This window comes from Dermochelys coriacea, chromosome 19 (genome assembly GCF_009764565.3).
Source record: "Dermochelys coriacea isolate rDerCor1 chromosome 19, rDerCor1.pri.v4, whole genome shotgun sequence".
Classification (NCBI taxonomy): Eukaryota; Metazoa; Chordata; order Testudines; family Dermochelyidae; genus Dermochelys; species Dermochelys coriacea.
The window spans coordinates 9,784,945-9,847,404 of record NC_050086.2 but is presented as its reverse complement, the minus strand read 5'-3'; the positions used below and the strand labels follow the sequence as shown (position 1 = coordinate 9,847,404).

The following is a 62,460-nucleotide window of genomic DNA, read 5'->3' as shown; positions in this document are numbered from 1 at the left end:
TGCAGGCCTCGCTCCTTGTGAGTGGGGCTCTGAGTGTGGACATGGCAAAAGAAGCCCTAGGTGCCCCCCTTCCATTTCTGAAGACTCAGACAGGAGGGTCTGGCAAGGACTGGAGGGGTCAACTAATCCATCTCCCCCATGCTGAGACAGGAGCAAGGCTACCTCGACCATCCCAGACAGGTCGTCCTCTACCCTGTTCTTAAAAACCTCCAATGGCAGAGATTCCCCAACCTCCTGGCAACCTAGTCCTGTACTTAACTCGCCTTTCGAAAGTATTTTCTGATATTTAACCGCGATCTCCCTTGCTGTAGGTGAAGCCGGTTACGTCTCATCCTTTTGCTCACCGTCCTCTTTCTAACAGCCCTTAATGTATCTGAAGATGTAGCAGGTCCCTGGTGAGATGGCTTCTGCATCTAGTTCTGGTGTCTAGGTTTTAAAAAGGATGTTGAAACATTGGAGAGGGCCCAGAGAAGAGCTCCAAAAATGAGTCAAAGGCTGACCAAAATGCCTTCCCTGTGAAGAGCTCAAGCTGTTCAGCTTATCAAAAAGAACACTGAGCTGTGACTTGATTATGGTGTGCAGATACCTTCAAGGGGAGAAACTAGCTGAGGGTCAAATTTTTGAATCTTTCGGTGCTCGGACTTAGCTACACGTGTGCTGAGGAAGAATCCCCGTCAATGAAACAACGGGCATTCAATTGATGTGATCCTTTGCCCTTGTTCACGTTGACTCTGAACTCGTAAGAGAAGTTGCCATTATAACAAAAATATTAATTGAGCAATTGTTGCTCACTGGTGACACCTAGATTTAAGCCGCCATAAGGATTTGCTAGTTGAGAAAGGCAAACCAAGAGCCAATGGCTGGAATTCAATTTTTTTAAAAAGTGCCTAATGTTTTAACAGTGAAGTTGATTAACCATTGGAACAAACTCCCACGGGAAGTGGTGGATGCTGCTTCTTGTACTGTCTTCAAGTCAAGAGTGGATACCATTCTAGATGTATTTTAGTCTAACAAGTCTGTGCAGAAATTCTGAAGAAACTTCCCTTCTGTGCAAAAGCAATACAAATCCTTATGGCTGCTTAAATCTAGGTGTCACCAGTGAGCAACAATTGCTCAATTAATATTTTTGTTATAATGGCAACTTCTCTTACGAGTTCAGAGTCAAAGTGAACAAGGGCAAAGGATCACATCAATTGAATGCCCGTTGTTTCATTGACGGGGATTCTTCCTCAGCACACGTGTAGCTAAGTCCGAGCACTGAAAGATTCAAAAATTTGACCCTCGGCTATTTCCGTCAGAGATTTCTGTACACAACAAGTAATTTGGAAGAAAACAGGATGTATTTTGATGGATGCATCTCAAAGTGGTGATCTGCGTCTTTTCAAATACCATTCACTGACTATTCAGACAACGAAATGCCCCTACCCCAGAAAAGCTGCCCTCTCCATAGTACTTTTCCATGTAACTTGAGTATAGCATTAATATTTAAAATGTTTCAAATATTGATTAGTTCAATAGAAGTCATCAAAATTATTTGCGTAAACAGAAGTTTATTAAAGCAAACGTGTTGTCATTCTAGGTACAAGGCTGTTGGGATACCATACAATCCTGGGAACCATTTGATAGGTTTCCATAAGCTTGGTCAAAGTGAGAGCTGGCCTTCAGTGATGAAAGTTTAGAATTAAAAAAAGAAAGGAGGGGGAGATATTGTAGCCACAGGTAGAGTTCTCCAGATTCCACTGAAGTGCTCAAAGCCACGCTGCTGTTGTATGAATATCATAGCAGCACTAAAGACACCAGCTAGTTTAACTCAGGCTTGGTCTACGCTACAAACTTATGGCGCAATAATTATGTTCTCAAGGGTGTGGAAAATCCATGTGCCTGAGCACAGAATAATTGAATATCAGGGTTGGAAGGGACCTCAGGAGGTCATCTAGTCCAACCCCCTGCTCAAAGCAGGACCAATCCCCAACGAAATCATCCCAGCCAGGGCTTTGTCAAACCAGGCCTTAAAAACCTCTAAGGGTGGAGATTCCACCACCTCCCTTGGTAATGTAGTTAAACTGACCTAACCCAGTGTAGACTGAGCCAGGTCAATGGAAAGGCTTCTCCTGCCAACATAAGTATTCCACCTCCCTGAGAGGCAGTAGCTACCCCAATGTAGGTAGCATCTTCACTAAGCACTACAGTGGTGCAGGTGCCTGTAAGTGTAGCGTTGTAGTATTCCTTCAAATAGTAAGCACTCTAGTGGTGCACATGGTTTTCTGCAAAGTCATCAGAAACCTCTCAGAGCAGCAGAACTAGGCCTTATAGGTTTGCATCCAGCCACCAAACATGGACTATTTCAGAGCCAACTGTGCCCTTCATCATCATTTTTGTTGTGCAGCAAGTAAAGGACCCAACTCGAATCATAACACATTTTTATATCTAAAACACATTTAGCCCCTTTTTTCCTGTTCTTAATTCATCTAACACAGCAGCAAAGTTCCGACAGATTTTTTCCTGTGTAGCTATCCTATAATTTCTGTGGAAACACTGCAGCTGGATTTGCAACAACTTGGCTGGATATTGCTTTGTGCTGATTTTTACATGCATACAGTATGTTTACTACCAAGGAAAACAAAATAAAAATGGGGGTAATATAGGTCAGACCAGAAATAGAGGCTCACACCTCTAGGAGCGGCATCTCTTCATCTCAAAACTACCACAGGGATGTGTCATTTGGGGGCAAACTGGCTGTACGTGTCAATGTCTCAGTCACAGCCCAGCTCCTTATCAGAGAATCAAACCCACTGTGAAAGTGGGGTGAGGTGTGAGAGTGTAGTGCGCAAAAAGCAAGCTCTTGATCAGGAAGTGGCATGTCCAGGCACTTAACTAGCCTTTAGAAAGGTTTCAGAGTAGCAGCCGTGTTAGTCTGTATTTGCAAAAAGACAAGGACGACTTGTGGCACCTTAGAGACGAACAAATTTCTCTTTTTCTTTTAGCCTTTAGAAAGTAGTTTCTAATGTTTAACCATGATCTCCCTTGCTGTAGCTTAAGCTGGTAACTTCTCATCCTTTCAGGGATGCAATTGCTCACCATCGTCTTTCTAACAGCCCTTAACATATCTGAAGACTTATCAGGTCCTTTCTCAGTCTTTTTTTCTCATAACTGTATATGCAGAGTTTTTTTAACCTGTCTTCGTAGACCAGGTTTACTGAACCTTTTATCATGTTTGTTACTCCCTTCTGGACTCTCTCCCATTTGTCCCCAGCTTTCTTAAAGTGCAGCACCCTGAACTGGACACAGTATGGTAGATGAGGCCTCACCCATGCCCTGTGGCGAGAGAGAATTACCTCCTATGTCTTACATACAACACTCCTGTTAATACACCCTAGAACAATATTTGCCTTTTTTGTAACTGTATCACCTTGTTGGCTCATATTAATTTGTGATCTACTGTAATCCCAGATCCTTTTCTGCACTAGCACCAGCTAGCCAGTTATTCCCCGTTTTCTAGTTGTGCATTTGATTTTTCCTTTGTAAGTGACATACTTTGCACTTGTCTTTACTGAATTTTGTCTTGTGAAATCCAGACCAATTCTCCAATCTGTCAAGGTTATTTTGAATGTCCTCCAAAAATACTTGCAACACCTCCCACTTTGGCCTCATCTGCAAATTTTATGCATGTCCTCTCCACTCCATTACCAAGTCATTAATGAAGCGGACAAGCCTCTGAACATGAGCTCCCAGGGCAATCCTGTGGCAACAAGAGCTAACGTAATCCTAGGGGGTATAAACAAGAAAAATGGATAGGAGCAGGGAGGTGATTTTGCCACTGGAAGCGGGGTGAGGTGTGACAGTGTAGTGCACAAAAAGGAAGCTCTGGGTCAGGAAGTGGCATGTCTTAGCTCTTTCAGCACAGTCTGGCCATTACAGGGATGGGGCACTGGGTGATCCGAGACCGATTTGGTCACATACCTCCAGTCAAAACCCAGCTCCTTGATTAAGCAGTTCCTAATTTACATTTGTAATCACATGGACACATTAATTTATTACATTTTTTGAAATTTCATCTCTCTCTGAAGTAATTTTAGCATTCCAGTAGGGAACTGGGAGCCACAGGGAACCTGGAAGAAGACACCAACTTGTGCCTTCAGCACAGATCACTTGTTCAGTTAGCGCCCACCCTCCCCAAATCCCTATAACCTCCTCTGCTATCCACCATTCCCAATGTTTGTCAAGGGAAAATATCCTTGAGATCAACACTGCTTAGCCTAGCCCGTGGGAGGCAGAGGCCCCCAGCCTCAGCTTTGTTGTAATCACTCAACCAGGCTCCCTTTAAGGTGTACAGCATTCTGGCCTCATGCCTTGCCCTACATGAAGGTAGCGGGCATCCTGCTATCACAGAAGTGGGCAAATTACAGCCCACGGGACCCTCCTGCCCAGCCCCTGAGCTCCTGGCCTGGGAGGCCAGGCCCTGGCCCCTCCCCTGCTGTTCCCCCTCCCTGGCCACTGGTGCAACGCTCTGGGCGGGGCGGGGGGGGGGGGCTGCGAGCTCCTGGGGCACTGCTGTTGCAGAGCCTGGCCTGACCCGCAGCAGGCTCCAGCTGGGCGGCACAGCTGTAGCGCTACCAGCCACCAATGCTCCAGGCAGTGTGGTAAGGGGCCGGGGGGTTGAATAGAGGGCAGGGTGGTCGGATGGGGCAGGGGTTCCAGGGGGGCAGTGAGGAAGGAGAGGAGGGTTTTGATGGGGTGGCAGGGGGCAGTCGGGACAGGAGTTCCAGGGGCAGTTAGGGGACAGTAAGCGGGGGGATGGGGCAGGGGTCCCGGGGGGGGCTGTCAGGGGCAAGAACGGGGTGGGATACAGGGGGCAGGGGCCAGGCCATGCCTGGCTGTTTGGGGAGGCACAGCCTCCCCTAACTGGCCCTCCATACAATTTCTGAAAGCCGATGCGGCCCTCAGGCCAAAATGTTTGCCTGCCCCTGTGCTATCACCTTACAGCAAAGCTATTGGCATGCACATCTGAGTACTCAGGGGATGCCATTACCTAGCTCAGAATGTCCCAGAAAAGAGGTAGCAAGCGCTGCAGTACTTTAAGGAAAAATACTCGCAGTTGCCATCAAAGTCTGCCCTCCTGGAAGCACGTGATGAAGGCACAGTTCTGTGCCCAGTCTGAGCTGCTATTTGGATCTTAAATGCTTCATGGTCAGCTTGTACTTCCCTGTACAAACAGTAGGAACTTTTTTTTTTTTAAAAAAGTCTTCTGCAACATATGTGGATGTGTTACATTAGGTTACTGGTGAGACAGTTCTGCTTTCCACTGCCCTCAATTTCCTTCATAGCCCCACATCCAAGGTTTTATTGTAAACCGTAGCTTGAATTTGTAACTCTATGCAGTGAAGAATCCTAGGGCTTGATTCATCCCTGCATGACAGTGAAACTTCCACTGATTTCAGTAGAGCAACTCTAGTTGCAAGTGGAGTGACACCCTGACGAAGCAGAATATGGGGCTTGATTCCGAAGTCGCAGTGTATAGCCGAAGGAAGGGATTTCTGTTTGACAAACCACAAGTGTAATTAGGAACGATGAGAGAGTCATGAAATATGATCAAATCCCACCCCCCTCTGCCACACCTCTGAGAAGAGCCGTACACCAAATTGCTCTGCACAACACGAACAAAGCAGCTTTATTTTATAATCAAAATACTCAGTACAAACAACTGCATAAGACAAATATTCATATAAATATACCTGTGCTTAACTGTACAGGAAACACCAGGCACAAGTCAACTATTTAAACATGTCCTGCGTAAGCAATGAGACAAACTACAGTACATGGTTATTTTGGATACCTGGGTCTCAGGTGCTCTGTGAAGAGCCACCAAAGCTGGTGGATACCTGCTATAACCGAAGTTACGTTAACAACAAGGTATGCAAAGAACTTTTTTTTTTAAATGCAAACCTTTGCAAAAGGATTAAAATGAATCCCCCTCTCTCTCACAGACACAGAATACGCTACCCGTGACACATAGGAGCCTGTCACCTCTTTCCCCAAGGACGGAAGTGCAGTGCCCCGCTCTGTATCAGCTTAAATACATAAGGGTTTCATTTCTTAAGACCTAGATTCTGGTTTTGCACCCATAATTCTGTGGGTGCCACTGGGAACATGTAGGTATCTCCTCTCTTCCTCCCTGCATGTTTTTTGTGGGTATAAATGGAAAGGTGGGTGAGGCTGCTTTAAAAGTCAGGTGCTAAATGCAGATTCCCTGGCAGGCTAACAGCATCTTTGTTGAACAACATGGTCACCAAGGTTTCCAGTTACCCAGCAACACTCCTGTTTGGTGCTGCTAGTCCTGTCATGCCCATAGTATTCTCAATAGTCTGGGCAACTGACTTCAAGAAATTGTCTTGGCCCACTGTCTAAGTAACTCAGCAAGGGAGCTGGCTGGAAGCAACACCTGTGGAGAGATGCCATGATTATAAGCAACGATCCATATTATGCTACCAGGCATCACACCAGATGTTCCTGGAATGATAGAGTAGCTGCCCAGCAGGGAATATACCAGCTAACAAGCCACCCATCAGATACTTTTTGATCTTAGTCATGGGTAGCCTATTAGCCAGGTGGTTTCCAGAACATACATTGTGGTGGCCATATTTCAAAACACAGATTTTATTGGTCTCAATGAAATCTGACAAAAGTGCACCAGGAACAGCATCTTCAAAGAACTGGGGATCGGCCCCAAAGGAAGGATGCAAACCTACAACAGCCAAATGTTAATACATGTCAGCAGGGTTTTCATCTGACTGAATTGACTTCTTAGCTTCTGAACCAAGAGTAAAAGGACAGCCAGCAGGTTTCATCATTAGCTCCATGGTGCTTTCCCATCTAAGCAGACATTTAGTACTTCAGAGTCATCCCTAAGGTTGAGAGCTGACAAAATGCAAGAATGGAAAAGAATTTTCATTTGCGTATTTTGACATCAGTCTGTCTTCACTACATTCACAGGGTGCGGTTGCAGCTCACGTACTGCATGAAGGTGCGGTTGCAGCTGCTGTACCCTAAACCAAGCAAGCTTTAACCTAGTTAGCTCAGGAACTGGAGCAAAAAAGCTGTGACAGTGCAGGCTGTACAAGCGCACACAGAATCCTAGGTAATTGCTTGCAGATCTAGCGCACCCTGCTACGATTTCACCGCTCTGGTATTGAGCGAGCTTTAATCTAGCGAGTGTGTCTACGTGAGCCGCAATGACTCCCTGTGACTGCACTGCAGACATATAAGGGGGTCATCACCCTGCAGGACTTTTGGGAAAACCCTATGCAGATCCCAGACAGCAGAACATTGATCGTACCCCATGCAAAGGTTCTGAATGTAGTATGGTCACTTCTCCCACTGAACATCTACAGGGAGGCCGCAAGGGTGTTTGTGCAAGAACACTGCTGCAGGCCTGCAAAGGCTCTCTGCCGTTTGCAGGGAGCTGACCTCCCAGGCAGAGTGTATGTATGCCCAAGGCTGCTGCAGGATTGGTTTATGGCTATAAAGGCAGCTAGGAGAAAGACCAGTTCCCCCACCCCACCAGCAGATCCATTAGGGATGAAGTTAAGTAGGCAGGAAATTTCTCTAGAGGATTAAGGCACTTCAGTAGCAATCCACTTGCTACTCTCCACATTCAGATCACCGTTAAAGGGATAAAATCCTAAGGCCTCATCAAGACTAGCATTTTCAGAACCCATTTTTAACCTCACCTTTTTTCCAGCCTGTTGGCTACTGAAAGACTTCAGTTGCGTATACCTGAGCAATGCAGACTTGGTTACCCGAATGACCACACACTATTTATCCGGGCCAGAACCACGTACATGGTTGTTGCAGGTAAGCCTGTAACACTGTACTTCTAGGTACAATTGAACAGTGCTACTGGTGTAGCAGCTTGTCTATGAACTCCACAGACTTCCTCTGAACCCTTCTGTGCAATCAATAAGGCCAGAATATTCAGAAGGAATCTACTTGGTTTGTTCATTACCAGAAAGGGCAGAGGCCATGGCATCCACTTCCTTCTCATGTCAGTTTGAATCCTTGTGTTTCCATGTTCAGTATTTGACATACTTGGAAGATAACTAGTAACTCACCCAACCAGATCGAATCAGAGACTACACCAAATCCAGCGCAACACCTTCCAAAGGATCAAAGTTGCTGCAATGTCTGACGAACACCAAAGACCCTGAATAGTTCCAGTTAGCCAGTCAGCATCTAAATGACCTTGCATCAGAATCCCTGATTTCCTCTTGTGGATAAGCACTTGCATCTTGTACCTAAGCATGGAGATGGTAAGGTGCCTGATAGTTTTTTCCATTCCATGAGCTCGAATCTCCTCAGGTTTTCATTTCCAGTTGTTCCGATGCTATCCTGGGGAGAGCTTATCCATCACTGCGTGATGCAGTTGTCCCCCATATCCTGTGCATATCTGTCAGATATTGCAGTCCGTAAGTCCTCGATCTCTTTGTGAAGCTGCTTTACCTCCATCAGTTTCTTTGCAAGCACGTCTGTGTTCAGCAAGTCATTCTTCTCCTTAACTGAAGATTGCACAGCTGTATAGTTAGAGAATGAAATCACATCAGACATACAGTTCTGAACAGGAGTCCTGCATTAGTGAATACATCACTTTTCACCAGACAAATTATCCACAGTACACGGCATTATTTAACACCCAACAGATACGTACAGGGAATTCAAATCTTTAAAGCCTGTGAATCAGAGGTCTGAATAGAATGACAGAGCATAGAAAAAGGCAGGTTGGCTTTTAAGCGTTTTCAGTGTTCTGAAATCCAGGAGGAGAACATTCTAGCTAGAGTATAAATCAGACATCCCCAAACTGTGGGGCACCCCCCCAGGGGGGCATGGAGGAATGTTCGGGTGGTGGGGGCTGGGCTCGGTGGGGCGCAGGCCAGACCCCACGGGGGGCAGGGAAGAAGTGCCACCCAGCCCTATTATGCCCCTGACCCTCGTCCCAGCCAGAACTCCGCTCCCAGCCCCACCCCGCAGAGCCACAGCCCTGCTTTCAGTCCCAGCTCAGGGGGAGAATAACCCTGAAAAAAAGTTTGGGGACATTCCGATATAAACTAATTATTCTGTTCCACCCAGCGCATGAACGACAGCCCCCCCCCCCCCGAGATTCCATCTCTCTAGTCCCTTATGTACTTACAGTGAATGCCCAAGAGCAGGGAAAGGTTGGGATCCTTGCCCTGCGCTCTTTGAGTCACAATGCTGTAGACAGACTGCAAATCCTGTAGGCAGCTGGCCAGTTCACTATGTAACTCATGGGCGAGATGAGCTGTCCCAGCAGGAAGTGGTTGGTTCATCTCTACCTGCTGGAGGTGCTCCTGTAGGGTCAAATTCTTCTCAATCAGATCCTGGTTCTGCACTGAAAGCTGAAGAAACAAAAGTAACATTTGCTACGTCTTAACGATGTCAAATAAGACAGCTGATTCTAATGGCCCCTCAGTGTGGAGCAGGCATTAAAGACTTTTGTTGCATTAAAATGTTTGGGTACTGTAGATACTATTCTCTGAATCAGGAGGTTTTCTTTTCACAGGATTGGAAATTTGTGTCTTGCCAGCAGAGGGATATACTTTTAGCAGTGTAGATACTTGGTGGTGGTGGTGACCAAAAGGGTGGGTTTATATTAAGAATGGCCTCTGGATTCAAACCCAATTAGAACAGTTTAAAGACAAATGTTGGGCCTGACCACCACAACACTAGGGTTTTTTAAATAGGAGCCAGCTTCTCTCAAAAGGTAGGAATATAAAAAGCAACCGGACCGGAAGTGCCTTATCCCACTATCTCCCTGGAGGCCTCAGTCTGGATAATAATGCAGAGGCTTCCAAGGGATGCCTGTGCTCTTTCTCCCTTCTCTTCACCCAACTTGATGAAGGCTGAATTCTCCCTCAGGAGACACACTCAGTACTTGGGTCACGTTCAGACGACAGATGGAATTCAACCTAGAATCTTTCACTCATGGCTTATGAGGCTCTGGTACAGGGGTCGGCAACCTGCAGCACGCGTGCCAAAGGCAGCACACAAGCTGATTTTTAGTGGCACTCTGTTGGCAACTGGTGTCCCGGCTTCCAGCCCCGCTCAGCCTGCTGCTGGCCTGGATGGATGGAACCAAAGGCCGGCAGCGGGCTGAGCGGGGCCAGTGACCAGGACCCCGCCTGGCAGGGGCCAGCAGACAGAATCCCAGACTGGCAGCAGGCTAAGCAGCTCAGCCTGCTGCCGGCCTGGGGTCCCGGCCACTGGCCCTGCTCAGCCTGCTGCCAGCCTGGGGTTCCGACCACCGGCCCCTGTAAATGTAAAATGTATTACTGGCATGCAAAACCTTAAATTACAGTACATAAATAAAGAATTGGCACACCACTTCTCAAAGGTTGCTGACCCCTGCTCTGGTACATAGTTGTGGTGAATAAGACTTCTTTACTGCACCCTGGTGGCCAAGTCAATAACTACAACCACAATCCACACAGTTGGGAGCTAGGGAGACAAGCTGCTGCATGGGCACCACGCACAGCCAGATCTCAGGCATTACAAAAGCAACAACTGGGTGAAGAGGGATGAAAAAGAGAAATTATGGTTCTAAAATAGAGACAAGGGAATCCCTTTCTGGAGCACTGTCAGGGCAGCTAGCAGACTCTAACAAGGTGCAGTGAAGGAGGAACCAGCAACGGCACATTAAATTCCCCGCTACAAGTCAATTTATTGTTCATTTAGCTACTGCGTTCATACACAAACTCCAGTTCTAACCTCTTTCACGGCAGTGCGCAGCTGCTGCAGTGCGTTTTCTCTTCGCATTGCTTCCTCCTTCAGAGCCTGACTTGTCCCCTCTTCCTGAGACACCTGTTCTTCCAGGCTCTGGAGCAGACCCAGGGAGAGAAGTTAGTCCAACATATCTTATAATCGATGCTCGAGAGTTCCCAGACCTTCATCATTCACACACCTCACCTTTATTCGGGAAGACAACTGCTCCATCTTCTTCTGCTGTTTGTCCACAATCTGAAATCAAACACAGATGCATCTAAGAGATGAACATGCCGAAACTTACTCAGTAATACCACTTGGGATTCGTCCTTTGATCTAATAGCTACAAATCTGTTTTTAATCAATTTAAATTACAGTCTGGTTTGTGAAGTGCTTTCAGATTCCCTGGTAGAAGGTGCTAGTAGGAATAGCAATTATGTACTGAGACTGGAGAGGCTGCAATCTTGGGGTTTCCCCTCCCCACTTGCTTCCTCTTCTGGATTCTTCAGTTTCTCATCACTTTGATGTTTAAGTGACTACTACAGAATTGTACAGTTATCGCACCAAGAATGGCTACCAGACCTCTCCAGGCTTGGCATGCTGAAAACTGCTAACACTTGTATAAGTACATGATAAGAGTTTGAATGTAAACTTGAACCTCTGTTTTAACGCCTGATGTGGAACAGTCGAAGGAAGGAGACAAATCTGAGTTAGTGTGAGGTAGTCTCACCCATGTCTGAGTTGTATATTCAGAGTTACCTTCCTGAGACAATCACAGTCTTTCTGCAGAGAATCATTTTCCGATTTCTGTTTCTCCACCTCCTGGACAGGTGACCCTCTGCCTGCACTCTTCATACATTGCTGAATCCTATCCTGCAAGCTGAGATAAACAGTTCATCAAATGAACTGGCAAATAAAAGAAATTTCAACATAATTTGGCAGTGGTTCTCTTAAAAGAGACAACAGGAGAAACGGACATCCTCTGCCACAGAATGGATACAGAAGGGAAAAGCTTTTTCCACTGCCCTGTCAATGTTCTTCCATGTGACTTGAGGTGATCTACTTCTAAGGAATAGAGGGGGGGAGATCAGCCCCCATGACCCAGTCAACCGTTGCCCTCTTTACTGAGGCTGTCACAATAGGATGGTCAATTGTAGCATGTGTGAAATAGACACACATTCAATGGGAACTGGTCCAAGTCCACAAGCTAGTTTCACATAGCTCCAGTAGCCTTTGATGAATATGAACCAAGGAACCTGGAGCAGAAAGGCTTCATGCATTTCCCTGAGCCATACCTCCGCTTTGGAACAGCCAGAAGTTATGGTAATTAAATTTTATCTAGTAGTTACATTCAAGCACAATATTCAGAGACTCAATACAAGCCCAGTTCATAACTACGCTGCAGTAGAAAGATGCACTCTCATGTATTCCACTTCTCTGATCTCAGGATTCTAGAGCTACTGGCCTTCACTACTAGGCAGAGGTCTGGCTCACCGTCATCTTTGGGGCTTTACCTGTGCACAGTGGAAAGCAACTCCAGTTCTTTGTGTTTTTGTGTTTCTAGCTGCATCTCCTGCTCTCTGCAGGCAGCCTGGACATCTCCAACCTCTCTTTTCAGCGCCGTCACGGTTTCCTGCAGAGCAGAACTCTTCAGTTCTGATTCCTTTAACTGGAACAGAGAACATTGCTCAGCACTAACAAGTCTAGAGATCCTCTGCTATAGGCCACATTAGGGCTACCTAGCAGTTGACAGGAACTTCTACTATTGATGTGGCAATTTACAGCCATAGCTCAGAACATTTCCCTGTCAGAAGGACAGATTGCAATTCTACTCAGCCTAGTGTATGCATAATTGGCAGCAGTAAATTGTGGCATCCAGGCTAATGCCTCAAACTCAACACTATACAGAGGATGTCATTTTACCTGCTGATTCTGTTTCTGATGATCCTCTAGTGTTGGTAGATCAGCCAGGTAGCGCTCCAGGGTCTCAATTCTCTGCTGTCTCTCCCGGTTTTGCTCAGACTCCTTTTGGCATTTCTTTTTCAGACTATTAATATGTTTGTCCCTTCCCTTTATCTGCACGAAGAGACATTTGAAGGTTTGATTTGCTTAGGTTATAATTTCCGTGTGTGTGTGTGTGTGTGTGTGTGTGTGTGTGTCTGTGTGTCTGTGTGTCTCTGTGTGTGTGTGTGTCTCTCTCTCTCTCTCTCTCCAGTTTGTCTATCAAAGCATTTTTGCAGCACCCATCACCAGGATATCAAATTGCTTTATCTCGGCAGCTTTTCTTTTCACTGGTATCTGAAAGAAAGCTTCATCCATTGGAAGTTATATGCTAGTTATCTGATCAGCACAGAAGCTCCTAAGCTGCCCTCTGTAACTGCAGGTTTTTATTGCTGGTGAGCCCAAGCAAGGAGCGGTTTCTGTACTCAAAGAAAGGATGAGCAAATACTCTTAGAATTTAAAAGTTATCTAAAGTTATCTAGTGCCACACACACACTTATAAGAGGCTGCACACAATTAAAAATACGGTTAAAATTCTGAAATATAAAAATAATTAAAGCCAAGCAATGTAATGTCATTAAATACACACAATTTAACACGGCCCTCAGACTCTTTGCAAGTTGCAAATAAGGGTCTTAGTGTTGCAATGTGTGGGTGCTCCTGTTTTATACCTACCTCTGAGCCCTCTGCAAATAATCAGAGGAACTTGAGAAAACTTGCCACTTTGACCGAACAAATCTCTAACGTGGCAACATCGGAAAGATTACCACTTTAGACGAACCCAATAGTTTCCCTAAACCCACTCACCACAAACTACAGATTTACGTATCATTTGTTTTTAGAACTGTAAAAATAGGATTGCTACGTTACAGGGAACAAGGACTAATAGGGATGAGAAGAACAAGAGAAGAGAGTGTCTCCAAATGGAGCACTCTTACTAGTACCAGGAAAGAATGGAACAGGCAGTTCTACTCAGGGTGTGACATTTATATTACAGAATGCACAAGAAAAATAAGTAATGGCTTAGCCTCAAAACACAACATTTTATTAATTAAGCCAAGAATCATTCCTCACTGAATAGACAGTTTTAGCGTGTTTAAGTGCTGAGTGTGATCCATGTGACACAGAACTGTGGATCCATAAGTCAGACTTTACCTCGAGCAGGGGAAGGACTTATGTCAAGAGAGGGAGTCCAACCTATTTCTTGTACTAACCCTTACATTCTCTTTCACAATGAAACCTTAATTATATTGATTACTAATGATGATTTGCTAATTATAATTAAGAGTGGGTCTAGACAAGTCACTTATGTTACAGTGATACATACTGAAGAAAATTAAAGGGCAAAAGAAAAGCCACTCCAGATGTTTTTCTTTGCTTCTTTTTGAAAGCAAGTTGCTCACAACTACAGCCTGATAGTGGCTGAGGTTTCTCTTTGCTTGGGGGCTGCAAGAGAAGAGAGCAGTCCCAAGGGCTCTACACAACAGGTGGTGGTGCCAGGAATGGCTCCTTGAGCCAATGCCCATCACTGTGCCAACTCCCACCTTGAGGAAAAAAATAAAAAAGGCATTGCCACAGTTCTAGAGCACCGACAATCATACCCTCTCCTCTTGTTTCTTCAATTCCTCTACATGCTTCTGCACTGTTTCCTTCAGTGTCTCCTGAATCAGTTTCACATCCACCTCGGAAGCAGCCAGCTTCTTCTCCAATTCAATCTTTTCCTTACTGAGGGATTCTGTCTTCTCAGTAAACTGTGCTCGCAGGAACGAGTTCTCCCGCTGCAGCTCCTGCCAACAAAGACACCCAGCAAGCAGCGTAAGGGTTCCCATTGTCCACTAAACCCACCTGTTAAACATAACAGACCTATTCTCCAGAACAGCAGTTACAACTCTGATGCATTATCCACCCTTCACCGCTCCCAAAGATTTTTACAGCACCTATTATGCACCTGCAGTATCAGCTCGCACACCGCTTGGCTGGTGCTGTTAGCCACTGGCATCAATAGCATGACCATTGCAGTGTGTTCAGAAATCGAAGCATCTAAATGTCAAGAGCCACAGAAAAACCCAGATGGATTGGCACCACCACGCACCAGGAATGGACTTTTACCTTGCCCACCCCTCCTATGTCGAAAGAGCCTGCTAAAACAAGCACACTGCAGCCAGTGGGTTTAGTGCATGCTATTTTCAATGGACTTCTTGCTGTTCCTACTTACCTGCATTCTCAACATGCAAATATCTCCATAGGGGGCAGCACAGCTAAGAAGAGCACTGTGAACCTGCAGCTCACTCTCACGCACCTTCTGCTCCAACTGGGAGATGTGCTGCCTCTGCCTGCCCAAAAAAAAAAAAAAAAAAAAAAAAAAAAAAAATCAGACAATACACCCTGCTCAGACGTACCCCTTAGTTGTTGCTCTAGCCAAGAGGACAATACACTCCGCCAGCTATGTAAACCCAGTACTGTCAAAACCACACAGCTCCTCAGTCACTGCCCTACATCATGACAAAAAACACAGCTACATATTTTAAAAATAGCCTGCAAAGGAATAGCAATTTTTAAAGACTTGAAAGCGTTTTTGTCAAAAACATGCTTGTTTTTCCCATTAAAAAAATCTGAGTCTCATCTGCCCTGCAAGTCTCTGTGGTGACTGGAGAATTTACTGGTGAAATTGCATGTGTCAGAAGAGGTAAGCTGAGCAAATGACAGGGGTAGAGATTTTTAGTCCAAATGTTTAAAACTTCATGTGTGTTAACACCTGACATCAACAGTCAATAAGCACTTTGGAGACAGGACAGATTTGTTAAAGATTCACCCGCCAAAAATAAACATCCCCGCGATCCCAAAGAGCAAAACGAAGAAGAGCAGACTTGGCATTCCAAATGTTTCTCATGTAAACAAACAGGAGAACACATTTTAAAAGCTTTTAGCTCTTCTTTCTCCATCACAAAGCAGGAAAAAAGCACAAATGCAGTTTTAAAAAATCCTTTGCAGATCCTCGAAGTTAGCCAATGCTGCTAAGGAATCACCTGTCACTTCCTCACTATTCGCTTCCATGGGAATCACTCTGAAATCTCATGGAAGAAAAGGGCATTTCTTCAAATGTTTTCTTACAATTACTATGTTATTTGTTAGTTTCAATAAAAACCCACAGGATCTAGCATTTCTGTTTTTTTCTTACTGCTCTCTCCTGAAATACTTCCTACCTGTCAATGAGGATCTCTTTTTCCTTAAGTAGATTCTCACTGGTGTTCAGGATACTGACCCACTGGGCTGGATCAGTGGAGTGCAGTGAAGTAGCATACATTGAAGGTTGGTGGCAAGCAGCTCCATTTTGTAACTGGAAAAAAAAAATAGGAAGGAGAAGCTTAGGTTTCACAGAAGGTAACTGCAACATTGCTGGGGCTATTTTTGTGCACCGTGTGCTCATCTGGCATGCAAGCAAGCAGAAAGTTCATCTATTACGGAGCTATTTCAGCCCGTGTTTGGGCTCTGGGAACAAGTCATTTTGGCTGAGCTCGGGCAATGAGTTTATTGAATAATTTTAGACCACTGTGCTGTCTCATTGGAAGCCATTAGTTTCTAATATTGCTACCCATCAACTGCTCACTAAATAAATTGCTCCCCTCCAGTGAAAGACTGATCTTTTCATAAAAATCTACTTAAAATTGTTCCATAAGTCTAGATACGGAGCAAGGTTAGTCTGCTAGTTGAAATACTGATATCCACCATCTTCTATCTGCATACGTTTCCCCTGTACTTTCTGTTGGAAAGGGTAATCACCACCTGATTTAAACTATCGTGTAGCATTGCTGTGTTACGTTACATCAGGGGTGGGGAATCTACAGACCAAATCCGGCCCACTGCTTCATTTCATCCGGCCCGCAGCAAATGTCCGCAATGCAAGCTGGAAGTCCCGAGCCTCAGTGCCCCTCTGCGGAGCTGGAGCCACAAGCGCTGGCTTGCCGGGTTGCCAGAAGTCCGGTTGGCTCCACGCAGCTCCCAGCATGTCCCTGCGGCCCATAGGAGCAGGGGAAATCAGGGATGCTCTGCGCACTGCCCCCGCCCCCAACGCTAGCTCCGCAGCTCCCATTGGCTGGGAACCGCAGCCAATGGGAGCTGCAGGGGTGGCACCTGTGGGCAGCAGGCACCACGCAGAGCCCCCTGGCTCCTCCGCCTAGGGGCCAGAATGGAGCCCTGGCAGGCACGGACCCTGCCTTAGCCCCGCTGTGCCACCACCCAGGAGCTGCCTGAAGTGAGCACCGCCTGACCAGAGTCTGCACCCTGAACCCCCTGCCCCAGGTTGGAACCCCCTCCTGCACCCTAACTTCCTCCTAGACTCCTCACCCCCACTCCAAACCTCTTGGCTCCAGCCTGGAGCCCGCTTCTGCACCCCGCACTTCCAGCCGGAGCACTCACCTCTTCCCGCACCCCAACCCTCTGCCCCATCCTGGAGCCCCCTCCTGCACCCTGAACGCCTCATTTCTGGTCCCACCCCGGAGCCTAGGGGAAGCCCCAAGCCTCTGCGCCCTTCCCTGCCCCCCCAAAGGGCTGGAGCCACAAATGCCGGCTTGCTCCCTGCGGGGGGGGGAAGCCCAGAGCCTCCGCACTCCCCCGTGGGGCTGTGTGTGTGGCCTGCCACTGACTTTTTCTGTGGGTCAGTGGCCCGATAGAAAAAAGGTTCCCCACCCCTGCATTACATGGTTGCCGCATTTCAGTGATGTGAGGAATGACACATGTATATGTAGATAGTTTTGAGATAATTTGTATAAAAATGTGTAATAGAAGCACAAGACATTCCCCCCCTTACTGCATTAGTCAGGAATTGTGGTTACATTACATATAACTGCAAGAGTGGTGGAGGGGAAAGCAGAAAGCGATTTCAAAGAGTTGTTTTTTAAAATTTCTACCTGCATCTGTTCTACCTGCAACCGTATGTTGTCCAGCTGCTGCCTCCAAGCACTGAGTTCACAGACCCTCTGATGTGGATGCAAAGTGCAAGGCTCCTGCCTCCACACCCGAGACTGAGCCGCCGTTGGTTTCGAAAAGACATTATTGGGCTGAAATCCTAATGGCACCAGTCTGCTCCCAGTGGGCCAAGTACCACCTCGTGGCTCACAGACTTCACTGGCTCCTGCTGCTGGTTTAGTCTCTGGCAGCACTTTGTACGGCTCCTTTCCTCTGTAGGTGGAAATCAAGCTTGGATCCTGGAACTTGTGGGCAGGGTCAACGTACAGTGTATCCAGCAAAACAGACTGATTAAGGGTAGGCTCAATGGCAGGAATGTCAAATTTTCGAGTGTCTTCTGCTCTCAGATGATCCGAAATGGGAAACCAGGACTGCTCAAAACCATTTTCCCCAGAAGTCCCGTAGAGATGCAAGAGATCCATGGGCAGCACTTGAGAGGATTTCACAGCAGTAAGATCTCCACTTCTTGTCAGCCCTACATTTTCAGTGGACGATCTTGGTACCGCTGGTTTTGATGAAACTGGTGCATTCTGCAAAGAGCTTGGCTCACCTGTTGTTGAGTAGAGTGTGGAGCGTGAAGTATCCAATGTAGAAGGCATGACATGGGCTGTCGGGATGGTGACTTGGGTTTTGATGGGCTGAAACGAGGAACTGCTACTGGAATTGCAAAATTCTAGGGAAAGAATTTGAGAGTTAGAATTAAAGCAACACTTTTCAATTACAAGACAATTGCCACCTTTTCTTATCCTGCTAGGAACATTTCCTACGGTCGAGGGGCTGCAGGAGATCATACACAATAGCAGTGCAAGGGCACACTTGCACATTGCTTTTTCCTTTATTAAAAGTTCCAGGAGCCCCATGATATTTATCTGCCGGAGTAAACTGCAAAAGGGCAACAACTGCTATCGTTCATCCTAGATCATTACATTTTGGCATAAAAATTCTGTAATCAAAACTTATTGATAAACTCATCTGTCTAGTCACTTATAAATCCTGAAATTGAGTAAAAAGGCTGAAACTTACTCAAGAACTGAAAACTGAGACCTTGATTACATTCTGCTCATCCCACAGCACAGCAACTCTGCATTGTAACCAAAAGCAATAGGAGCCTTTGCTAAGCCCATGATAAGCTGCAAGCATAGCTGAACACGCATCACAGAGCACTTGACCTTAGAACTCCCTTGGAACATGGCAACAAAATCAGCTGTTCCTAGAACTAAAAGTAACTGCTCTGTCCCACAGTCACAGGAAATGGGATGGAGCAGAGCACGCAAGAGTGCAGATCCATCATCTCACACAGCCACCAAGCCTGACTACATGGAAGTCTGAAATTATTCTTAGTAACTCTCAGATTTCAATAGAGCAACAACAGGAGCTCAACTGGGCAAACACCGAAGAGCCTTCTTTTCCAATGTGTTGATTTTTCTTCTTCCCCATATATTTGGGCACCGATGCACCAATTTCATGTTTCCTCAGGCTAGCCGGCTTTCTCAATGCATTGGCGTAAGGCCCATCCCGATGTGCTATTTCTCCAGCCCAGTTTTGGGACAGCGAGCTCGCATTCCCACATGCTTTTAACGTCAGAGTGTTGCTATGAGAAGCAATGAAGTCACAATTTTAAAGTAACTGGAATGAGGAATTATGCAGGACCCTGTCAAATGTCTCAAGCTACATAAAAGATGTTAATATGAAGGAACATCATCTTTCAACGTTAACAAATGGGGCCGGGGGGGAAGAATCCCTGCAGATATCAGCTCCCCCTAGGACTCCTTCGAAGAGGAAATAGCCCTCCAAATAGACCAGAATACATGTTTCAAACAGACTGAGGAGAGTCGGTGTCGATTTCTTCACTCAAGTCCCCTAAACTTAGATTGTAGCATCCTGGTCAGGAACTATTGAGTTCTATCCACTAGCAATGGAATCCACTGGAAATGAATCAGTCCCTTGAAGTGTGGGAATGGTCACCACAGTCAGTGGCATCTTCTAACAAGTGCACTGATTTTAAAAGTCAAAATATGATTCTAACAACTATCAGTAATGCAAGCTCAATCTGAGCTCTTCAGAGAAGGGACATTGTCTTGCTGTATGTTTGTGGTGTTATTGACAACACCACCCAACTTTGAGTGCAGCTGGAAATTTTCTTGTGCTGAGAAAGACTAGATGGTGCAGGCATACAATACTTTGAAAAAATTATTTAAGAACACCTAGATTTTGAATCTTGCATTGTTAGAGAATATGGCAAGTTTCAAATGGTACCATATACCTGAGGAAGAATGGGGAAGTGCACAAGAAGTGTTCCTTCTAAAGAGCAATACAAGTAAACCCTCCTTATTTGTGACTGAAAGGCGCTTTAGGTTAACAAGCAACGTCCTACGCCAGTGGTTCTCAACCTTTCCAGGCTACTGTACCCCTTGCAGGAGTCTGATTTGTCTTGCATACCCCAAGTTTCACCTCCACTTAAAAACTATTTGCTTACAAAATCAGACATAAAAATACAAAATGCATCACAGCACACTATTACTGAAAAATTGCTTACTTTTTCATTCTGTCTGTATGAAATTTTAGTTTGTACTGACTTCGCTAGTGCTTTTTATGTAGCCTGTTATAAAACTAGGCAAAGATCCAAATGTGTTGATGTATCTTCTGGAAGAGCTCTGCATATCCCTGATTGAGAACCACTGTCCTACGCAAGCCTCATTACTGCCTCAGACCACACATACATAAGAATTTGTCTCATCTAGCATGAGGTAAGGTGCAGTTTCCTATATTGCTGTAGAGTACATTACTTGCACACAATTAAAAAAGCCAACATGATGCTGTGGAACTGTAGAAGCCTGAATTCAAGCAACAGAAGGACAAGTAGTGGATCCACACATAGTTATAAGTCAATGACCACAGTTTCTCTCCCCCGCTAAAAACAAAAACATGATTATTGCCCATTGATATCAGTGTCAGTTCCCCATGCGCTTAAAGTCATGGCCTTCTTGGGAAGCTTTGTGCTGCAAGGAGAACTCCAAACTAACAATCCCCTGGTTAGGACTGGATACAAAATAAAAAAAGTGACCTTGAAGAATGTATCTCACTACACAATCAAAATAAATAGTCAAGTCTAGGTATCATTGAGAACTATTACACAAAAATTCTCTTGTTCTGGTTGCAGCTCAAGTCAAATTAGACATTTAAGAGCCAACATATACCAGTCTCTATCCAGTTTAATAAATTGACCATAATTCATACAAAATACAGGTAAAGAGAAATATTGAGGCAACAGTTTTGTCTGGTATATTGTGTAGAGTGAGATCCTCACACACTCTATTGGAAAGTACATTAATATGAACTAGAGGCTGAAAGTCAATAGCTCCTTGTGCATCTTAAAGATTAATAATCTACCTCTGCCAAAAGTCATTTTAATTGACAAACTTGTAACTACAGTTGAAGCTAGAAATTTTAATGCAGTTTGGCTAATCACCTTTCAAGCTTTAGATAAGATAACAAGTCTCTCAACCAATATAGATTTGTTTCCATTCTAGGTTATAAAACTAATGGCTAAGTGTGAAAGTATAATATTCTCATTACAGAATAGGTCCTCTTCCCCTCTGTTTCATAACGCTAGGGCTGTTTCTGTATCAGGAGGTTCCTGACACTTGGTTTATGTTGTAAGAAGAACTAGAAAAAATTCTGCAGTTTTACTGCAAGGATCAGACATTCAGACTCACCCTCTGTGCTGTCTGAGCAGGAAGTCCCGATTGCTGTATCCCCACTGTCAGCCAGACTTAAACAGTGACCAAAACGACTCTGGAACTTGACAGACAGAGTTGGGGTTTTCCAGTCGGTCTCCAAAGAACAGCTCTTTTGACCTGTATTAGAGTCTGGAAAAGAGTGACACTGTGGGCATATAATTCAGAGCACTACCTATCAGTATTACACCAAGAGAGTGTTCCCCAAAGATCAACCTTTAGAACCCACACCGAGGGGAAAACATCCCCAGCCTGTTCCACCTGCTCAGAGATATTTGCCAGTGAAGGAGACCGAAAGGCAATAAATAAATAAGATGACTTTGCATCTGATTTCAAAGAAATAAAGCTTCAGATTTATTTATAGGAGACGGCGAATGGAAGAGACTTATTAAACCCATCCTTGCCCTTGCTGGGGTGAACGGAGGAAATATTAGAAATTAATTTTACCAAGGAGACCAACAAGCCAATTTAATTTATCAAATGGAATTTGAACTTTTGGTTACAAAATAATTTTTCCAATTTAATTCAAATTCATTAAAAAAAGTGAATCTCTCCAGAATGATTAGCAAGTCAATTTCTTGAGAATCAGCATTAAGCTGCATTCACACATTTCCGCACAGTGTGAATATTAATTGTTCTTTGTCTGATTGCTCTGAAATACTGCTGCTTGAGAAATCTCTTTCCTAATGGCAAATCTTCTCTTAACAGGCACAGAGGACCTAAAGCAAGTCAGCAAGAGACAAAAGGACACCACTATGGATGATAAGAATGCAATGCATATCTCACCGGTATCACTATGCATGTGCTCTGACACGGCAGAGTGACAGTGTTTGCATACAGAAGTACAGAGATAATACTAAAAACAAAAACAAAAATGAGGAGTACTTGTGGCATCTTAGAGACTAAAACTGATTTGGGCATAAGCTTTTGTGGGCTAAAACCCACTACATCGGATGCATGCAGTGGAAAATACAGTAGGAAGATATATATACACAGAGAACATGAAAAAATGTTTTTCCAATTTTTCCCCCCTACCGTTACTCACACCTTCTTGTCAACTGTTTGAAATGGGCCATCCTGATTATCACTACAAAAGGTTTTTTTTTCTCCTGCTCATAATAGCCCACCTTAATTAATTGGTCTTGTTACAGTTGGTATGGCACCACTGATTTTTTCATGTTCTGTGTATATACATCTTCCTACTGTATTTTCCACTGCATGCACCCAATGAAGGAGTTGTAGACCATGCTGGATGAGCAAGCATCTTAGAGACATGATTAAGAAGAAGCAGAAAGCATACAGGGAGTGGAAGATGGGAGGGATCAGCAAGGAAAGCTACTTAATTGAGGTCAGAACATGTAGGGATAAAGTGAGACGGGCTAAAAGTCGAGTAGAGTTGGACCTTGCAAAGGGAATTAAAACCAATAGTAAAAGGTTCTATAGCCCTATAAATAAGAAGAAAACTAAGAAAGGAGAAGTGGGGCCGCTTCACACTGAGGATGGAGTGGAGGTTAAAGATAATCTAGGCATGGCCCAATATCTAAACAAATACTTTGCCTCAGTCTTTAATAAGGCTAAAGAGGATCTTAGGGATAATGGTAGCATGACAAATGGGAATGAGGATATAGAGGTAGATATTACCATATCTGAAGTAGAAGCGAAACTGAAACAGCTTAATGGGACTAAATCGGGGGGCCCAGATAATCTTCATCCAAGAATATTAAAGGAATTGGCACCTGAAATTGCAAGCCCATTAGCAAGAATTTTTAATGAATCTGTAAACTCAGGAGTAGTACCGAATGATTGGAGAATTGCTAATATAGTTCCTATTTTTAAGAAAGGAAAAAGAAGTGATCCGGGTAACTACAGGCCAGTTAGTTTGACATCTGTAGTATGCAAGGTCCTGGAAAAAATTTTGAAGGAGAAATTAGTTAAGGACATTGAAGTCAATGGTAAATGGGACAAAATACAACATGGTTTTAAAAAAGGTAGATCGTGCCAAACCAACCTAATCTCCTTTTTTGAAAAGGTAACAGATTTTTTAGATAAAGGAAATGCAGTGGATCTAATTCACCTAGATTTCAGTAAGGCATTTGATACCGTGCCTCATGGGGAATTAGTTAAATTGGAGAAGATGGGGATCAATATGAACATCAAAAGGTGGATAAGGAATTGGTTAAAGGGGAGACTGCAACGGGTCCTACTGAAAGGCGAACTGTCAGGTTGGAGGGAGGTTACCAGTGGAGTTCCTCAGGGATCGGTTTTGGGACCAATCTTATTTAATCTTTTTATTACTGACCTTGGCACAAAAAGTGGGAGTGTGCTAATAAAGTTTGCAGACGATACAAAACTGGGAGGTATTGCCAATTCGGAGAAGGATCGGGATATCATACAGGAGGATCTGGATGACCTTGTAAACTGGAGTAAGTGAGCTGTAGCTCACGAAAGCTTATGCTCTACTAAATTTGTTAGTCTCTAAGGTGCCACAAGTACTCCTTTTCTTTTTGCGAATACAGACTAACACGGCTGCTACTCTGAAACCAGTAATAGGATGAAATTTAATAGTGAGAAGTGTAAGGTTATGCATTTAGGGATTAATAACAAGAATTTTAGTTATAAATTGGGGACGCATCAATTAGAAGTAACGGAAGAGGAGAAGGATCTTGGAGTATTGGTTGATCATAGGATGACTATGAGCTGCCAATGTGATATGGCTGTGAAAAAAGCTAATGCGGTTTTGGGATGCATCAGGAGAGGCATTTCCAGTAGGGATAAGGAGGTTTTAGTACCGTTATACAAGGCACTGGTGAGTCCTCACCTAGAATACTGTGTGCAGTTCTGGTCTCCCATGTTTAAAAAGGATGAATTCAAACTGGAGCAGGTACAGAGAAGGGCTACTAGGATGATCCGAGGAATGGAAAACTAGCCTTATGAAAGGAGACTTAAGGAGCTTGGCTCGTTTAGCCTAACTAAAAGAAGGTTGAGGGGAGATATGATTGCTCTCTATAAATATATCAGAGGGATAAATACAGGAGAGGGAGAGGAATTATTTCAGCTCAGCACCAATGTGGACACAAGAACAAATGGGTTTAAACTGGCCACCAGGAAGTTTAGACTAGAAATCAGACGAAGGTTTTTAACCATCAGAGGAGTGAAGTTTTGGAATAGCCTTCCAAGGGAAGCAGTGGGGGCAAAAGATCTATCTGGTTTTAAGATTCTACTTGTTAAGTTTATGGAGGAGATGGTATGATGGAATGGGATAATGGGATTTTGGTAAGTAATTGATCTTTAAATATTCAGGGTAAATAGGCCAAATCCCCTGAGATGGGATATTAGATGGATGGGATCTGAGTTACCCAGGAAAGAATTTTCTGTAGTATCTGGCTGGTGAATCTTGCCCATATGCTCAGGGTTTAGCTGATTGCCATATTTGGGGTCGGGAAAGAATTTTCCTCCAGGGTAGATTGGAGAGGCCCTGGAGGTTTTTCGCCTTCCTCTGTAGCATGGGGCATGGTTGACTTGAGGGAAGCTTCTCTGCTCCTTGAAGTCTTTAAACCATGATTTAAGGACTTCAATAGCTCAGACATGGGTGAGGTTTTTCATGGGAGTGGGTGGGTGAGATTCTGTGGCCTCTACTGTGCAGGAGGTCAGACTAGATGATCAGAATGGTCCCTTCTGACCTTAGTATCTATGAATCTAGTATCTATAAGTGGGTTTTAGCCCACGAAATCTTATGCCCAAATAAATGTGTTAGTCTCTAAGATGCCACAAGTACTCCTCATTTTTTTTTTGCTGATCCAGACTAACACAGCTACCACTCTGAAACCAGAGATAATACTGGTGATGGTAAAGATGCATTGCAATATTATCATGTTATGAACTCCTCCTTTGCTGGATTTTGAGAGGGGTTGGTTGTATGTGTGATGTGTCTGTCCCTGGACACTCATGCAATTGTTTTGCAGACACAGGATATTAACACATCAAATAAATGTTTTAAGATTTTATTTTTAATAAAAAGCTTTTGGTAAATAAGCCACCTCCTGGGTTTCTAAGGAATCTCCTACCAGGATATGGCAGGAGTATGACTTAAGGAAAACAATTCACAATTCAAACCTGTTGGACTGGTGTGCTGGAATCTCAGATCTGGGCATTTCTCAAGAGTGGCCATCACAGCTAGTCTGGTCAACTATAAAATTAAAGAAATAGAATAATATTTTAAATCAGCATAATCCAAACCATTTTTGCCACTGGCCAAACAAGAAGTATACAAAGCCTGCACTGACAAATACTACAGCTACTCTTCACTAAAGGAAACATTTCTCTTTAATACCACATTTCCCATTTAATTAGTACCTCCCTTCCAGGGCAGCGCTACTTTTCCACTATAGAACAGCAGTTAACACTTCAAGAAGTGTAATTAGTCTGGATTACCACACTTTTCAGAAATGGAAAATGTTCTGGTTTGTAACACTTAAGGTGCTCAGCATAAAACCTGGCCACATGTTATACTATCTTAGCTATTTATAGGGCATCAGCCACCATCATATCTAGGTATTCATTCTATAATTATTCAAAATTTCCTTTTACAAACCTCAGCACTTGGCCAGTTCATTTCTGCCCTCCGAAGATTACGTCATACAACTACACCCAAAAACCTGGTCAGTCAGTCATAAGTGACGTTACACCATCAGCTATGATCATTGCTCTATCCAGAGCTTTGGTTGACTTGATTGTATATAAAAACATCTCAAACACATGAACCTCCTGCCCAGAGTATGCTTATAATATCTAGCACTTGCAAACATCTTCATTATCAAATTCAAGCTCTCAGTATTTCACAGGGTTAAAGGAACTAACTGCCTATTATCCAGTTCTTGCAGGCCCCACTTTAATGAAGTCTATTTTGCCATCCAAAGTCCTCATGGAAAATATTTCTATTTTGAAAACAAAGAGCTAATGATTTGGCACTGGTCACATGGTGAGAGAGTAGGGAATGCAATGAGATATGGGGAGAAGAAAAGAAGTGGAGCTCTATTCTGAGCAAAGAGAAACAAAACTTGGCCAGATAGCTCAAGTTAATGATTATGTGTAGGGCCCTACCAAATTCAAGGTCCATTCTGGTCAATTTCACAGTCATAGGATTTGAAAATTAGTCAATTTCATCTTTTCAACTATTATTTCACAGTGTTGTAACCATGGGGGTCCTGACCTGAAAGGGGGTCATAGAGGGGTCACAAATCTGTTGTGTGTGTAGGGGCGTCATGGGATTGCTACCCTCACTTCTGTGCTGTCAGCAGCCCCAGAACTTCCCACAGCCAGCTCCCAGAAATGGAGGTGGGTCTGATCTCCTCTGTGCTGCTGGGAACACCCCAGATGGGGGCTCCTAGCTCTGAGTCGGGGCTGGGCTGGGGAGGGACAGGACTTGCTCTTCCCCTGCACAGCTGCTCTGGGAGCAGGGCGAGTGATCAGACCCACCTCAGGGAATCTCTCCCCCCTCACCCCCCCCCCAGCGCACTCCCAGCAGCACAGGGGAGATCAGACCTTTCTCCACTTCTGGCAATGGCTTGCAGCTGCAGGAAGCCCTGGGGCTGCTACCCAGAAGTGGGTCTGATCCCCCCCTCTCCCCCGACAGTGACTATGCAGGGGGAAAGTGGCCCAGCCCGGAGGGGACGAGTAGCTGGACACCCCAGCCCTGCCCCTCCAATTTCACAGAGGAAGTCTGATTTCAGGGCCTGTGACACGTTTTTTCACGGCCGTGGATTCGGTAGGGCCTGAAGTAGGTGTTTGGACTATGGTTTTTGTTTACCAACTACAGCCCACTTCAAAGAGAAAGAGAAAGGCATGCGGCTGAGCGACGTCGGACCAGTCTCCAGCAGCAACTCTCCAGGGGAGACCAGGTCACGTGTGACGTGATGGAAATAGCCCTTCACATCCCCCAAAACGTCTTGTCCCCTCCCGCTGCTGGGGGGAGCCACCAGCCTTAAGCTACCAGCCGAGATCTCCCGTTAGAAGGGCAGGCACCTGGGCGGGCGGGAAGCAGGCGGGGGAGGGCGCCCCAGGATGCGAGGGCAGGGCGGCTCTGAGCTGACCCGAGGCGCGGGGGTGTCTGGGGACCCGGGCGCCCGTGGGGGGAGGAGAGGGACGGGTCGGAGGGCTACGGGGGTAGGGGGGGGTCTATCCGCTGGAGTGGGGCAATGGGGGAGGGGAGAGAGGCAGGGATCGGGGGTGCGGCGGGGGGGGGGGCCGCGTCGGGATGCCCCCCCCCCAGGGCGAGGACCGGCGGCGGGAGGCCATGCGGGGGAGGGGAGAACAGAGGGACTTTGACTCACCCCCTCAGCTGGCTCCACTCGGCTCTCGAGCTCCCCCCGCCGCTGCCTCGCGACGCGGGCGCGCGCGGAGCCGGCGACCGTTATAGCCGTGCTGGGGGGGAGGGGGGGAGTGGGCACCACGCTAGCGAGCCACGCCCCCGCGCCGCGCCGCGCCTATCCGGAGCCACGGGTCCGCCTCGTGCCCCTCGCCATTGGCCCGCAGGAACCCCTCCCGGCCCAAGAGACAGGAGCTCCGCCTTCCCGCTGACTAGCGGCAGCGCATCAGGGAGAAATGTCTGCAACAGCGACCCGTAAGGAGAGGAGGCGGGGCCTAGGGCTGCTGCACGGTGGCCCCGCCCCCTTTCCCGCCCTCGCCTCCTAGCCCGCCCCCTCTCAACTCCCAGGTCCCGCCCCCAGCCTCTGCCCCGCCCCCTTCAGTAACCCCCCCCACACTCCCCCCAGCCCCACGTGGTATTGCCTGGGCTAGCCCAGCCCCTGCCCTGCCCCCTGCCCTGGGGGCCATGCTCAGTTGCAGGCCCAGCTGCAGATTTTGCACCCGGGGTTGGCGGCTCCTCAACATCTGTTCCTGGCCCTCCTGCCCTGGCCCCCCAACCCTCCCCCCCGACGTAGAACATCTGCACCGCTCGGTCCACATAGCCCAGTGCAGGGGTTATGTCCCCCAAGAACTGAGTCACCTGGTCTTGCCGTGCACCCCAGGGCTTCTCTACACTTGAACCGCTACAGCAGTGCCGCTGCGTGACCACCACCCACATCCACAGCAGGGGGTCTCCGGCCCGGAGGGCAATCAGACAGCAAGTGTGAAAAATCCAGATGGGGGTGGGGGGTAATAGGAGCTTATATAAGAAAAAGACCCAAAATTTGGGACTGTCCCTATAAAATCGGGACATCTGGTCACCCTACCCGTCTGTCCCCGGAGAGGCCATACCTCGTCTATTGACCTAGTGCTGTCTACACCATGGCTCTGGTCAGCTTAACTACAGCACTCAGGGGTGTGGACTTTTCACACCGCTGAGCGATGTAGCTGGGTCGACCTCATGTTTTAGTGTAGACGAGGCCTATATCTCTGCAAATACACTGGAGAGATACACTGGACCCCCCTGAGCCCGATTGGGTCTATGGGCACTACCCAGTACAATTAACAACTACAATACCCACCTGCTGAAGTGAAGAAACAGATTGACAGAGCCAGAAGAGTACCCAGAAGTCACCTACTACTGGACAAGCCCAACAAAGAAAATAACAGAACACCACTAGCCATCACCTTCATCCCCCAACTAAAACCTCTCCAACGCATCATCAAGGATCTACAACCTATCCTGAAGGACGACCCATCACTCTCACAGATCTTGGGAGACAGGCCAGTCCTTGCTTACAGACAGCGCCCCAATCTGAAGCAAATACTCACCAGCAACCACACACCACACAACAGAACCACTAACCCAGGAACCTATCCTTGCAACAAAGCCCGTTGCCAACTCTGTCCACATATCTATTCAGGGGACACCATCATAGGGCCTAATCACATCAGCCACACTATCAGAGGCTCGTTCACCTGCGCATCTACCAATGTGATATATGCCATCATGTGCCAGCAATGCCCCTCTGCCATGTACATTGGTCAAACTGGACAGTCTCTACGTAAAAGAATGAATGGACACAAATCAGACGTCAAGAATTATAACATTCAAAAACCAGTCGGAGAACACTTCAATCTCTCTGGTCACTCGATTACAGACCTAAGAGTGGCTATTCTTCAACAAAAAAGCTTCAAAAACAGATTCCAATGAGAGACTGCTGAATTGGAATTAATTTGCAAACTGGATACAATTAACTTAGGCTTGAATAGTGACTGGGAATGGATGAGTCATTACACAAAGTAAAACTCTTTCCCCATGTTATTTCTCCCCCCCACCCCACCCCCCACTGTTCCTCAGATATTCTTGTTAACTGCTGGAAATAGCCCACCTTGCTTGTCACCATGAAACATTTTCCTCCTTTCCTCCCCCTGCTGCTGGTGATGACTTATCTTAAGTGATCACTCTCCTTACAGTGTGTATGATAAACCCATTGTTTCATGTTCTCTGTGTGTGTATATCAATCTCCCCTCTGTTTTTTCCACCAAATGCATCCGATGAAGTGAGCTGTAGCTCACGAAAGCTTATGCTCTAATAAATTTGTTAGTCTCTAACGTGCCACAAGTCCTCCTTTTCTTTTTGCGAATACAGACTAACACGGCTGCTACTCTGAAACCTACCAATTATATGTTATCCTGAGAAAGAAACTGTAACCTTGTTAATAACCCCATTACAGCAAGCTAGGGGACTGGCCTGAGATGAATAGCCAGCCCCTGGAGCACGCTTCTGTTCCAGAGCCCTAAGGACCGGAGCAATTTCATAGCTAACAAAATTAATCATAGAAATGTAGAGCTGCAAGGGATTTTTAGAGGTCATCAAGTCCAGCCTCCTGCAGTGGGGCAGGACTAAGCCAACCTAGCCCACCCTCCTGCCAGGCGGATGCACATCTATAGTTTGCTTTACCCTTAGCACTAAGCACCATTTTTTTAAAAGCCATTTAGCCACCTAACTACCATTGCAGTAGTTGTACCAAACAGCAGGCCAACCCCATATGACAAAATGCTTCAGTGACCTGTCAGCATTCCTTGGGCTTCAATGAAACCACTCCCCACCTTGAAGGTAACTGATCATACAAGCTCCCACCCCTGAGAACTTTCTCCCACGGGTGATGTTCAAGAAACAGAAAAGTTGGAGCGCTTGGAGTCCTTTTTGTAACCTATGCAGGTGTTGCTGGCTGAAAGGGGCTATAGCAGGGCAAAGTATTTCTACCAAGCAAACCTGTACAGGGAGTGGAGGAAAGCTCGAAGCATTTTCAGCTACCAACTGTGAGAAAGATGCCAAAGTTGTTGTATAGGTTTAGAACTATTGTTTATACCACAGAGCACCAGTCTGGGGGGAAGGGGGGGGGGGGGGGAATGCTACCCTCTGCTCAGCATGCCTTTCCACACCTGGCAGCATTTGAAAAGTAGAAATAAGGACACTTGGGAAGACAAACATTGGCACCTTGCTCCTTTAAATACATCAGGCTAGAAGAGCAGAGTGTGGGGAAAAGGTCCATAGCAGAGCCAGGACTAGAACCCACCTGGGCTATTCCTTTTCTTTTGCACCAACCACTGGATCCCCTGGCCCAACTTCTGTCACATGGGGCAAATCTAGAATAATGGCTGTGACCTCTCTCGAGTTACGCTAGGTTCATGCTGGGGTAACTGAGAAAGGATGTTAGCCAACTGCCTAGCTACAGTGTAAAGTGCAGTGTGTGCAGTACATTGTGTACAGGGCATGGCATACGATGGAGGCACCTGGCATCTTTAATAAGGCACGTTTCCATGGCAATGAGAACCTGGAGCCTGCAGCCGCCAATTCACTACCAGCTGCACCGCGATCCTAGTCTCCCCGCCCGCCACGTCCCTCAGGCTTCCAGAGCTCCCCTTCCTGTACACTCCCAGCCAAGCCGACACACCCAAATCCCCTGTCCCACCCACCCAATTTCTCCCAGGTCCCTTTTCCCCAAGACCCATCCTCCACCCAGACACATACCCTCTTGCACAACGCAAATGCTGGTGTTTATCACCCTTCTCCCTTTCTCTCTCACACCCTTCCCCTCTCACACCCTTCCCCCACCCCAATCCTCCAACCTCTTTGCCCTTCACAAAGCTATTGGGCCAAGTTCATCCCTGGTACAGGCAGAGGCAGCATGGTGGGGCTGATGCGATCCAAGCAGATTAAAGGGTCTAACCGAAGGCACTCTCCGTGCAGTTACCTTGGGTGGGGGTCAATAGAGCATTGCTCACTGGAGCCCCTTCCTGGTGCATATTCATGATTAGAGCCTTTTGTTATATCTGGCCACGATCTAGGCTCAGAGCAGAATGCGGGGCAATGTTAATATGTAACCAGGGGGTGTGGGGGGGTCACTTAACGTTTAATCAACAGGCTTGAAATGTTAGGAAGGAAACGTGTTCACGACAGAGGATTTACAAAGTCAAGGTGATGCGGACAGTAGAACCATAACCATCTTCACCTGGGCTCCAGCAGCCTCCAGCCCGGCCTGAGAGCGCCCTGGAGACGAGCAACGACTTTCTCCTTTCCGCTCCGTGCATCCCAGAAAACGCCTTCCCGCTTGCACAGCGTCTCTGCCCGACTCTTCATCCCAGCCCAAGGGAGCCCCCTTGAAGAGGCTAAGAGACCTGGGCCCTTTCTCATCAGACCATGGCAACTGGCTCCGTGGCCCTTGGACTGGTGCTGGCTCCCATGGGATGGGTCTTGCTGCTGGCAGCCACGGTGACCCTGCAGTGGAGAGAATTCTCCAGGCGGCCCGGCTTCCCACGGGACGTTTCCTTCAGCGATGGTCTGTGGGAAAGCTGCATGGAGGTGATCGGCATGCCGGGCAGGGCGTGCCAAGCCATCCCCCAGGAGACTGCCATCTCCTGGCCCATGCAGATGCTGGGAGCACTCACTGTCATCTCAGTGCTTACAGGGGTCCTGAGCTACTCTCTAGCCCATGTGGGGGTGTGCTGGTCGACAGACCAGCCTAACTCCAAGCTTACGGGAACTGCTGGACTCCTACTGGTTCTCTCTGGAGCCACGTATCTATGCGCCACATCCTACATGGCTTACGAAGTCCTAGAGAACATGGCCAACCCCCAGACCCCCGCGGGGGACATGTTCCGGCTTGGGACCTGTCTCTACCTTGGCTGGAGCGGCGGAGTAGCTGAGATTGTGGCTGGGATCTGCCTGGCTATCAATTTCCAAAGGAAGGAGGAAAGCAGCCCAGGGAATGTGGCGGCTCCTTATGAGGTGGATTACTGAGGAGGGGGCTACCAGGCCAGAGCTGGAAGAGGAAACTGAGGGAGTTGGGGACTGTTCTCTGGGGGATTACAACTGTCCTTTCCTTGTGCACTGAGTCCATGTGGGTCTACTGCTGTAGCTGCTTGAGCATGACTGTGCCTTTATCCCGCTGCACTAGGATCAAGCTGCACATCTTCAACCCCGCAGGACTGGCATTGCTGGTAACAGGGACATACAGGCCGGCCAGGCAGGGAAAATCACCACCCTCTATCAAGCTGATTTTAAATATGGGCTAATGATCGTCTCCCTAATGAGGTGTCTCAGGGGCCATGCCAGTTTTGGGGTTTTACCAGCCTGCAGATTTGTCCCCCTGATGCTACTTGAAAACTGCCCCCCGCCCCACAACCAGGGGGAAGGGGCTGAGGGAGGGTGCAGCAGAAGGGGAGTGCACACTTCCAGCTGTGTCACATCTGTAAGGGGCGGGGGAAGCACAATGAGGGCAGCTTTGGGGGGGAGTTGGGGTGGAGAACTGGCAGTGGGGGCTGACTCAGAGGTAATCCAGCTGAGGCAAATGGATAAGGGAGGAGCACAGCTGGCACCAGAGTCGGGACTCTCAAGCACAGATTTGATAGGGGTGGGATGGTGTCTGCTGCTGCTGGTGGAGGGTGGGAAGGAGGCATGCAAATGCTTCTGGTCCTCAAGCAGAGGCCAGCAGTGCTCAGCGGCTCTCCCTGGGCCCGGCCCTAGCTGGGCTCTGCTCTGGTTCGGGGTCCTGGAAGTGCTCAGGTAACACAACACATGACAGGTTTCAGAGTAGCAGCCGATGAAGTGAGCTGTAGCTCACGAAAGCTTATGCTCTACTAAATTTGTTAGTCTCTAAGGTGCCACAAGTACTCCTTTTCTTTTTACAACACATGACGACATCACCCACCTCCAGAGCACCCTAGCATAGTCCCTCTCTTTGAGGGTCATCTTATTTCCTCTTGAGAGGGGCTGAATATCCCTCCAGGCAGGAGAGGCCAGCCCCTGAAGTGAGATGAAAGCAAGGAAAGAGGGGTAGAGAGACACTATTGAACAGAGAGGTTTGGGATCCTGTCTCTGTGGAGCCAGCTACTCCCTGCATTGTAGAGACAGGCTGCTATTCCAAAACTTAAAATCTAAGAAAAGGAGGCAAAGCTGGACCTGTCATCAATGCAATTTTATTCATGGCCTAAGAAAACCAACCTTGCCTGGTTCAGACAACCCCTGTCTATTCCAGCTATAAGTGGCCAGATGCAGAGAGGTTAAGGATGGAACAGAGAAGTGATTGGATCATACATAAAACCGAACCCTCTGCTGTATATAAATCCGGCAGGGGAGAATGCTTAGAAAAAGAAAACAGCTTTGACAATAGAAAAATAGAACAATGGCTGCTTTCCTTTCCCAGAAGCTCACAAGGGATGGAGGGATCTTCCCCATGCCAACAGAAACAAGCCCAGAGTCTAGCTGAGACTGGAGGCACTGAATTAAAGCGAGGGGGTGAGCAAGGGAACAGCTTAATGCCCTGGTGAGCCAGTTCTGGCTGTCTGGAAAGCTGGGGCAGCAGAACCAAGCAGAACCTGGTAACTTTAAGGTGAAGGTATGTTCAGGCACCAAAGCCTATTGAAAGCAATAGGAAGACTCTCACTGAGCTTCTGGCAGCTGCTGAAGATAATTGAGATGATGGAGGCTTAACCGTCTCCTACCCTAAGCAGCCAAGGAAATGCCTGTTAGAGGCAGCTTCTGGTTCATGTGTAGGGGGACAGGGTGGGTGCATTTCATTAGCGCAAACCTGGGTCCCTATAAGAGTCGAGGTTAGCTAGAACAAGCTCTGAACTGATTTGCCAGCAAAGGAAGGGGACTTGGGATCAGGCACTTGATTAACAAAAAATAAAAATGGAAAAGTTAAAATACTAGAACACAGCTGGATCTTTTACTTCAAATTCCTGGCAGGGCTGCAGCGAGCCAGCTGCTGTCAGCCTGTTGACACTGCATCAGGAGTGAGCCTCTCAGCCCGCTTCCTCAGACTTGTCTACACAGCTCTTTTTACAGAACTAGCACACTGCGGCTCGGGCTGGTGCTTGGGCTCTGACAACTGGGGGATGAAGGGAAAGCAATGTTAAAGCAACATCTACTCAGCTCATTTCAGAGCCGTAGCGGGAGCCCTGACAGCACACGTCTCGGGGGGAGCGGGGGGGTCGGCTCACTTTCCAATGTGCTGTAGACAGGTCCAGGATGTTTAAACAGAACAAAGCAGAGCTCACTCAACAGCAAACACAATCCTCGCCTTCGAGGGGAGCTGGATCAGATCTTTATTCGGGCTCAGACTGCCAGCCTGCATCTGTTCCAAGGCCTTGCAGCAGAGGAGCTCAAAGAGCTTTGGCCACATGAATTAATGAAAGTATACAGCAGCTTTGTGAGACAAATCCGTCTTATCCCCTTTTACATACAGGGAAACTAAGGCAATCGCCCAAGGTCACACTTGGAGTGAGTAGCAGAGCAGAGAATAGCATTTAAAGAGTCTGACTCTGTCCACTCACAAATACTGTTACACAGAATTATTTGTACATATATGAAAACCAGCCTTTTTCTTTATCAAATGAATATTTACCACTGCAAGCAGAGCCAGAGGGGCCAGGCAGCACTTCTCTGATCCTTCTATCTATAAAAGATCTTCCATCACACGGGTTCTTGGTTCTGATGAGGCTCTGGATGGATGTTGAGTGATGAAAAATGCCAAGGCATCAACATGTTGAATATCCCAGTTCAGAATTATACCCAGAGGGACTGTTCTGGCCTCACAGCACTGGGTTCAGTTACTCAGTGAAGTATATGGATGCATATTAATTAAGCATCACTGGGAAATGGAAACAGCAGTTCTTTTAAAACAAGCAATTCTCTTTAGACCCAACCGAGGATCCATTCTGAGAATTCCTCCCTCAGTCCTCAGAATTCAAGGCTTTGTCACAAGTGGTTCCCTACATAAAATCCTGCTCTAAGGTGTCTTAAACGGGGTCTCTAAAATGCATCCCACTCTCCAGTTACATTGACGCACTGTGTGTTGTGAGCAAGCAGCATTCCTTCTTGCTTTCAGAGCACCGCGTTTCTTCATGGGTCAGAGACGACAGGACTTTCTCTCTGGAATGAGAGGAGGTTGTGTTATTCCCTGCACTGAGGTTCATGAAGGGACCGTTATTGCCCGGGATCTGCCTTGTTTCCATGTGTTATGGCGTCGCACTGGCAGCTTCCTGTGGACTGGATTCAGCACCAAGTTCTGCTTCTAGACCTTCAGCCTGGCCTGGCTGTTGCACCCACCACTGGTGGATTTCCTGGTATAGCTCCTGATGCTCTTCTTTCCAGTGTCTGAATTTCTCTGAGGTCAGTTCCGAGTCGTTTAGGAGCTGATCAAGGATCTGGAGCTCAGCCAACTTTGCCTGCAAAAGGAAAAGAACATTCCCCATGGCTCAGTGCTTTTGCGTCAGAGGGCATTACATGGCGAGAAGGCTTGAACGTTTCACCTACTTTGAGCGTGCTTTGCAGGGCCCGGACCAGGTGAACTCTCTCGTTGATCTGAGGGTTCTTGTTGCGCTTGATGAAGGATTTGCGGTACTGCTCGTGGGTCATGAGCTGGCGCGTGCCGATGAGAGACACCCTGCCTTGCTTCAGACACTTAATTAGGGACTCCAGTTCTTCGCCAGGGGAGTCTGCATAAGGAGGGGGTCGGGGGGAGAGAGAGCCACAGCAGATAGAGTTAGAGTGGGGCTGGAACTGCCTCTGTGCCAGGATGATGGACTTGTGGGGAGTAGGTGATGCCTGCTGCAAGGATGGCCCCAAGCAGATCAGGCTTCGGCACGACAGCCAGTTCAGGATCCTGGTTCTGTGGTCAAGAGGGTTATAAGAACTTCCACAGATGGCGCTGGAGAAATATAACGTTCCCCAGACACAGCGGCTTGCTCATGGAACAGCATGTGGGTGCCACAACAGGAGCTATGGCCCTTTGGACATTCGGACACCAATCGTACTGGGACACACCAGACCAGATAACGGGGGGGGAGGCTGAACAGAAAGGGGATGGGTGGGGTGTCCCTAGGAGATTCTTCACAACAAAGGAGAAGCCCTGACAACCCCTCCCTCCATTCAGCACCCTCCCCCTGACCTGCCCCAGAAAGGACCCACTTGTGTAACATCCCCCCCGCACCCCACCCGGAGCCTGCTCTGCTTGAGCGAAAGAACCAACTTTGTGAGCAGAGTCTGCAGTGGATTCACTAACTGCTATACCTGGATCAATCACCAGGGGGCCACACTGAGCACAGGTGATGCACAGCAGCCCTAAATCCAGGCTTGATCTCGCTAGCACTTACCCAGGGGCGAGCAGGGCCTGCCACTGCCAGGGACGGGGCTCCCCACTGGGCCGGTGAAGTCAGGGCTCCCCATTGCAGCACCGGGCTGGGCTCTCTCCAGCGTGGTGAGCAGCTCCCTTCTCCTTGGTAGCTGAGGAAGAACATTTCTGTTTAAAGACCCGCCCCGCCCCGCCCCGCCACAGCAAGGAACCCCAGCTCCTGAGGAGGTTGGGAAGAGCCACCATCCTCTCGCCCTTTGCCGAGCCGCGTTTGACACACCGCGACGCCAGCATCCGCAAAGGGAGGGCCAACAGCTGATCCCATGTCCCATCACACAGGGCCAGGGCTCTCCCCAGCTGGACAATAGAATCTGCCCCCGTCCCCCGTGACACTCACCAGATCAGAGCCAGGCCTGGGACAGTCGTCGTCAGGATCCTCAGCTTCCGTCTCACTGTAGCAGTCTGGCAGGAGAAGCGCAGAGGGGACCATCAGCGGGAAAGCCTGGACCAGCCACCACCTTTTGCTCCTGCACAGCACAAGCTGCCCTTCTCCAGCTCCTTCTATCCAAGGATCTCACCACACTTTAGCGAGAAGAAGGGGCCCAGCCTGCCAGCTGGGGATGATCCCCACGGAGTGGGAAGGCGGGGCAAGGCCTCTTGGTTCCCAAGCTGGCCATCTAACCATTAGGCCGCACTGCATCTTGTCACCCAACATCACTCCAGCCCTGCTGCTGCTTGTTGACTAGAGGATTCATGGCTCAGCAATAGGATTCTCGTCTTCACCCCCTCCCCACCGTAAGGTGCAGCAAGCTGCTCCCAGGCCAGGAAAGGGAAGACTGGGAACTGGAACAGAGCCTGGCTCGCCCACATCTTTGGATTCTTGGTCTCAAAGCGGGGAGGGGTGGGGGGTGCCAGCAGTCAATGCAGAGCAGGACCCTTTCCCTGACCCCTCTACCCCAAACTCACCACCTTTTCAGGGTGTCCCTCTTTAGTCTCAATGGTCCTACCCCCGCACACAAAGTTGGGGTCCCCTCGCTTTTGTCAAAAGGCCTGTGAATCGGCAATCACTGCACTGAGGTTACAAAAGTCCCAATGCCAGCAGGATGGATCCCACCACATTCCAGGTCTCTCACACGAATCGCTCGTCCGTGACCCTCCTTTTGGATCTCGGTCACTGTGCATTTGGGCCTTCACCAGCTGAGCACAGGACTCTGGAGAAGAGACCAGATCCCGGGGTGCCACAGGGCCCATGCTTCTGACCCCCAAGCCAGAGACAACTGACTTTCCTCTCTCCCCCCCTACTGAGGACTGACTGGTCTCCAAGATCCACCAGAACTTTGGTTCCCCACCAGTACTTAAAATGTCTGTGTGCACCCATGGGGGGGGGGAGATAGTGAGGGTTACAGACCCAGCCAATTGAAAACAGAGCAGTGTCCTGAGGGTTGCATTTTAAGCATTGTCTTCCCAAAGCAGCTGCTCCCAGATTACGAGCGACTCTCCCCCCATTTTTCGAGCACTTGCAGCACTGCCCCCACCCACCCCACCCCCCGCTCACGTAGATATGGGAGTGGAGCCACCAGAGTCAGGAGGATTCTGGGAGGGGCTCATCCAGTCACCCTGTAGGGACATGGCATGTAATAGCTGGTTCATATGTGGGGTTCCAGCCCTGTTCAGCAAGGTGCCTGGTTCCTACCTTCTTCTCTGTGTGGGAGCGATTCCTGGGCCAGCTTGTATTTGGTTTTTGCGGTGATCAAACCACTCACCCACCTGGGAAGACAAACAGATCACGGACAATCACCAAAGAGACTCCCTCCCAAGTTCCCAGGCACTTCCCCTTCCATCACATGCACCACCTCACTAAAGGTGTGGGGGAAAGCCATCTCAGACCAATACGTCTCCAGCCTTTTCCTTCTACAGCCCATTGGGAATCAGAGACCCGGCACTCTTCCACAGCCACCTCCCTTCCTGGCAGCCCAAACCCTCCACAGCATGGTCCCCACAGCATTTTAGTCTGTGGCCCGTTGGGGCGGGTTCCACAAATCACAGCCTGAGAACCACTGCTCTCACTGAATCATACCAGCCATTTGGACACAGCCTCCAGTGACCACAGGAACTGTAGATTCAGGCTGGTTCAGCCCCTCCTGAGAATGCTGGAGTTTAACTGCATCAAGGTATTTTAGCGAGGAAGGAGAGGGTTTTGTGGCCAGTCATGGTTTGCATGGATCACCGCAGGGTGTTTACTTAGCGATGTCAAATTCATGCAGGGACAGCCTGCCCCAGCCCGGCCCGGCTACTTACATGCTCAGATTAGCCAGAGTCTCTGCTGCGAAGACGAAAGGTTTGTACTTCTCGTGGCAGAGCTGGAAGACACTGAAAGAAGAACAAGGATGCGGCTGCATTTTCCACAAATTCCTCCCGTATTAGCAGGCAGCTGTAACTACCCCCTAGTTAAGAGTGAAGCTGGTCTCCCATTCTTAGCCCCATTTCCAGCCTCCCCCGGGGCTAGCTGGGCTCTGCTGAAACACATATTCACCACCTTAACTTTCAACAGAGCCTTTTATTTGGGATTTTTAAATTACCCCCTCCCGACCTTCATCAAATCCAAACCCGTCCGCAATGAGCAGTCTGGAGAGCGCCTTTCCCTTTCGGCAGTTCTCTAAAGCTCCACCTCGCAGATGGCTTTCCTGCACTGTGCCCTACAGCGCCTCCTGCTGGGAGAGGGCTGCTTGTTTCCCCTACAGCACCATTACTCAGCGCCTCCTGCTGGAGAGGCGGGGACTGGAGCAGCTGGGAGCATCTCCCCACACAGAGCTCCTGCACTGTTGCGTACGGCTAGTCGGCTTGGCACCAAGCGCTTCGACATATGTGCTGCCCTACGGAGAGCACTCCCATGCCATCCCCAGCAGCAGGCAGCGGCTGGGTGCTTCAGGGTCCTCCTCTCCCAGGTTAAATTCACCCTCCTCTCCCGAAGCCGCGGTCTTTGCCCAGCATCTCCCGCACTCACTATTTCTTCTTCTGCTCCCGGGTGCTTTCCAGGTCGTAGGTCGACACGTTGATCAGGCCTACGGCTTTCTCGTCCTGGGCGGTGAAACAAGGGGCACGTCACACACAGGGGTCTTTGCTACCATTGGCATTTAGAAGCAAGATTAATTTTGTTTTGGGGCATCATGTGGGACTCTGTGGCCAGGAGAGCCACTGTACCAAGAAGGTAAATCAACAACATGCGGCTGACTCTGGGAACGTCATGCTGTCCTTGGGTATTATAACAATAAAGAATAATCCCCAGCTCTTCTTATCTGGCCTTTCAGCACAGAGACCTGAATGCGCTTTACAGAAGAGATCAGGCTTCTCCTTATAAATGGGGTTGGTGGAGTCAGAGGGTGGGGAAAAAGCCCACAAAGCTGGTGCAGGATCCACCTTCTTCCGGCTCTCTCTGTGGGGCTGTTACCACCACCCACCGCTCTTACATATCACCTCTGAATTTGGCTCACTGAGTTATCGGAGCGTAGAGGAGTCTCATTTGGGGACATCCACCAACTGGGCCAGGAGAGAAGGTGCCGCTAACAGGAGGGAGAAGCACAGAAATCTCTCCCCCATACTCTGAACTTCTGATTCCTCGGCACACCTGCAAAGACTCCCTAACCCATCAGTGGCTGGGCTGACCTAGGCCTGGGGCAGCCCAGCCTAGCGAAGTCTAACTTGTCTCACTTTACACGGTCCCTGTAGATTTGTCCCAGGATCTCTGGAGTCCAGCTGCCAACGCCCCCTTCCCTCCCGCCCTTAGCTCCCTGAGGACACGGCACCTCTGCTTACACCCCGACCTGCCCCTTTCCACTAATCCCCAGCGTTGAGGGACGCACTCACACTGGGCTGGTTGTACCAGTAGAGAATGTGGCCCTTCAGCACAAACCAGCAGCGTTTCCATTTCTGGGACATGAATCCCACGTGGTCTTTCTTCTTCAGGAGCCAGCCATCGCAGTCCACCTTGCCCAGCTCCCGACAGGACACCCGCCGGCGGCTCAGCCTGGTAGCCACTCCTGCAAGGAAGGAGGAGAGGGAGGGCAGTGGGAGCGAGGCACAGCGAGGGGAGCTCTCTCCAAAAGAGGAGCCATCCACCTCCCATGAATCCTGCCCCAGCCCTGCCCTGACAGCAGTCCCATAGCGGTTTCTCTGTGAGGCTCCCCCACTCGCACCCCCCGGCACCCTCTCACTGCTAGGGGATAGCAGAGACACAGAGGAGCCCTCTAGGCACACTTTTTGGTGCGGGACAGCTGTTCATCCCTGTCTGCCTCTGGTCGTAAAGGAAATAAGCTTGGTGGTTCTCAGCCAAGCCCCTGGAGGGACTCTCTCTCTATCCCCCAAAACCATTATGGACTGCAGCTGCTGGCAGCCGGCTGCAAGGAGATGGGGAAGGAGCTGCACTGGCGGGGTGGCGGGGGGGGGGGGGAGAGGGGGCTGGAACAGCACAGCCGGCCGGCACTAGGCCTGGCTCGGCCCAGTGCTGAGCCCCTCGCTTACGCGGCAGAAGCTCACCAAGGAGCAGAGGAGGGAGGGTGGGGTGGGGAAGACAAAGGATCAGAGCAGGTTCTCCCAGCCCCAGGCTCAGAACAGAAACACCCGGATTCTGTTCCGCAGCCAAGAGAAGCGGCACCAGATGGAGGGTTCCTGGGCCAAGCACTGCATCCCGGCACGCGGACACCACTTCTGCAGAGCCACATGTGCAGCCCCAAGCACCACGTCTGGCCCTTCCTTCCGGGGCTATACAGCCTGAGTGCATTCTGCATCTCGCGGCCAAGCTGCACTGCATGCCGGGTAGCCACATCCCACGGGACCCCTCTTCCCTCTGGGCTGTGTGGCCAAGCAGGGCCGGCCTTAGGGAAATCGCACCCTGGGCAAATGTGCATTTTGGTGCCCTTGGCCCCTGTGGGTATGGTGCCCCCCCTCATTGCCCCTGGCCCGCATGGGCTCCCCGGGATCCGCACACTCCCTTCACTCCTAACCCCTGCACTGTGCCCCCTTCACCCCTGCATTCCCCCTCCGGCGCCCACGTGGGGAAACTGACCTGGATGCACAGAGCAGCTGGCAGTGCTGCTCGCTCCCCCGCTGGACTGCTGCTTCTCTGCCCCATGCACCCCTAGGAGGCTGGGGGGGGCGGAGGGAACGAGGAGAGACAGCTTGCGCGCGCATGAGTGAGTAGTAGCGTGCTGTCTCTTTAAGAAAGCCCTCAGGATCAGGAGCCTGAAGGCTTGTTCAGACACAGGCAGCTGCCCGACCCAGAGAGGCAGCAGCATGGACAGATTCCCCCCGTCCTGTCACCCCAGCTCAGTGCAGACTGGGTGCATGGGTGGGGGGAGGGGGACACCTCGACATCAGCCTTGCCCCCATCTCCCTGCACAGCAAACAGGACATTCCCAGTGCCGAGCAGCAGGAGGGAGGAGGGGCAGCCCTGATCAGGAGGAGTCACCTGGCTGGTCATCCAACTGTCCCCCCCGCAGCTTAAGTCCCCCCACCCCCTCCAGACGCTGCTGCTCGCCCGGTCAGCCCCAGGGACTTCAGGCAAACCCTGCGCACGGCACCCTCCTTGGCGGGCTGCCCCTGGGCCACCGGCCCTTGGCCAAGTTAATGTGCAATCTAAGAATGTGCGTTGGGCCTGCGGAAAACCAAACTTTGTGAAAGGGGAGGAAACGCTCCGATCCCTGGTAACCTGGAGCTCAAGATTGTCAAACCACAGGGGGACGGGAGGAGGCCACTCACCTTTCTGCCTGGAGCAACTCTTGGTGCTGCTCTGAAAGGGATGGGAGGGACACAGATACATGTGGTTAGAAAGATCTGGCCATGCAAGCAACTCACAAGGCTTTTGGGAGGCAGACAATAAAATGAAGGACGATGCGTTATCTATGGCACTGGCCTGCCAGTGGAGAGTGGACAATGCACTCGCTGGCTGGCCGTTGTATGCGGGAAATGGCTGGGCGATCATAGCTTTCTTGTTTAGAGCACCAAGGGCTATAAACTGGTTCAGCATGCAGCTGCCTGCCCACCAGGTGACATTAACTGCAGGGTAGGGTATACTCCCAATGACTCATTGGGAGCAGAGTTAGGCCAGCCTGAGCACATTTGAAAATCCCAATCATTTTTAAGGATGAAGATGAGGGTCCTGTTATTTGCCTCAGACATCCTGCAGCAGTGAATTCCACAAGTTAACCATACACAAAGTTAAAGATTTTTTCCTCTCATCCCAGTTTTATATTTGTTGCCTTTTAAATTTCTAATGGAGTTCCTTCTGGTCTAACAGGGCAGGGGCATTAGGAGCCCACGTGGCCTTCTCAACCCCATCCATGTTTATCTTAGTCATGTGTGCTGCATTAGTGCCTAGCGGCCTCAGCCACCTCAGGCCCAGGGGGTTGTCGCTGTACGGACACAGGAAGAGACTGACCTAGGCTCGGTCGCTCTCCTCTCACCTTGTTTGGAAGAGCGGGAGATTCTGGTCCGCGACTTCTGCTCCCAATTCCGTTCTCTGGAGACTCCTTAGATCCGAGTTCCAAGGTGCTGGGTCTGGCTGGAGCGACAGCCACGGGGGAGCTGCGCCCTTCAAATCCTGCCCCCAAAGCTTGGATCTCCAGCGTAGGGGCTGCTGAAGCGCCTACAAAGATCAAACTGGTCAGGGGGACTCCAACACCTCTGAGCCACATAGCGATTTGTATTTCACTCGCACGGAGAGGTCAGACAGCTGGTTAAAAATTTAGGGCCAGATCCCCAGCTGGCCCCACTAAAGCCTTTATTCTGTAACATGAGCGCCATTCCAGTTGCTCAAGCCCTGAGGTTTGCAAGGGGCCTACCCTTTAAGGCTTGAAACGCAGTATCGTCCATGCCACATTTTACCCGAACACTGTAGTCTCAACTCACATCCCCCACCCCACGGCCAAGTAAACCAAACAGGCTCTGTGGGGAAGATGGCCCTCCAGAACCAATGTTACCACATGCTCTGCATGTGCCCTACATGGAGCACCTTTGCACATATCACACAGTGGATAATCTCTCAGGAGATCTCCGGGAAACCTTAGTCGATGAAAGTTTCAGAAGAGCCCTGCAAGGAGGGTACTATCAGCATTGTTTTACACATGGGGAAACTGAGGCACAGCATTGTTAAGGGACTTGCTTAAAGTTGCGCAGTGAGTCAGCAGCCAAGCCAGGAAGAGACACTGGATACCCAGGCCTCCGCTCCAAGCAGTAGGCAGCACTGTTTAGACCTGCCCTGACTCCAGTCGGCTTGGTCCCTTTCCTGACTTACTTATATTACAGTAGCACAAAGAGGATCAGATAGGTCCTCGAATGTGCACGGCGCTGTACAGGAGGCAGACAGAGTGTCCAGGGCAGGCACCATTTATAACAGGAGTCCCAGTCACAGGCGCTGACATTTTTCCTTGGTGGGTGCTCCGTCCCCGCTCTGGCCTGAGGCCCTACCCCCTCTCCATTCCTTCCCCCAAGGTGCCCCTTCCCTCCCCCAGCACCTTCTGCCAGCTGCTCCCTGCTCTACTGGCAGCACTGGGGCCCTGCCGAACAGCTGTGGCTGATGGGTGCTGAGGACCCTCTATTTTACACCCCCCCACACAGGTGCTTGAGCCCCAGAGCACCCACGGAGTCGGCACCTATGGTCCCAGTGTTGCTCTGCACAGGGCACAGGACTCTCAGCCAAGTATCTGCCCACAATCCAGTCCCACTAACCTGCAACAAGCAGAGCTTACACCAGTGTGGAAAGCCTTTCAGAGGAGTGCTTGCTGCTTTCCACAGGATGCGGAGGGCATCTGCTCTCTCCTACCTTCAGTGGGGAGTTGCTGTAGGAAGTCCCTGGTCTCCTCTCTGGGGTGGCTTGAGACAAACTCCTCCTCTTTGTCAGTTTCGAGATCCAGCACAGAGTCCAGCCCCGATTCCAACCCGGCAATCACGCTTCAGGAGAGGAGAAACCTTTAACTAGCACTTGACAGCAAACTAACCCTGTGGCATGTTTGCTACTCAGCAGGATCGTGCCGCCCTGCAAGCCCCAACAGTGTGTGGGTGGGAGTGTTTCATCAGAATTCAGTTCAGCAAAGCAATGCCGGTTGGTGCTGGTCACATGGGCCGTTTTTACCTTTGGCACCACACATGCGATCTAGGAGCTGATTCTGCATCATTTTCCTCTCCCACACAAAATGTTACTTAATGTAAAAGTCAGTGGGGCAAAACAAGTGCGAGGCTCCAGATAAAAACAACATAAAATAAATACTTCCTAGAGCTTCTATGGTGCTTTTCAGCCCTAGATCTCAAAGCACTTCATAAATTATCCCCATTTTCCAGATGGGGAAACTGAGGGACTTTTTTTTTTTTTTAATTTAAAGTGATTTGTCCAAGGTCACCCGGCAGGCCAGCGGCCAAGCCAGGAATAAAACTCAAGTCTCCGGAGTTCAAGTCCAGGGCCCTATCCATGAGGCAAACACTGCCTAGCAAGGCCACAACACCCCTGTGAGGAAGGGACATCTCCTCCTCCTTTTCCAGATGGGGAAACTGAGGCATGGAGGTGCTGTGACTTGCCCAGGTCACACAGCAAATTATGACAGAACTGGGAATGGAACCCAGAGTCCCAACTCCCAGTGTCTGATCCAAAAGCTAGAGCATATTTCCTCCCTGGAAACAGGAACCTTTGCATTTGGGGAAGGATGGGATGCGGAGGAGAGAGGAGGGTTGTTTTTAATCGTTTCTACCTCCCCCAGAAAATACTTAAGGAAACAAATAGTTTTGCTTATTAATTCACAACAGCATTACAAATTTCTCTGGCATGCGAGGCTGAAAACAGGAACCTTGCTCTGGTGACGGTGATCTTATCAGATCTACCCTCTACCTGAGCAAACCTACAGAAGCAGGGTCTTTGACTTACACCACTGACCGACCTACGAGGAAAGGTTGGAAGAATTGAGCCTGTTTAGTCTAGAGAAGAGAAGGCTAACAGGGGACAAGATAACAGACTTCAAACACCTAAAAGGTTGTGATAAACAGGACTGCGATCAATTGTTTTCCCGAGTCCACTGACAGAAGGACAAGAAGTAATTGGCTTTGGTTTGCAGCCGGGAAGATTTAGGATTTTTAGGTTAGATATTAGGAAAAGCTTTCTACCTTGGAGGGTGGTGAAGCACTGGAAAAGGTTACCTAGGGAGGTTGTGGGAGCCCCATCATCAGAGGCTTTTAAGAACAGGTCAGACAAACACATGTCAAGAATAGTCTAGGACATGGGTTCTCAGGACAAATTTTTTGATGGCCCAGAGTGCAGCCACCAACTCTTGCTGGTGGCCATTCTCACACTTTTTCCTAAAATACTTAATTAGCTTTAGGAGAAACAAAGAAAGAGGTACATAGACACATCCAAATCATCATACCTGATTTACTGCTAGCCAATAAGTCTGTTGTGAAAAGTGAAATTAACAAACATACAGGTATCACTTTTCATAGCAGACTTACTCAGCCCTGCCAAGCCTGGGGACAAATTAAGCCCTGGTTGAGGGGCTGGGAGAGGCAGCAGGGGGCCAGAGCCTGGGACTGGAGCCCAAAGCCCCACTGCCAGCGCCTGCCAGCCCACCACCCCAAGGCTGAAGCCAAAAGCCTGAGCACCCCGCCCCCAGGAAAGTGGGGAACCGGCTGCCTGCTCCTCCAGCATTGTGCCCCAGGTGTCTCCAGAGGGGGGCAGGGCCCAACCCCTGCTAGCTGCCCCGGCAGACAACACCAGGGCGGTGCATCCAGGAGCAACAGGGAGCGGGAGGGGCTGTTACTCCCTCCCCCCCTCTGGGCTGTGGCCACAAGAAAAGCCCCTAGTGATCACATCTGAGAAATGCTGGTTCTAGGTTTACTGACTTCTGTCTCAGCACAGGGGGCTCGACTAGACCTCTGAGGTCCCTGCCTGCCCCACCTTTCTGTGATTAACAGACAATGACTAGTCACTCCTCCCAACACAGCCACAGGGCAGAGCCACTAGAGAGGCCTAGGGAAAGACTAGCAACAAGAAGTCACTTTGGATTAAGGTTCTGGGCTCTTACCTGGAAGGCAGGGAGACCAAGCTTATTGGAGAGTCATTGCTTTCCAAGCCAGGAGATTCTGCAGCACCCAAGAAGCTGCCAGGTGCCTATAAAACAGTCAGGGAATTTCCATCCTGTGCACCACTGGAGCTCAATAAACACACAGCAGAGCAGGGTCACCACACTAGCGCTCTATGTTGCTGGGACAAAGCCTTCAGCACTGAGTCAGAGGAAACTCGGGGCACTTCACAAAAGCATTGACCCGAGATAGGGACTGGAATGAAAGGGAAGCTGCAGAACTGCTAAGCCCCAGGAAGGAGCCTCCAGCCCGCACAATGAAGCACACTGGGTGGGGATGGGAGCTGGTGCCCCCTCCAAAAAGACAGCAATGCAGCTACAGCTAGCCCTGGGGACTAGGCAAAGAGGGCCCTGCGATCCACCTCCGAATGCCCAGCGCCACTGGGTTCCTATCCAGTCACTGCCTATTCAGCACAGCAAGTGAAGGTTCAGTCCTCATGCTGGGGGTGTGAGGGTACCGGGTCCTGCTCACCTGATGGCACGGAGACCTGGGGGAACACGGGGACCCCACAGAGGTTAGTGGAATCTTCTTCAGCACCAACGTCACCTGGTTTGGCTTTTCGAGTATTTTCTTTACCAGATTCACTTGAGTCCAACCCACCTACACATGGGATTAGCAGGTCAATGCTGGATCACACTGAATGGGCTGTTTGAAACAGGCAACTCTGCAAGTCATTCTACTCTGTTACATAGGCTCTGTCAGCTGGTAAGGCCATCAGTTTGATCTTGTGTCTGGTAACTATTACTCTGGACCACGAGCACCCCTAGCCACAGGGTTTCAGAAAGGGGATGTTTCTCTCCCTAGGCACCTGGTACAATCAGTCGTCAGGGTTTAGATACCTGCATCGATTACAGTTCCAGGGTGCACGCAAGGGAATCTACAGTCACGTGATTCAGCAACCATGCATTTCACAAGACATCCTGCTAGCCAGCAGCAATCCCACCATGCCCACCAGGGATTCCAAACAACGCAACAAACCAGTTAAACACCTGGCCATCAAAGCAGTTTCGTAAGCTAGTCATCCATGCCCTTCTCGTTTCACTGTCCATTTCCGCAGCACCACCTGCCAAGTCAGAGACTTTCAGCTAATAGCCTGCAGCCAGCCAGCCGGCCATCCTCCCTGTCATAGATTCATAGATACTAAGGTCAGAAGGGATCATTCTGATCATCTAGTCCGATCTCCTGCACAGCGCAGGCCACAGAATCTCACCCACCCATTCCTATGAAAAACCTCACCCATGTCTGAGCTATTGAAGTCCTTAAATCATGGTTCAAAGACTTCAAGGAGCAGAGAAGCCTCCCTCAAGTCAACCATGCCCCATGCTACAGAGGAAGGCGAAAAACCTCCAGGGCCTCTCCAATCTGCCCTGGAGGAAAATTCCTTCCCGACCCCAAATATGGCAATCAGCTAAACCCTGAGCATATGGGCAAGATTCACCAGCCAGATACCCAGGAAAGAATTTTCTATAGTAACTCAGATCCCATCCATCTAATATCCCATCTCAGGGGATTTGGCCTATTTACCCTGAATATTTAAAGATCAATTACTTACCAAAATCCTATTATCCCATCATACCATCTCCTCCATAAACTTATCGAGTAGAATCTTAAAACCAGATAGATCTTTTGCCCCCACTGCTTCCCTTGGAAGGCTATTCCAAAACTTCACTCCTCTGATGGTTAAAAACCTTCGTCTGATTTCAAGTCTAAACTTCCTGGTGGCCAGTTTAAACCCATTTGTTCTTGTGTCCACATTGGTGCTGAGCTGAAATAATTCCTCTCCCTCTCCTGTATTTATCCCTCTGATATATTTATAGAGAGCAATCATATCTCCCCTCAACCTTCTTTTAGTTAGGCTAAACAAGCCAAGCTCCTTAAGTCTCCTTTCATAAGACAAGTTTTCCATTCCTCGGATCATCCTAGTAGCCCTTCTCTGTACCTGCTCCAGTTTGAATTCATCCTTTTTAAACATGGGAGACCAGAATTGCACACAGTATTCTAGGTGAGGTCTCACCGTGCCTTGTATCACGGTACTAAAACCTCCTTATCCCTACTGGAAATGCCTCTCCTGATGCATCCCAAAACCGCATTAGCTTTTTTTCACAGCCATATCACATTGGCAGCTCATAGTCATCCTATGATCAACCAATACTCCAAGGTCCTTCTCCTCTTCCGTTACTTCTAATTGATGCGTCCCCAACTTATAACTAAAATTCTTGTTATTAATCCCTAAATGCATAACCTTACATTCTCACTATTAAATTTCATCCTATTACTATTACTCCAGTTTACAAGGTCATCCAGATCCTCCTGTATAATATCCCGATCCTTCTCCGAATTGGCAATACCTCCAAGCTTTGTATCATCTGCAAACTTTATTACCACACTCCCACTTTTTGTGCCAAGGTCAGTAATTAAAAAGATTAAATAAGATTGGTCCCAAACCGATCCCTGAGGAACTCCACTGGTAACCTCCCTCCAACCTGACAGTTCGCCTTTCAGTAGGACCCGTTGCAGTCTCCCCTTTAACCAATTCCTTATCCACCTTTTGATGTTCATATTGATCCCCATCTTCTCCAATTTAACTAATAATTCCCCATGTGGCACGGTATCAAATGCCTTACTGAAATCTAGGTAAATTAGATCCACTGCATTCCTTTATCTAAAAAATCTGTTACTTTTTTCAAAAAAGGAGATTAGGTTGGTTTGGAACGATCTACCTTTTGTAAACCATGTTGTATTTTGTCCCATTTACCATTGACTTCAATGTCCTTAACTAATTTCTCCTTCAAAATTTTTTCCAGGACCTTGCATACTACAGATGTCAAACTAATTGGCCTGTAGTTACCCGGATCACTTCTTTTTCCTTTCTTAAAAATAGGAACTATATTAGCAATTCTCCAATCATTCGGTACTACTCCTGAGTTTACAGATTCATTAAAAATTCTTGCTAATGGGCTTGCAATTTCAGGTGCCAATTCCTTTAATATTCTTGGATGAAGATTATCTGGGCCCCCCGATTTAGTCCCATTAAGCTGTTTCAGTTTCGCTTCTACCTCTGATATGGTAATATCTACCTCTATATCCTCCTTCCCATTTGTCATGCTACCATTATCCCCAAGATCCTCTTTAGTCTTATTAAAGACTGAGGCAAAGTATTTGTTTAGATATTGGGCCATGCCTAGATTATCTTTAACCTCCACTCCATCCTCAGTGTTAAGCGGCCCCACTTCTTCTTTCTTAGTTTTCTTCTTATTTATAGGGCTATAAAACCTTTTACTATTGGTTTTAATTCCCTTTGCAAGGTCCAACTCTACTCGACTTTTAGCCTGTCTCACTTTATCCCTAAATGTTCTGATCTCAATTAGGTAGAGGGTCAGCAGGAGGGCCAGTTGAAAATGCTCCATGAAAACTGGTTTTCAATGGAACAATTTTTTCCACTAAGTATCTGATTTCTGTGGAAATTGATTTTATTGTTGCTGTAAACCTGAATGCCCATAAAAAGGTTCAGGTTTTGTTCAAATACTGAAACATTTCATTTTGGATAGATCTCTGTGGTGCCTCATGGGAGCTGTAGTCCAGCTGCTTCATGTCCCCATTCTCCTCTATATGCTGGGCTTTCCAGCCTGACTACATATCCCATGATGCATCACAGCCAGGGATGCGGGTCATGCACCATCCGCTCTCCCCAAGAGGTGAGACTGGTGCATCATGGGAGATATAGTCCAACTAGGGAGCCCAGATATAGAGGAGATGGGAGCATGAGCACTCAAACGACAACTCCCAGGGGATACCGCAGCACCATTGCTGAACCCAGTTGTTTCAGATTTTGATTTTTTGCTGAAAAGTCAACTTTTCTTCCACAGGAAAAGACCTCTTTTCTGACCAGCTCAAGCAGACAGTTACCCACCTAACCAGATGCTTCACGGTCAAATGGAGAGAATGATTCTGACCCCACTCGAGTGGGCAGTGGAGATTTCTGAGGTTAAATTAACTGATGTTTGTAAGTGTGGAGAGCTCAGCCAAGTGCTGGGTGTTGGCCTCTCCCAGCACTGAGCCTGAAACCCTCCTTTCCTCCCCCTCTCTCATCTGGTTTCAGTCTGTTGAGCATGTGGTTTGACAGAGAGTCAGGGCAGAAACACTGGGTTCCTTACAGTGATTCTACCTGTTTCCTGGGTGTGCCCAAGCGCTTGTGTTTAGAATGGAGGAGGGGGAGGGGGAAGCCAGGCTTTGGTGGCATTTGCTTCTCCTCCATGCAGCATGTGAGTCAGAGAGCGAAGAGGGGATGGAGGAAAGAAAAAAAGCTAGCGCCAGGCTTTCTAATAAAGGAAACTAGCCATTCTAGCATCCCAGTGGCATCTGGGTCATACAGACTCCTACAGTCAAGAGGGTCCAGGGCAATTAAGTGGGAATCAACCAGTCTTAGCAAACATGAGTAGGGATATGTTGCATTGTCATCCAAGGACCTCAGAGCTCTTTATAAAGGGGAAGCCAGCACGATCCCCTTGTCAGGAGGGGGTGCACGAGGCCCAGAGTTGAAGTGAGTTTTAGCCTGATCCGTTCGGGGCTGGGATCACACCTTCTGTTGGGAAAGAGTCTCGCACGTGGGGAGCCCCACCAGACTCAGAGAGAACGAAAGTGACTTGCCAAAGGTGACACAGCGAGTCAGGACTAAAACCCCAAAGCCCCCCACTCTAACCAGAGGCCAGGCTGCACCCTCTACCGAGCGTGACGTTCTTCCTTGCTTTACCACAGATGAGGATCGGCCAGGGCAGACCATACACATCAGCCATGATCGCAGCTACACTCCCTTTCTTAGTAGGATTTTGGCTGACCCAAGAGACCAGCATGCTAATGGAGTGAGGACAGGGACATACTTACCACCACCTGCCCGTTGACTTGAATGATCTCATCCCCCGGCAGGATCTGGCTGCAGTCGTCAGCTGGAGACTAGGAGGAGAGGCAAGGAAAAGACCAAGCGGTGTTAGAACCGTGCTCGTTGGGAAGCTGAGACAGGCTCTCAAGCCACTTACACAGCGGCCTAATCAGAGTTAAGCATCTCTCTGGCTGATGTAAATCAGAGGGGCTCAGGAAAGGGGGATTAACCATTAACTCGCAGGCCTGATCTTTTGGGCGATTCCCGTTCAATCACAGGCAAAGGTGTGAGTGCAGGAGGAGACGACTGATCCAAGGCACTGGCTGAAGCCTTGGCTAGTGTGACACACGGCCACAAGGCAGCCAAGTCAGAAGGACTCAGCCAAGTCCTGTCCAGTGCAGCCCATGTCCTAGAGTTGGTTCAGGAAGAGGGTTTGATGCCTTAACAAGCCCGGGGGTTCTGATATCCAGGGGGAAAACGGATTTTGCTCATTATGTGCCAGTGTAGGCAGGTTTAAGAAGGGGGCTATGTTGGGACACCAGTTCCGAGCTGTCTCCCTGCACCTGCAGGCTGGAAAGACCAAATCAGAAGCCATCTCCCCCGCCCGCCCCGACAAATCTCTCACCTTAGTGGCGGTTCCCACTATGAAGTGGAAGCAGGAGTCAGTGGATTTGATCTCGATGCCCTGCAAAGAGGGACAGACAGAGTTTGAAAACGTCAAACGAGTCCCCAGCATGAGCCAGTGGCGGAGGAGCAGACTCACCAGACTGTCCTCTGGCTCGGTGGGCACAAGGTCGACGCTCTCCAAGATGGCGGTCTGGTTCAGCAGGGCTGCCGGGCTGCAGCTCGAGATGTTCTCACAGATCCCCGCGAGGTGCCTGCACTGAAGGACAGCAGGAGAGACTCATTCCTCAGGAAACCCACCAGGTCCTCACGGCCTCTACAGAAGGGCAGCAGCGACCTCAAGGGTTGCGGAATACACACACACACACGGCAGCACTCCAGGGTCGCGTGCACAGCCATACTTACAATCAGCAGGATCCGGTTCTCTCTCTCAGACACTCCGCAGTCCTAGAAGAACGAGAGACATGCAATAAGTTAGGCTGATCCAGCTTTACATGTTGTAACGCCCCGAGATTCTTCCAAGCCAGGAGCAGATCATGACGGCCCTGCTTCGGATGATGGTGGAGATCACAACACAGCCCCAGGTCCTGCGGTAGTGGTGCTGGTGGCTCCTCTCCCAATGCCCCCGCCCTGTGCTAGAAGGTGCCGTGCCGCTGGCCTCCAGGCGAGACGTAAGGCTGTGTGGTCACGAAAGACTTCTCAGCACTGGTTTTTAAGAGCAGCAGCAGGATTAACCCCAGCATCCTGGCCAGCTTCCAGGGCAGGTTGTTACATTCCTCCAGCCTCAACTCCTCCAGCTGTCTCCAACGGAGACGCCATTCTTCACACACTCCCGTCAGTGCCGCCTGGCTCCTCCCAGATAGCGGCTGCATGTTGCGAGAAAGCCTGTGTTTGGGGGAGGGAAAGCCTGGCTGATCACATCTAGGCCTAAGGAGCACACTGGGATCCTCGAGGACAGGCGCCGTGGAGAGGCACTACCACCCCTGCCCTTACAGACAGGAGGATTGGCCCCTGCAGGTCGGCTGACGATACTCATGCTCCCAAAGACAGGTACTCTGCCAAGAGGTCATTTTTGTCTCTGCCTTTTAGCCCAGATGGGGGCAGACAGAGTGCAACCGCCCACCCAGCGCACGACTCCCCGACAATCTGGCTGGGGAGTCACTAGGCGATTGCGCTGAGCCCTCACACGACTCCGTATAGCAACGGAAAGAGGATCCAGGAACAGAGTTGCTGGCAGTGCTGTCGGAGGTACTCCTTGCGCCAAGGACAGACCTTCGAGAGACTCCTTTTGGCTTCCAGGGGCTTTGGATGAGGCCACGAGGCCACAACTCCAGCCTCTTCTTGGGAATTTCACTAGAAAAAAATCAGAGTGACTAAGACAAGAGGAGATTGCTGGGGGGGCAGGAGTGGGGAAAACACCCTGGAGATGGGAAATAAGAATGAAGTGGTCAACCCAGGGCAGCACATACGGCTAGAATATGGGGCAGCCGCTGGGTTAGACACAGAGGGGTATCTGTCCAGAGGGCAGTCAGTGTTTGGAAGGCTCTGTCCCCTCCCCAAGGGAGAAGAGTCCATTGTTATGGGAGAGGGACAGGGGGTAATGGGTGAGAGATGCCTTACTGAGGCCATGCTTGCTCACACACAGTTACACCAACCTCCAGATCTGGGATCAGAAAGGAATCCACCCCGCAGGGCACAATGGCAGGGACCTCTTGGCTTAGCATGGCATAGGAAGGTGTGAACCACAGCAAGTTAGTGCAGGCGAGGCATTGAGCACCCTTCTGTTGCACGGGTGCATCTTGGCCCTAACCCTAAAATATCACAAAGGCTCTACTTTTAGGTTATTAGTAGGGTCAGTTTCTTCTTGCCCCACAGCCCTAAACCCACCACCTCCTGCCCCTGCCCCCCCAGACCCTGTCCCCTAGCCCTCCACCCGCTCTCCTTCCCCCCGAGACCCTATCCCCTAGCCCTCCACCCCCTCTCCTGCCCCCCAGACCCCATCCCCTAGCTCTCCACCCCCTCTCCTGCCCCCCAGACCCCATCCCCTAGCTCTCCACCCCCTCTCCTGCCCCCCAGACCCTGTCCCCTTACCCTCCATCCCTCTCTCATTCATTTACAAGCCATTAAGGTTTCCCTGAGTCTCCTTTTCCATCTCTCTCCATGTCACAATCTCCCCTCCCCCACCTCACAGCTACTCTTCCCTTCCACGCTTCCAGGCCCTGTTTCCAAAGCCGGAGAAGCCCAGAGCCCATTCCTGACACGCCCTCTCCTGCGGGTGCCCTGGACTCTGCATTCCACCCTGAGCAGGCCAGGATCTTCGGAGAATTATTAGCTCCCAGTACCTGTGGCTCAGCAGAGCAGCCTCCCCCGAATCTCTGGTTCAGCCTGTTAGTCTCTCTCCTCCCTTTCACTCAGCTGAGTCTTACGGACAACTGAGCTCCCCCCAGCCCAGAACCTGATCTCAAAGGGTGAATCACAGGGTTATATAAAGAACAGTTCCCCACCCCCCCTTGATGTTGTTTATCTCCTTGTCCCTTCCCTCCTCATACTCTGGTCATTTTCTCTTTCCCTCCTTGCAACTGACTGAGCTGTGCCAGGCCAGGGGTCCAATCGCAGATACACCCATGGCTCTCTCATCCCCAATAGCCCATGTTCCCCTGGGCAGCACCTCAGAGGCACCGAGCCTTCCCCGGGCAGCTCAGTGACACGCGTCCCTTCGGCCAGCTTTGAATCCCTGCCATAACCTTTCTGTAAAGCAAGGCCATTTCCAAGATAGATACCGACGAGGGCTCAGGTGACCAGATCGCATACACCCCAGCAAAACGCAGTCTCTCCACTTGGCACGGATGCTCCACTTCAAGATCTCTTTCCAGGAAGCATTCACAGCATGTTTGCAATGCTAAAACCTACTGTCCCTCCCTGACCCTTCCTTGATGGGCTCCCCAGGTACCCATGGACTTGCCCCTAAACTGGGTTCTTGAAGGCAAGGTGCATGCCTAGGATTTGAACTGCCAGCACTGCTGTCGGTGGGTACCTCTTGCTGCTAACCTTCTACTCTAGCTGGAGAGCCCTGCTGGGGTCCAAGGAGTTGTTAGAAGAGTCAGAACATACTTGGGATCCCATTGGGCCCTGTGGACTACAAAGGCATTGCTGGCTAGAAGGCATGCCGAGACCCGAGTCTGCTTTTACCACCTCACAGCCTGTGAATCCAAGATGAAGGAGCACTGCAGAAGACGCGTGAACAGAGGAGAACTGGAGGATGAAGGTAGTTAACAGCACTCCTTCCTATTACCCAAATACCACCACTTTGACATACACCCCTCCAGCAGCGACTTACTTATAGACATGAGTCTAGTGGTTAGAGCAGGAGATGAGGAGCCAGGATTCAGGTATTTTAGTCCTGACACATTGTGCAAGTCAGTTCATCTCTGTGCCTCAGTTTCCCCATCTACACATGTGGGTGACCCTGACTTATTTAACAGGGCTTCATTCATGTTTGAAAAGCAGTTTGAGAACTGTAGGGAAAGGGAACTATTGAAAGGCAGGGTATGGTTATCTGTGCCATCAGCTGACGGTTTATAATCTCCAGTCAGATTCCTTCTTTTAACACTCTCCATCCTTCCACCAATATCCATTCATCTAACTCAGCTACTGCTAACCCATCCCTGACAGAGGGGACAGCGTCCCGTGTCCGATAAAAACACTTTGGAAGGACAAATTGTTTGCCTATGAAATGAACCAGATTTCACGGATAAATATCGTAATGCAGAAGGATATGGCTGGGTTCCTCTATAAGTGACAAGCTCCAAATTGGACATTGGGCTAGTCTATCAACACATGTGGCTTTATCCCTGAAAAATATACTATATAACCGGTGCAAGGTTCACTTGTCTGTTCAGAAGTGGCTCAACATTTAGATGTATGGACACACTAAGAGCAACAGGAAGGTCTCCCGTATAGATTTAAATTGTAATGAAAAACACACATTATTTAACAACATCTACCTGAAGCATTAGTAACCCAAACACTGCAGCAGGGGACAGCCCAAAAGTGAAATGGATTTTGAAACAAACACGAAACAGACATGAGCAATTTTCATTCTCTGAGCTGAGGGAGATGCACAAACAAAGCATGAAGAGGGACAAATTAGAGGATGGGAAAGAAGCTTTAAAATCCAAGGGGCTAATAACACAGTTTTAACACAGTGGTTAAATTGACAGTGTCCAGAATATTTGCTGGTCAAGCAGTGTTGCCGAGACTAAGAGAAAATGTTTTGAAATGAAATAAGAACAGATTCCCCAGTCCCGCTAGGAGCTCACGCTCTCTTGGGAAAGGGGGTATTTTTCAGCTAAGGAGGAACATTCTGGAGGGGAGATCCTGATGAAGTTTTGGGAAACATCTCACTGATCGTTTGCTAGCGAGCAAAGCGTGTGCGGTGCGTGTGTGTCTGTCAGTCCTTACATTGTGCCTATCACCATGGTATTTGGGCCACCCTCCTTTTCTGCCTATCCTACTCTCACTTCCTAGGTCATGAGATACCCCGGCAAGACACGAGTACTGAAGAGACGTCATCCATATCCATAGGCCCCCGGCACATCTCAGGGGTAACACACAAACACGCCAACCCTGACACAGTCTGGCTTTGGTTTCTTGGGATTTTTAAACCCTCGTTACTGACCTTCTGCAGGATCTGGGCCAGCTCTCCGCAGAGCGAGACAATGTCCCGGCTGGCTGAGTAATCATTCAGGTGAGAGAAGAGATACCTGTGAGGTGTGTGAGTGAGATGGAGTCGTCAGATAAACGAAGGCAGGAAAGGAGAGGGCCCAACCAGCCTCAAGTTAATTGAGGCACTGTCCTCCCCTCGGGCCAGGGGTTTAAACACAATCTTCCAGGATTTTATGGAGCTTTCTGAAGGGGCCCCAGTTGGCCCAAGCAGCTGGCGATAGAACACAAAGCTCATCGCCTGCCGTGGGCAGCTGCTGGGCGCTCAGTGACCTGCATGGAATAAGCTGGGAGTCTCAGTCTTGTTTCTACCACACAGGTGTCCACACCCCATAGAGCCACTTCTGCTGTGGGGAGACTCAGCAAAGGAGTGAGCAGGCTGTGGAGACAGAACTCCCCTCCAGGGTAGAAGCACACCGGCAGAGGATCCTTGTCCAGCCACTGCCTATGCTGTGCCCGTTCTCTGCACGGAAGGCTCCAGACTGGCCTGCTGCTGTTTTCACCATCACCAAGAATAGCATGGTCAAAGCCCTCCCCTCCCTAGTCACTGAGCGGAGCCTTGTCCCTCTGTGCTAACAGACCATCCTCCTCTGGCCAGGGAGACACTGGCTGCCCCGCATCCAGTCCTGACAGCACTGGTCTGGCATCCCTTTCCGCCTCTGGAAAGACGGTGTATGCAAACCCCACAGAAACAGAAGGCTTGTAGCTTGCACCCCGTGCCATTCAACGATCCCCTTCCTTATCATGTGGGATCCCTCCTTACGTGGCCCTGGCCTTCCAGCCTCCCCATGCACTTTCCCTGGCTTCCGCAGACTGGGGAAGCAAGTACCTGTTGAGCCAGGTGAAGAGCCCCTTGGCCGCCGTGATCAGCTCAGCGATGCAGGCCAGGAGGTCCGGGGAGGGCGTCTCAATGGCCTCTCCATTATATGCGGTCACCTTCCTGCGGCTCAGGATGACGGTCTGGGTGGTCCAAGCGACTTGCTGCAGCTTTTCCGTCAGCGTCCCCAGGCTGGTGGTCTCCAGCTCGTAGTTCTGGGGGAACAATCCAAACTAGCTCAGCAGAGGAGAGAGGAGCCAGCCCTGGAGCGGCTCAGAACGAAGGCTGAGGGTGGCAGATATCCCACAGCTCTGCACTGCTCCCTGAAACTGCTGGTGGGGGGGAATCCTTCCATCCCCTGAATCCCAGAGCTCCCTCCATCTGGGAAGCAAGGCCGCAGGTGAGACCTGGGAGGCAACCCTTACACCGTCGCTCACCGCAGGCAGTGCTGGAGATCGGGAGCGGGCCTCACTCCAGACTCATGGCCGCTCACTCACCAGCACGCACAGCTGCTCCACAGCTTCCAGAATGAGCTCCTGATGGCCAACACGCCTCAGGCCCAGCTCCTCCAAGCGCCGATAGGACAGCTGCAGCAAATCGTTCCCATTCAGGGACCACGTCTCAAAGGGATATTGCTGCAGCGCCTTGTCCAGGCCTGAAAGGGGCAAACGCAGTCACTACCCAGCTGCTCCCAGAGTGCCCACGTCCAGACATCGGCCACCGCCACCTCAGCCTGGATTCCCCCTCTGCTGACAGCTCTGCCAGGCCTTCCTGTCCGCTCGCCTTCACCGCCGCCGCTCCCTCAGGGGCACAGGAAATGCCAGGCTAGATCAGAAACCAGCTAGGCCAACCTTGGAGAGAGACCAGCACCGCTGCTTCAGAGCACGGTGAAGGAACCCTCCTAACCCCAGGAGTTAGAGGCTGGCTTAAGCCCTGAAGCATGCACTTTAACAGCCCTTCCAGAATAGCATTAACTCGTCTAACTCCAGACATTCTTGTTATCCACCAAACACATCCAAACCCCTTTGGAGTCTTGTGGAGGTTTTGGCCTCGGATACATCCTGTGGCAATGAGTTCCACTGTCTCGCTACACACTGTGGGGAAAAAATATTTCCTTGCATCGGTTTTGAGTTTGTCCCCTTTCTGTTTCACTGATTGGCCCCTTGTCCTCGTGTCAGGAGATTGGGAGAACAGACCCTCCGATCTACCTTCTCCCCCATCCCACCAAGTGTGTAACACCAGTTACCTTCCCTGGCTGCCAGATCTGTTTCCTCCCTACTGGCCAGAGAGCTGCATAACCACCTGCACCAGCACTGAGCACCTCCCTGCATTGGACTGTATATCCTCCCCCAGGAATGTCTCTCCTCCCCCAGGGTAGAGATCCAGGCCGTGCCCAGCCACAGCGTGCCCACCTCTGCCAGAGCCCCCCAGAAGGTTTCAGTCACTCCCGCTCCCAGCAGGACTTGCACAGCTCCTCCTGCCAGCACAGACTCTGCCGTGGGAACGGGCAGCCGCCTGCCCGCCCTAGGGGCTGGAATGCACCCCCTGGCCACAGGGGCTGGAACTAGGGGTGCTACCACACCCGCTGGCTTGAAGTGGTTTCCATCACACACAGGGTTTACAGTTTGGTTCAATGGCTCTCAGCACCCCCCACTGTACAAACTATGCCAGCCCTGAAACCTCCACCCCACTCACCTCTCAGCCACTGCGCCACCTTCACAGGGCTCCAGGCACCAATGGGCTCCATGCCCAGCTCCGTTCGTTCCGGAAAGTCTGTCCAGGGGCAGGACTCCCGGACACACCTGAGCTGAGGCAGCCCCACCAGGTAACTCCCAGCCAGCTCTGCGGTTGGTGCAGCTGCCTGTTGCTCAGCAGGGTGAGGCCCGCCCCCCCCTCTGGAAGTCCCTTGCTCCCCTCCCCACGGGGAATTCCAAGCTCTTAGCAACCCAGCTCAGAACTATTGTCCAGCCTCCAACCTCCTCCAGTCTCACTGATTCAACAAGGTTACACCCAGTCCCCCCCAGGCTGCCTCCTGACTCTCTTAAAGGCACAGACCCACAGTAGGTTGTTTACCTCAGGCCTGGCTAGGGAGGGAGTGTGCCCTAGTGGGCAGAGGGCAGGACTGGGTGCCAGGAGCTCCAACTTCCATCAGATTCCTCATCTGATCGTGGGCAAGTCACTTACACAACACCTGCTATCTTGGCTGACGCGCCTGGAACCGAAAGGAGGTCTTGCGGAGCTACAACTTGAGCTAAAGAAGCAAGGTCCCCGAGCAGGGGCTGTCACAGGTAGCCTCTGCAGATCCGGCACCTGTAACACATGCTCACCACTTACATTCTGTGCCTCAGTTTCCCCACCTGTAAAATAGAAATAAGTATAGCTGGCCTACCAGCTCATCGCAGGGGGATCATGAGAGTTTAAGTCTGTAAAGTGCTTTGAGATCCTTACTTGAAATGTGTTGTAAAAGTACAAAGTATTATTACTAACAGAGTGTGGCTAAACATCACATCCTCACTCTAAATATTAAAGCAAACACTAGCCTTGCTGACTGCCTGTCATCCGGGAGCATGTCCTACTGGTTCATGCAGAGGCTGGCAATCACAAACTCCTGGATTCTGTACCCAGCCACTGCCACAGTGTGTGACCGTGGGCAAGTCACTTAGCCTCAGCTTCCCTCTCTGTAAAATGGATTCACCTTGATAAATACTTGGAGAAATACAGAATCTTAGAAATGTAGGACTGGAAGGGTCCTCGACTGGTCATCTAGTCCTGTCCCCTGCACTGAGGCAGGACTAAGTATCACCTAGACCATCCCTGACAGGTGTTTGTCGAACCCAGTGATTCTCAGACTGAGGCTCGCAAGCTGCAGGTGGCTCTTTAATGTGTCTCCGGTGGCTCATTGCAGCACATGATATTAAAACACCGCGTGATTTAATTATTAACCAATCTAAGTTCTTAACCAATCAGAATGCTTTTACTATGTTATTAACCAATTGTAGTTGATAAAATAATAACACTTAGTCAGTCATTTTGCCCTGAGAATCATATACAGGATATATAAATAGTAAATGAAACAATGAATTCACACTACTGTGACCCTGAGGTCTGATTATCACTGGTCTAACCTGTTCTTGAAAACCTCCAGTGAGGGAGATTCCACAACCTCCCTAGGCAATTTGTTCCAGCGCTTAACCACCCTGTCGGAAAAGAAGATTTTCCTAATGTCCAACCTAAACCTCCCTTGCTGCAATTTAAGCCCATTGCTTCTTGTCCTGTCCTTAGTAGATAAGGAGAAAAATTCATCACCCTCCGCTTTATAACAATCTTTTACATACATGGAGACTGTTATCATAGGTGCCAACTCCGTGGGTGCTCCAGGGCTGGAGCACCCGTGGGGAAAAATTAGTGGGTGCCCCACCCCCCCACCTCCTCCCCTGAGCGCGCCTTGTCCCCGCTCCTTCCCCCTCCCTCCCAGCGCTTGCCACTGCCAAACAGCTGTAGCAAACTCCGGGAGGGAGGGGGAGGAGCGGGAACGTGGCACTCAGGGGAGGAGGTGGGGCCGGGGCGGGGATTTGGGGAAGGAGTCCAATAGGGTCAGGGAGGGGGCGGAGTTGGGGTGGGGTCTTTGGGGAAGGGGTTGGAATGGGGGCTGGGCAGGGTGGAGCTGGGGCGGGGCCGGAAGCAGAGGGGGGTCGAGCACCCACGGGCACCATTAGAAGTCGGCACCTATGACTGTTGTCATGTCCCCCACCTCAGTCTTCTCTTCTCCAGGCTAAACAATTTTTTCAATATTTCCATGTAGATCATGTTTTCTAGAGCTTTCATAATTTGTGTTGCTCTTCTCTGCACTTTCTCCAATTTGTGCACCTCTTTCCTGAAGTGCAGTGCCCAGAGCAGGACACAATACTCCAGTTGAGGCCTTATCAGTGCTGAGTAGAGAGGAAGCAGTACTTAGTGTGTCTTGCTTACAACGCTCCGGCTCATACAGCCCGGAATGATGTTTGCTTTTTTTGCAACAGTGTTGACTCATATTTAGTTTGTGATCCACTATAATCTCCAGATCCTTTTCTGCAGTACTCCTCCCTAGAGAGTCATTTCCCATTTTGTATTTGTGCAATTGATTACTCCGTCCCAAGTGTAATACTTTGCATTTGTCCTTATTGACGTTCAGCCTGTTTATTTCAGACCATTTCTCCAGTTTGTCAAGATCATCAAAAGACCTGTCACAAGAGTTAGCCGTGCACATCCCAGATCTTAGCAGAGTCAGTGTCCTTGTTTTCAGATCCT

The 62,460-nt window shown here is 49.4% G+C and overlaps 3 protein-coding genes across 6 annotated transcripts; 1 reads left to right on the top strand and 2 right to left on the bottom strand.

Moving 5' to 3' along the window:
* Positions 1–5,634: 5,634 nt before the first annotated feature.
* On the bottom strand, positions 5,635–28,081 carry CEP85 (centrosomal protein 85). 4 transcript variants are annotated; one of them, XM_043506076.1, is made up of 14 exons: positions 27,803–28,081; positions 25,587–25,651; positions 21,453–21,605; positions 17,679–18,409; positions 15,975–16,108; positions 14,987–15,104; positions 14,373–14,558; positions 12,694–12,846; positions 12,285–12,439; positions 11,530–11,650; positions 10,975–11,025; positions 10,777–10,884; positions 9,182–9,407; positions 5,635–8,567 (listed from the first exon to the last, which is right to left on the bottom strand). In XM_043506076.1, the coding sequence occupies exons 2-14, from the start codon at positions 25,639–25,641 to the stop codon at positions 8,404–8,406; spliced, it is 2,355 nt and encodes a 784-aa protein (XP_043362011.1). In that variant the 5' UTR covers positions 25,642–25,651; positions 27,803–28,081; the 3' UTR covers positions 5,635–8,403. The 4 variants fall into 4 exon arrangements, with proteins under 4 accessions (XP_043362011.1, XP_038233771.1, XP_038233770.1 ...); XM_038377843.2 differs by having other exon boundaries at positions 17,694–18,409; positions 25,587–25,659; positions 27,803–27,919; XM_038377842.2 differs by having other exon boundaries at positions 25,587–25,659; positions 27,803–27,918.
* A 3,564-nt stretch (positions 28,082–31,645) lies between these two features.
* On the top strand, positions 31,646–33,136 carry LOC119845264 (claudin-7-like). The gene has a single exon (XM_038377251.2). The coding sequence runs from the start codon at positions 32,083–32,085 to the stop codon at positions 32,680–32,682; it is 600 nt and encodes a 199-aa protein (XP_038233179.1). The 5' UTR covers positions 31,646–32,082; the 3' UTR covers positions 32,683–33,136.
* Positions 33,137–34,943: 1,807 nt separating this feature from the next.
* On the bottom strand, positions 34,944–60,188 carry CNKSR1 (connector enhancer of kinase suppressor of Ras 1). The gene is made up of 21 exons (XM_038378042.2): positions 59,869–60,188; positions 58,671–58,828; positions 58,186–58,388; positions 57,313–57,397; positions 53,040–53,081; positions 52,774–52,893; positions 52,636–52,695; positions 52,016–52,084; positions 47,606–47,734; positions 47,077–47,162; positions 44,835–44,962; positions 43,477–43,658; positions 42,773–42,803; positions 40,883–41,055; positions 40,023–40,096; positions 39,317–39,388; positions 38,712–38,785; positions 37,416–37,480; positions 37,041–37,170; positions 36,202–36,383; positions 34,944–36,113 (listed from the first exon to the last, which is right to left on the bottom strand). The coding sequence occupies exons 1-21, from the start codon at positions 59,918–59,920 to the stop codon at positions 35,904–35,906; spliced, it is 2,325 nt and encodes a 774-aa protein (XP_038233970.1). The 5' UTR covers positions 59,921–60,188; the 3' UTR covers positions 34,944–35,903.
* Positions 60,189–62,460: the final 2,272 nt, after the last annotated feature.

What these genes read in the sequence shown, in the direction of transcription:
- CEP85 (XM_043506076.1), bottom strand. Translation starts at nt 25,641, where the DNA reads ATGGCCACTCTTGAGAAATGCCCAGATCTGAGATTCCAGCACACCAGT. An exon ending in CCAGCACACCAGTCCAACAG is followed by an intron (nt 21,606 to 25,586) that starts GTTTGAATTGTG and finishes ACTCTTTTCCAG; the next exon opens with ACTCTAATACAGGTCAAAAG. An exon ending in TGAAGAAACAAGAGGAGAGG is followed by an intron (nt 12,847 to 14,372) that starts GTATGATTGTCG and finishes CTCTTCGTGCAG; the next exon opens with ATAAAGGGAAGGGACAAACA.
- LOC119845264 (XM_038377251.2), top strand. Translation starts at nt 32,083, where the DNA reads ATGGCAACTGGCTCCGTGGCCCTTGGACTGGTGCTGGCTCCCATGGGA.
- CNKSR1 (XM_038378042.2), bottom strand. Translation starts at nt 59,920, where the DNA reads ATGGAGCCCATTGGTGCCTGGAGCCCTGTGAAGGTGGCGCAGTGGCTG. An exon ending in CTCTTCACCTGGCTCAACAG is followed by an intron (nt 57,398 to 58,185) that starts GTACTTGCTTCC and finishes CACACCTCACAG; the next exon opens with GTATCTCTTCTCTCACCTGA. An exon ending in CCAGGCCTGGCTCTGATCTG is followed by an intron (nt 37,171 to 37,415) that starts GTGAGTGTCACG and finishes GTTCTTCCTCAG; the next exon opens with CTACCAAGGAGAAGGGAGCT.